Source organism: Humulus lupulus, chromosome 3 (assembly GCF_963169125.1).
Source record: "Humulus lupulus chromosome 3, drHumLupu1.1, whole genome shotgun sequence".
NCBI lineage: Eukaryota > Viridiplantae > Streptophyta > Magnoliopsida > Rosales > Cannabaceae > Humulus > Humulus lupulus.
In genome coordinates, this window is record NC_084795.1 from 144,665,413 (window position 1) to 144,737,501 (window position 72,089).

Below are 72,089 nucleotides of genomic sequence, written 5' to 3' on the forward strand. Positions count from 1 at the left end.
AGCATCAAACAATGAAGCTGAGTATGAGGATTTGTTAGCCGGGCTTAGAGTGGCAAAGGAATTGAAGGCTAGGGCCGTCCAGTGTTATAGTGATTCCCAGCTCATGGTCAATCAAGTGTTAGGGGAATACCAAGCGCGGGGTCCCAAGATGGCGTCTTACCTAGCCAAGGTGAAGAAAGAGCTATCAGAATTTGAGTATGGCATAGTCAAATAGATCCCACGCGAGTAGAACGCTAACGTAGATGCTTTGGCAAGGCTAACCACCTCCGAGGAAGTTGAGACTTTGAACGTAGTATCAGTGGAATTCTAGGAAAGCTCAAGCATGGCAGGAAATGCGATGGAGGTTGAGATGATTTACATTAGGCCGACCTGGATGACCCCCTTAGTGGAGTATCTTATGATAGGAAAGCTACCTGAAGAGAGAAAGGATGCGAGAAGGATACTCTATCAAGCGCCAAGGTATGTGGTTGTGGATGGAACGTTGTACCGATGTGGCCATTCCTTACCCCTTCTACAGTGTGTTCTGCTGGAGGAGGCCAAAACCATTGTGATGGAGGTGCATGAATGGTTCTACGGGGATCATGCTAGAGGGCAAAACCTCGCCTTAAAAATATTGAGGCAGGGTTATTTTTTGCCCACTTTAACAAAGGATTCCATCTTTGATGTTCAGAAATGCGATAAATGTCAATGCTTCGCCACAATCGTGTGAGCTACTCTGGTCGAGCTAACAATTATTTCATCCCCATGGACGTTTGCAATATGGGGGATTGATTTAATAGGAGCCCTACATATGGGAAAGGGAGGAGTTCATTATGCGGTGGTGGCCATTGATTATTTCACGAAGTGGGTAGAGGCTAAGCCTCTGGCAACCATCACCTCAAAAAGAGTCCTTGACTTTGTGGTCAAAAGTATTGTGTGCTGGTTTGGGCTACCCAAGAAGATTGTGTAAGACAACGGAACTCAATTCGACAATGATCTCTTCACCGAGTTTTCTCTTCAGTGGCGTACCCACATGCAAGTGGACAAGTCGAGGCTATGAATAAAACCCTTAAAGGGAGTCTTAAACCCAAGGGAATCTAACCTGAGCAGCACCCGTAGGCACTTTGGGAAAACCGAACTTCACACACGACCTCTACAGGGCATACCCCTTTCTCCCCAATTTTTGGAAGTGAGGCTGTCCTTCCCATCGAAGAAAAAATAACCATGCATAGGCTACAGTTATTCAGCCAGGAATAGAATGAGGAGTTGCTTAATACTTCTCTCGACCTGATCGATGAAAAACGTGAGGATTCACAACTACAGCTCGCGCATTACCAACAAAGAATCACTCGTTATTTTAATTCTATGTTCAGAAGGCGTAGTTTTGGTTTGGGCGACCTGGTCCTCCGAAGGGTCTTTCTGGCAAAAAAGGACCCTAAAGACGGTGCTTTAGGCCCGAACTGGGAAGGACCCTATCAGATCGTGGAAGTCATGAGTGAAGGAACTTTCAAATTTGCTCTACCTAGTGGAGAAACAATCCCACAGACCTGGAATGCCATGCACCTAAATAAGTATCTTCAATGATGATGCCATCCTATGTAAGGCTTTGTCCTTTCTCACCTAAATGAAGGGATCGTCATGTATTTCTTGTTTTTTATATAGTTTAAGCTTCATCCTTTCTCAAGTGTATTTATATATAAGTTCGGGTAATAGCATTTATACAAGAAACCAAGAACCTTCACATTCTAGTTACTTAGGGGGCATAGAACCTGAGATAGATCAAGACAAGGTCGCAAAAGGAGTATGAATTTGAAACATTTGAAATCTTGGATTCAACCAGGTTCTGAACTTAGAAGCTAGCAAAATTTATTAACCAATGTTTTAAAAAAAAAAAAACGCGAGGAGTCAATAAATCAAGCGCGAACTAAGTTTAAATCATTTAAAACCTTGGATACAACCAGGTCTTATACTTAGAAGTTAGCATTTAAAATTCGATGCCTTACATAGAAGCTCGAGATATCAATAAACCTAATGAGAACTAAGTTTGAAATATTTCAAACCCTGGACATAACTGGGTCCAAGGCCTGACACTTAACACGTATGATATAAATCAACACATTAATTTTGGATATAACCAAATTCAAAATATCTATCTCGATCTAAAAATTGATTCCTAAGATTTTGAGTGTGCAAGTCTAAAAAAGCATAACCATGAGAAACAATCAAGGAAAACACAAATAGATTAAAAGTTATATATATGAATTAAAAACAAATTGTCTCGAGGAAAAACAACCTCAAACTAGGACAAAAGGCGAATGTTTACAAAGAGAAAAATAAAGAAAGGGACAACTTCATCAAGCCCCTCCAGGGCGCTCTGAGGATGTAACCTCTTCAGTCTCCTACTCGGCCGCGGTGGAAACATCCCCTGTCTTAGATTGCTCTTGTAGGATCCAGGCTTTGAACTTCTCGAGGTATGGATCCCACACTTCAGGAGCCTGGAAGGAGAAGTTACCATCCTGATTAAAGGCCCAGCAGTGATACAACATGCTCTCCATGGAGGATAGCAAAGCCTCTTTGTCCTCTTTAACAGCAACCTCAGCCTCCAGCTGCTTGGCTTTGGCCAAGGCAACCTTTGTAGCCTGCTCGCTTTCTTGAGACGATGCATGGGCAGCCTTGGCATCGAGCTCGCCTTTTTGAGTAGCTGGAAGGGCAGCTTCGGCAGCTCGCTCGTTTTCCTAAGCAGCAGTCAGCGCGGTCTGGGCAACTTGGAGCTCAGCCTGAAGCTCCTAATTCCTAGCCCTGACCCGGGCTATACTACAGTGCTGAGCCAGGACCGACTGGAAAAATAAAGAAATAAGTTAGACGCATACTGGGGTAAAATAAAAAAATAGTACAAATATGTTCAAATGAGGAAAGTTGTCCTACTGTGAGGGTCATCCCCAAGGCGGACTCCAGGACGTTCTCCGGGCGCCTCTCTTCTATTGTCCTCAGGTCCCTCGGGTTGGCTTTGTATATGTGCTCCACCACATGGTTCGCCATCTCATAGAGAGTCCCCCAAAAAGTATCAGGGATCTTCTCCAGATCTTGAGGATTGACTGGGATGCGCACGGTGGTGGTAGGGACAATAGGAGCTGGGGGATCAGCTTTTGCTGTCTGATCCCAAGCAAGAGCAGGTGGTAATCGAGGAGGAGGCAGAGGAGAACCCCTTTTCTATGTCACGATGGGAGTCGGAGCTACCGAGGTCGTGCCTCTCCCCTTAGCTGGAGATTTGGAAGTATTCTTTGTCACAGGGGGCTTCTTTTTGTTTTGTACCGGGGTCTTTACGACAGGCCCCTCCTGGAAAACTGTCCAGAGGTCAGGAGCTCCTGGTTGTGCCATTTCTTTGCCTGAAAAGAATGAGAAGGAAGTTAATATACAAGTGAAGTCATCAATTTACACAAGAAATAAATGAAAGTCCTACCCTCCAGGCTAGGGGAGGAGTCTATTGTCACGACCTCCGGCCTTGGGACTGCTGGAGGAGAGGGGGAGTCTAAGTCTACAATTTCTTGAATTATGGGAGGTTCAGGCTCAACTCCTACCTCGGGGCTAGACTCATCTACATATTGCCTAAATCCAGGGGCAAAGATGCCTTGGGGCAAAGAAGACCACGACCTACGATTGGTCCCATATTCCTCAAATATAGTTGACCTAAAGGTAAGGGTGTTGTCTAATACAACGGTACCCTTAGGATAACCCATATCATAACGTAACACTAGATGGTCGACACACTGGAGCAGGGTCAGGTTACGATCTGGATTACTAGGATGGCAGTGAACGAGCTGGTTAGGGTTAAATCTAACTAACCTAAAATCGGTGACAGCCTTGTCTAATTCCCCAAAAGGATATAGTTTACCTTGGTCGGAGAGGCCGGTAGCTACCCCTAATGCAACTCGTTCTAGGTCAAGGCCCTGGGCAGCCTCGGGAGCCCGCCTCTTCCTCACAAAAGGGACCTCAACTTCTTGTCCCTCCTCGTCAGCAGCCTCAGGGTTTTCTTCTTGGGGAGGTGGGAGCTCGTGGACTACCGAAAAGGTAGCCTGAGTTCTTCTTAAGGCCAACGTTTGGCCTTCACTGATCAATTTACATGCCAGCATCGTGACATCGTTCATGAGCTGGTGGTAATCTTTCTCATGGGTTGAGCCCAGATAAAGTCTCATACTGACCCCCAAGGGTCACAGACTTCTCCGTCCTCACAAATATGGCTACACAAAAAAAAAATTGTAAAATCAATCAGCATAAGTACAAGGAGTATGAATATTAAGCAATAAAAAATGATTTCGAGAGCTAAGAAAAGAAAAAAGTCTTATGAGGGCGATTGAAGTATCAATGCTCGTAGTTGCGGAACCCATTCTACATAAAGAATTGGTCCTTGATGTCGTTGGGGGGGTTGGGGAGCTCAATCACCGGGGCTGAATTCGGGAACCGGGTGAGGTAGTAGAATCTGTCACCTCGACCTCTTTGCTCCAGGTTGGCCTTAAGGCAGAAAAAATAGAGGATGTCCGCCAGAGTGAGCACCTCCCATTGGTGTTTTAAAAAGAGGTATTCCAGCCCCGCCAGAAGTAGGTATGAGTTTGGGGGGAGCTGAAACAGTGCCAACTTCACATAGTTAAGGAAGTCGGTAAAGTATTGATCAAGGGGAAGGAAGGCCCCTGCCTTTAAGTGCTCATCACTCCAGGCCGCAAAGTCATCCTGGAGTGGCGTGCAACTCCGTTCCCCTTTGAACGAAGGGCAAGAAATAAGGACGCCGAACCCAACCTCTATGTTGTGGCTCATCATTATTTTATTGACCCTTCCTTGGGTCATGATATTGGAGAAAATTGTCTCTGCCTCGAAGAATGCGTTATGAGCTTCGGAGGCGATCCCTTTTCCCTTGTTGGTTTGTTGAGATGAGGGGTCGGCTGCATTCTTCTTGGGAACGCACTTTTTTGGTGCCATTAGATCGCCTAGCGAACAAGAACGACGAGTCACTTAATAGGCAACCTAATATTTTATAAAGGTAAAGGCAAGGAAGCACGAAGGGAAATGGTGCTTTTGATGTCCGAGCTGAGTCAATCTCAGCCCGTTGCGTGATGCCACGCGCTACCCTATGCTATGCACTTCGGTTTCCCCAACAAATCTCTGGTGTTTAGGGATCCATGTGTCAGAAAAACCCAGCTACTGTCCTTAGGGGGCGGTTTAGAGGAAAACCACCTAAGAAGCGTGTTCTCTAAGGAATTTGGTTTTTGGACCCCTAACCTTTCATCTTCTATAACCCCTAACGGAAGGTTCACCCAGAAAATGCCCAGTTTTGTGAATGTCACGTTTTTAAAAGATATTCTAAATCTTCTCAAATATGCCTAAAGGTTAAAACATATGTACCAAAAACCTTAGAAAAATACCCTAATATCCCTTTCGGTAAGGAATGGATGATCATGGTAAATAAAAGGCAGAAATCAGTAAAGAAAGAGGTTGTTTGAAACAGCGATACTTACAGTGTGTTTTTTGTTTGAAGAAGTATGTATCGCAAGGCCTAGGAGATCCACTCCTGGGTGAATGAGCATCCAAATGCCAGAGAGATTTTGCAACAAAGGATTTTTGGGGGTTTTCTTGTTTTTCTGAGAAAGGAAAAGGTTGAGAGTGTAGAATAGGGAAGGCAAAAAAATTTCAAATGAAAGGCGGTGAAACGTGGAGTTGACCTGTCCCTTTTTATACGTAAATGGCATAAAACAACGTGAACCATCCAATCCGCCCAACTCAAGATCCGAGGGTAGTGGTTCGAAGGACGAAATGGCAGCAAAAGTTGACAAGACAATTATTGCAGCACTCGAAACCCGAACAGGCCCCAATTATAGTGTTCCACATGTCCGACACTCGAGTAGTGGGCAAGCCTGGGTAATTGTGACAGAAGTTTAAAAGTCCCTACCGTGTATGTTAAAAGGTGAGGTCATAAAACACGAGTAGGGACTTGGGGGGAAAATGTGCATCCTACAATTCAACATGAGTCTTTTATTTAGCTCGTGTACAGCTGGCAAGTAAAGGACTGTAATAGATGATCCACAAGTCTGTATTTTCTCCATAAAGTCAGCACGGTTCCCCAGGTCATTAACACGAGCTGGGGAATGAAAAGAAATAAGTACGAGCTTGTAACGATTATAAGGCATAGCATCCGTGACACGAGCTCATGATGCATTCAGCTCGGGGTATGCTAGAGACCTGACGTATCCTTGGATCCCTAGAAACCGATATATGTTATATTGACGTGCATGGTCAGACATGGCATGTCTGCGGATCCCTGAAAACCCGGACACGTAATATAATCGTGCATGGTCTGGCATGGGATGTCCGAGTATCCTTGAGGATCCAAGATTAGTTTTACTTAATGATCAGACCATGCCTTAGGAAAAATTGTAATATTTATAATTAGTGTGGTACAGGTAACACTGGGGGTCAAGTCACGTAATGAACCCAAGGCTTGTCCAAGGATTTTCTCTATAAATACTAAGATCTTGGATAGGGAAAGGGAGATAATTTTCTGTAATGCAAAAACTCTGTCAAAATTGAGAGAGAAAAACAATAATAATATAGCATCGTGGACTAGGTGGATTTTAACCACTGAACCACGTAAAAAGACGAGTGTTCTTGAGAATCAGTTTCTTAGTACGGTTCATCATTTAGTACTAATTCATCCCAGATATATTCTTAATTCACTATTGGTGAAGAACCGTGTCGACAGAGTTATTCAGGTAAATTTTGAGGATGAAATTTTCAGTAGGACGGGATAGTTGTAACGTCCCAAAAAAATGCTAATAAAGTTTAATGCTTTGATTAGCGTGCCGAAGGGCATGAATGTATATATGTAATGTGTGACTATGTGGCATGAATGATTTATACGATAATATGAACATATTTATACATGATTTTGAGTATTAAATATGCATGTGTGCCCGTTCTTGGTTATAAGGGCATATTTGTAATTTTTTCCCGTTAAGGGCATACATGTGATTATAGCCGTTAAATGATTGAGAACACATTATCATATCGATATATTCATAGTATACGGCTCGAGGCGATCCTAGTGACCGGATTAGCATCATAGTCACAGCGGAGTTTAATACCCGGCTCGGGGTGAGCTTAGGGGTATTTTGGGAAGTATCATGTATATTTGGGATTTATCGAGTAATGAGTAAGTAACTGGTAGTTAGTCGGGCATGATGGGATTAATTGGGATTTTGTAGGATGACTCGAGGAATTAGTGGGAATTGGGGTTAATGACTGTTTTCCCCTTAAGGTCAATTAGGAGGCTGCGTTAGTATATGGGGCATTTTGGTCATATTAATTAAGAGATGTAGTTAGAAAGTGTCAGAATTAGGCTAGAACATATCAGAACACTCCCCAACACTCTCTTTCTCTCTCTCTTGCACGTTCACTCTCTCTCCCTCTCTTGTGCTTTGAAGCTGAAAGAATTTTTGAAGGGAAAAGCTTGATTTTGACCTTGCAAATTAAGGGAAATTAAGCAAGGAACAACCAAGCAATTGCTGAGGATTAAAGCTTCTAACTGAGGTAAGTTTTCAGGTTCTAGGCTGTTGAATTTCTAGTTGGTTTTGATCATGTTGAGGGATACTTGAGGGGGCTTCTGAATTGGGCATTTAGGGAGGATTGAACTAGTGTTATAGGCTGTTTGTGTGTTGTTTATGAGGTAATATTGGGAGTTTTGGACCTAGTTTGGCATGGGTACATATTTGGGTTTGAATTCTAAGGCTGTGAGTTGGGGAAAAATGCAGAAAACCTATGGATTTCTAGGTTCACGGGGGCGCGCTGCGACCCAGTTTATGGGCGTCGCAGCCTGCGTGCCCCAAAAAGTGCGGGGAGGCTTGCTGATTCGTGGGCGCGCCGCGTTCCTAGGGGGAGTGTCGTAGTCCGCCTCCTCTTGGGACAAGAGGCTGGCGCCTCTGACTTGGGGTGCATCGCGATCCTTAGAGCCAGGTCGCGGCCTGCATAGGCAGCCATTGCAAAGATTTTTGTTTTTAGGCTTGGGGACTTAAACCTAAGCACTCAGGACGAATTTTACTACTCGATTTAGTAGAATTCAATGTCCTGGAGGCTAGTATTTGATTTTAAAGTATTTAATTGGAATATATTTTTATCCATTGTCGCTTGTGATGAGGGTTACCATGTAAACATTATTTTTGGGATCCCATGTATCAAACTCTTATTCTAATGAAAGTCAACCATTTTACGATCAAAATATTTTAACCCTAACCTACCAGTTGACCTTAGAAACACATTTAAGTTCAAACGACTTGGTTAGCAAGTCTTGCACTATTTCAAATACATAGTGTAACAGTCTTTGTTCATACTTTCTTATCTTATTTCCATCTTTATTTTTCTTAATTTAAATTAAATAAAACAAATATCGTTCACACATAAACACTACACAATTTGGCACACACATATAAAACTATATAAATGCATCTTATTCTAATAAAATTGAATACTAAAAATTATGCAATCATTACAAAATTATTCCAAACAAATCAAATAAAATAATAATTCACACAAAACAAATATTTCAATTATTTTCTAACAATCAAACAATTAAACTAAAAAATAAAAATTAAATAAAAAAAATTGGATCACTACATCCTCTAGAGCCTAGAGTTTAGATTGGTCTTCACCTGCTCAGAGGTCTATTTTATCTGGTTGTGCGACCACCTTATTCGTCACCTGAGGTTGTTCTGCCTCTTTAGCGATTTCCATTGCCTGAGACTATTTGTTCTCTTCAAGTTCCTCCATGACCTATTGTGACTTTCCCTTCATGGAAATGTTGTAGCATTCCCTAGCAGCGAGTTGATTGTTGGTATTAAATATGAAAATCAGGATACGCAATAGAATGGGTTCTTTTAAAAATATTAATACCAGCCAGGAACATACATATATAGATATATTAAATTAAACAAAAATAAAGATTTCCTCTTGTAGCATATTAAGAGTTCACAAATATTTTTGAATAGATCAACGATCTTCCTATCCTTATTCTAAAAGCTCACACCTTGATCTTCTAGACCAATCCTCAAACACACAAGGACGTGTGTGAGCACGTAGGATTTAAGAGGTTGATTTAGAACTCTCTAGATGTACTGGACACATGAGATTTAGAAAGGTTTGATAAGAGAGAGGATGCTGTGAATAGATTTTCAAGTTAAGAAAAATCTTTCGCTTTCTTTTTCAGAGAAAGAGTCTGAAAGTCAGAAAACTTTGATCGCTCGAAAAGTCTTCTTCCTGAAAGTATCCTTCTTTCAATTTTATAAAGATAATTAACTTAACTAATTAGTTTTTTTATTTAAAATAAAATTATCAGTTATAACCTATTTAATTATTTAATTTAAATCATATTTAAAAAGAATAATTAAATAAACAAATAAATTTGAAATTCAAAATTCAAAATCCTAGGGATATTTCTATCCTTGAGTGGCGCCACACACTGACTGCACAGTGAGTGTGTTGTGTGCCACTATTAGGGTTATCCCTAATTTTCTCATTTGTTTGTTTAATTAATATTTAAGATAATAATAAAGGAACATAAACCAAAAAAAATGAATTTCTAAGGGTTTTCTAGAGAGAGAGTGTTTGCCTTCTCTCTTGATCTGGTTTTCTTCTCAGTTTAGGCTGTGCTATGGCAGGAGGTTCTAAGGTCAAGAAGAAGAGAGGACGGCCTAAACGAGGTCCTCCATCTTCGGCAGATTAATGGAAAACTAAACCGGTGATGGATTTGATTGGGGTTGAGCCGATTGTCTTCTCGGACGACGAGGAGGCGGGAGAAATTCGTCAATCAGAGTCTCATCTGGTGAAGGATAATATAGCAAACTCTTCAAACTTGTCTGGTCTGGAATCGCACGGACAGAGTTCTGCTAATATTGGAGGTAAGATCCGGACTCACTCGAATCTTGGTGTTTGTTCTTTTGACCGGAATGATAAGGGGTTTCAAGGTGTGGAAAGTTTGAGGGTTACAGGTGGTGAGGAATTGCAAGACTGTGAGAATCTTGATTCAGGCATAATCAAGATTGATATGGAAGACATTGAGGAGGAAGTGAACTATTGGATATCATCTTTTGTTTGTTATGTGTTGGGGGCAAATCCTCCTTTGCCTGTTTTTGAAGGATTTTGTAAGAGGATGTGGAAAAATTTGGGATTAAATAAGGTGGCAAAAATTGGCTCTGGTGTATTCATAGTTCAGTTTGATACAGTGGAACAAAGCAATCAAATTTTACATAATGGTTTTCTTTTCTTTGATAAAAAGCCATTGGTCATGAAACCATGGAATGCTCAGGAGGAGTTTAGGAAGGAGAATTTTCAGAAAGTCCCCATTTGGATTCAATTATCGAATTTAGAACTCAAATATTGGGGAGAGAAATCTTTGTATAAGATTGTTTCACATATTGGAAAAACATTACAGATTGATCCAATTACTAAGGCTAAGGAGAAACTGAATTTTGATAGGGTCATGATAGAAGTTACTATAGATCAAGAATTTCCTCATGTTGTTATTTTTTTGAATGAGAAAGATAAGCAAATGGATGTAATAGTGTAGTATGAATGGAAACCAAGTTTGTGTCTGATGTGTAAAGGTTTGGGTCATGATGCAAATCAGTGTAGGAAGAAGCAAGGGCAGCAGGTCTGGGTTCCAAAATCTACAGGGCCAATTTTTACAAAGCAGATTAAGGAGGTAGATAAAGATGGTTTTCATCTTGTTACTGGGAGAGGCAAGAAAAATGATGGAGAGGTTTACAAGGATAAGTTGAAATCGAAGATAGTGGAAGTAACTAGGAATTCATTTCAAATGCTTGGAGAGATTTGTGATGAGGTTTGTCGAACAGAGAAGGAAAAGGACAACACAGGAGGAGGGGGAGTACCTCCTGTGGAGTATGGATAAAGTTCTTTCTTGGAATGTGACGGGTTTGAATCAAACTAATAAGCAAATTGAGGTTAAAAAGCTCATTAACAAAAAGAAGATTAGTTTGGTTGACTTCTTAGAGAAAAGGGTTAGAGCTCAGAATATGGGAGCTTTATTCCTAAGAATGTTTCGGGATTGGTGTTTTACATCTAATAGTGCTTGGCACAATAATGGTAGGATTATAGTAGCTTGGGACCCTACTGTTTTTTCTGTGGATATTCAGTTCTATACAAGTTAGTGCATTCACTGTTGGATTGAACCAAAGAATGGTTTAAAGCCTTTTTACTATACTTTTGTTTATGCTTTTAATGAAGAGGTTAAAAGAGCTGTTCTTTGGGATGATTTAAGGCCATTGAGATCGAAGAGTCCTTGGGTTCTTCTCGGTGATTTCAATGCTACTATTAATAATGAGGAGGGAATGGAGAAAGGGTTAGGACCCTTCATTCTGATGCTTTCCGTGTATGTCTGCTTGATTGTGATTTAGAAGATGTTCACTTTAGTGGCTGCTATTTTACTTGGAGTAATAAACAGGATCAACCGGATAGGATAGTTGCTAAATTAGACAGAGTTTTGGGGAATAGTACTTGGATGGAGGCTTTTGAGAAGGCTTCGGTTTGCTTCTTACCTGAAGGTTTATTTGATCACTCTCCTTCAGTGTTATCTCTTAGTAATCTGGTAGTGTTTGGAAGGAAGCCTTTTAAATACTTCTGTAACGTCCTACGTTTTCGGGTACCTTTAAACGACTCGGGTCGGGATTTTTCCCCCGGGTTAAGAATATTATTTTAAATAGTATTATATTTTGTTTGTAAGTATTCCATGAGTTATTGCTAGCCAAAATATGAATTTTGTGATTTTAAAAGTCAAGATAAGACTTTCGGTCCTGGACCGACACAAAAACCCTGATCGGGTAAAAATCTCGGATAATAAAATGAAAAATCATGGCAATTATATTTTGGGCATAAAATACATTCATAAAAGTTAAAGTTTGGTCAAAAATAATAAACCTAAAAGAAAATGGAAATTTTAGGGCATTTTGTGTTAAATGCCTAATTTTACCGAAATGGGGAATTATATTCCATGAATGGACCTTAGGTTAAATTTTATTATGTGATTAATTAAATTAAATGTGAGAGACATTTAATTTAATTAATTAATGTAAAGTTTGGTGATAAAAACTTAATAAGAGTGAAAAAAGGTGTCAAAAGCCAATTTGGACTTTTCTTCTTATGAAACCTTTATTAACCTTTAAAAAAAAAATTAATGATCACATATATGGCAAAGGGTGGCCGGCCATGTGGTCTTTTAGAGTTGTGTGAACCCAATTTTATAAAATTCAAATCCCATTTAATTAAGAAGTCAAGTGGGCAAGTGGGTAGAAAAGCACTCAAGTGTTTTGTGATATTTTGAAGAGTATTGTGAGCTATTCTAACCCCCAAACTGATCCCCACACTCTCTCATTCACTCTCATATGATTTTTTTGGAGACTCTCTCAAGTGTTCTCTCCATTTTCAACCCCAAGAACACCAAAGAAACTTGGAAGCTAAGTCTTGGTCTAGGAAGGGTTTTCCCTAAGGTAAAGTCTCATTAATCTAGACTTTTGTCAAGTTTTAATCATAGAGTTTCAAATAGCTAATTACCTATGTTGTTGGGGGAAGTTGGTTAGGGTTTTTGAAAGGTTTGAAGGAGTCAAAGCTTATAGGAAGGTCCAAACCTTAAGCAAGAACACCAAAGAGGTAAAAAGTTTACTTTTCATGATTTTGTTGTAGGGTTTTTAGTTTTAAGCATTATTTTGTATATCTAATGCTTAAAGTTTCTTGTTGGTGATGTAATAAGATTATGGTAGTTGTTTAATAATTTTTATGATGCATGAGTATTGATTTTTGAAAATGGGAACCAAAACCCCCAAGGGTTTTGTAGGATACCCTAAAACAAAACATGTTTTGAGCTGTGACTTCCAAGGGGTCAAGCAGCCACTGTATATTGGTTTTGTAAAATTAAATTGTACTGTGATGTTGTTGAGATTGAGTACATAAAATTGAGCTTTTGAAACACTAAAAAATGTTTAGAAATGAGTAAGTTATGCTATTTCAAAGTTTAGGTAAAAAACAGTTTTTTTCGTATTCTTATTTTCGGAATCAAGTTTGGACAGCCACTGTATAGGGAAAATGAACCCAGTTTTTTCTAAGATTTTGTGGACATATTTCTGGCATAACCTATTAGTCCACTGTAAAATTTGGTAAGAAAATATTAAACGGTTTGAAAGTTATTAACTGTCAAAGTTTGGAAAAAATAAGGACTTGAAAATAAGGTCATTTTTACCTCATTGTTGGAAAATGATTTCACCAATCAAAAATGCTCATTTTGACCTAAGATTTTACAAAGACTTAAATGGCATAACAAAAATGGAATTGGGAAATTTTGGTAACAATTGGGTAAGTAAATTTCAAGTTATGAACTAACGAAGTATGTAGTTAAAAATGTGAAAAATAGGCTTTTCACACTTAGTGTAAAAATGAGATTTTGGAACATAAGGTAAAAAGTAAAATTTTGCTTATTTCAAGATATAAATTGGTAAGTCTTGAAATCATATTTTCACAAAAATTACCCCTTTGAGTTTAAATGAATTATATTTATTAAAGAGTTTTTTATTCTTTCTAAAAATAAGATATTTAATTTATTAATAGTTAATAAATTAAAAGAGGGTTTAAAACCCTATATTTTGAGAAAATACTTAAATGAATTATTTTTCTAGTAAGTAAAAATTGATTAATTGCTTTTGGAAAATTAATTAGTCAAGATGATAAATTTATAATGGTTTTCCTAATTAAGACAAATTAGGCAATTTTCTTAAATCGGTTTTTAGATATTAAAACCTTAAGAAAACTAAAAGGAAAATTTAAAGAGTTTATTTTCTTTAAAAATAATTAAGGAATTTATTTGTATTTTCTGGATATAATACCGGCTAAAATCTTACATATTTTAACCGACTAGTCAAAAGTGCGGGTTAATAGTGATACCTTGAAAGAATAAGATTTTTAGCGGGTTGTGGGGAAATACCATTGTGATACCCGAGCCTAGGTATCGAGACCTTAGGATAGGTCTCCCCGAGACTTAGGGTTTAGTCTCGAATATTTTGTATGACTATCCTTAATAGGTTTAAAACCAAATAAGGATTTTAAATCCTTACAAATGACTTTTATTAAAATGACCAAACTGCCCAAAATAATAATAATGAATTATGAGTGCCATAATTAATCCGAGTATACTGTATGGATAACTACAGTATTGGCTAAGCAAAATTGGACTGAACGTTGGAGGGTGAAAACCTGCTGAGCGCTAAGGACTCCATGTAAGTCAACTTATATTGTATGGCTGCAACACGAAATGATTATTGTCTTGTATGTTAGTATAGGGATACATGCATATATATATATAGGCTGTCATAGAAAGTTGCTTAGAGACGTTAGTCTAGTGAGTGCTGATTTAGAAAATATGAACGATAGAAGTCCGTCATATCCTAGACGGCTGATCCCCGTCACACTGCTTGATTTTATTTATGTCCGGTTCATTACCGCGACGAGTGGCCATGAGATGAGGATAAGCTGGTTAAACCTAGGGGTGCCAAGATAAATGGGACCTAGGGGCCCTCATGCTTACTTAATCATTGGACGGTTAGAATCCGAGCAAGTGCTCTGATAAGTTATTCCCGGATAGCAGCCGTGAATATTGGCCATTCAGTGAGAGTGCCTAGAGATACTAGGGGTTGCCAAGATTGAGTGAGGCTGAACACCCTAGGGGCAACTGCTCACCAGCACCACTGATTAACATAGAAGTCTCCGTAAAACCGTGTAAATTGGATTACACTCTTGAATATGTAGCGATGACCTAAGTAACACGATAGTTACCCTTGATGAGAATATTTATTGGCTAGATCTTAGTGTGGAGACTCGGTTCTCTTTTACAGATTAGCAATTATGTTGGAGGGCGCGTTACGCCTGAATTGTTGGAAATTGTCGAGCGTTGGTCTCGAATTATATGCTGATATAATATATCTGCTTGCTCTGGGATTTTCTGGGTGCAGGGATATAATTGTTGATAAGATATAGTTGTGATATAATATATCTGCTTGCTCTGGGATTTTCTGAGTGCAGGGATATAATTGTTGATAAGATATAGTTGTGATATAATATATCTGCTTGTTCTGGGATTTTTTTCTGAGTGCAGGATTTTTATCTATATATGAATTAATTTATCCTTGGTTATCAGGCATGACCATAAGTTTGCCAGGATGCTTTAGCGTTCTTGAAATTGATTGTGTAGGGTCCCGGATGGGTCCGGAACCCTAATTCTCTTTATGCTTGTTTGAAAGTTGATCTTACTAAGCGTTTTCGCTTACCTAGTTGTTTCATGTTGTAGGTAAGTGCACGGGCAAGGCAGAGCAGTGAGCGCTGGAGTCTTCCTTACAAATGTACATGTGGACCGACCTTTTGGGAAGCCTTTTTATTTTTGGAAATGTTGTGTAATTTTCCTAAACTAGGCTCACTCTAATCTTTATAAAACATGTTTGTAACTAAATGATAAGTATGGCCATACGACTTTTTAAAAAAGTTTTTTTTTTCTATGGGTTTTTGAGACATTTTGTTAAATGAAAACATTTATATTTCCGCATTATTGAGTCTTGAAAATCCGGGTCGTTACAACTTCAATATGTTGCAGCGTTTTTCGATGTATAATGAGGTAGTTTCTGCAGCTTGGAGGGGTACTGTTCAAGGGGTCCCTATGTTCAAAGTGATCACTAAACTTAAAAGGGTGAAATTAGTTTTAAAGCAAATGAATAATCGCCATGTGGGAGATGTTAATGCATTATATACTCACTCTGTTTCTGAGTTGGAAAGAGTCCAGCAAGCAGTGCATAGAGAGTTTCAGACTCCTCAATTAGTTGAAGAGGAAAAGAGAGTTCGGATTGAGCATGAAAGGATTACAGGGATATATCTTGTTTTTTTGAGGCAGAAATCAAGATTGCAGTGGCTACATCAGGGTGATGCTAATACTCATCTATTTCATAGAAGCCGTAAGAGTCGGAGGAAGCAAAATTCTGTCTTGGCTATTCAAGATGCCTCTGGGAACTGGTAGGATACAACTGAAGGAGTCCAAAAATATTTCATTGATTATTATACACATTTGTTGGGTGATAAAGTGCACAATAGGAACAAGGACAAAGTTAACATCATTGAGGAGGGTCCGATTCTTTCTTCTAGAGATACTCCAACTTTGCTTCGGCCTTTTGGGAAGGAGAGATGCGTGAAGCTGTTTTTAGTATTCCTCATGATAAAGCTCCGGGGCCGGATGGATTTAATAGTGCTTTTTTCCAAAAGCATTGGGACCTTATTGGTGAAGAGGTTAGTGAAGCTATTCTGTCTTTTTTAGAGAGTAGTAAGTTGTTAAAGGAAATTAATGCAACTATTATAACTCTTATTCCTAAAGTTGTTTGCCTTGAGCTTGTAAGTGATTTTCGGCCAATTTCTTGTTGTAATACCTTATATAAGGTGATTTCTAAGCTCTTTTACAGTAGATTGAAGGAGGTTTTGCATTCTTTAGTTGCTGAAATGCAGAGTGGTTTTATTAAAGGTAGATCCATTGGTCAGAATGTGTTAATCTGTCAGGATTTAATGAAGCATTATGGGAGGAGTAATTGCAAACCAAGTTGTCTTATTAAGATTGATATTAGGAAGGCGTATGATACTTTGGACTGGGATTTTCTAGAAGAAATGATGAAAGCATTCGGTTTCCGTAGTAAATTCTTGCAGCTACTCAAGGTGTGTGTGAAAACTCCCAAATTCTCACTTATGATTAATGGTACTCTTCATGGTTTTTTCAGTTCTAAGCGGGGATTGAGACAAGGTGACCCGATTTCACCTTTACTCTTTGTGCTTTATATGGAGTATTTGAATAGAATATTGAAGAAAGTGTCTTGGAATGAGAAGTTTAGATTCCATGAAAGATGTGAAGATCTTCAACTCACTCATATGTGTTTTGCTGATGATGTTGTTCTTTTTACGCATGGAGATTTCATTTCCATTTATTTGATTTTGCAAGGCTTTGAATTATTTTCTAAGTCTTCGGGGCTTCAAATTAATTCTAGCAAAACAGAGATTATCTGTAGAGGTATAGAGGAAGAAGAGGTTCAAAGGGTGCTTCAGGTTTCTAAGTTTAAAGAAGGGAGATTGCCTATTAAGTATCTTGGTATTCCTATTAATGCCAAGGGCATTTCAGCTGGTGAATGTGATTCTCTTATTGAGAATATGGTTTCTAGAATTAAAAACTTTAATTGGAAGCACTTATCTTTCGCTGCTCGATTAGTTCTGATTAATGCAGTGTTGCTCTCTTTGCATTCTTATTGGGCTCAAATCATTATTTTTCCTAAGCAGGTTTTTCATAGAGTGAAAGCTATCTGCAGGGCTTTCTTGTGGAAAGGGGATTCGGATTATGATGGAGCTGGAAATGTGGCCTGGGAGGATGTGTGCAAGAGTAAAGCTCAAGGGGGTTTGGGTATTAGGGATGTTGAGTTGTGGAATATTGTTGCAATAGGTAAATATGCTTGGGTAGTGGCTAAGAATAAAGAGAGTCTTTGGGTTAAATGGGTTCATTCTGTCTTTCTTAAAGACACATCTTGATGGGATTATGAAGCTTCAGTTAATACAAGCTGGCAGTGGAGAAAAATTGTGGCAGTGAAGAATAAGTTGAAGAGTTTATTTACTTTTCAGTCTTTCTGTGATTTTGAGTACAATATGAAAAAGGTATATTGGAAGTTGAAGATGTATGATTCCTCAGTGAAGTTATCATGGACTCGTGTTGTTTGGAGTAATCAAAACATTCCTAAGCATTCTTTTATCACTTGGCCTGCTTATCTTAATCGGCTTAGGACAAGAAAGCGTCTCTATCAGCATGGTGTTATTGAGGGTTCTTTCTGTCTGATATGTGGGTAGGGGGAAGAAGATATAAATCATCTCTTTTTTGGTTGTTATTATAGTAGTAATTGTTTGATTCAAATTTCATATTGGTTAGGGTGGCATACAAATGCTAGACACTTGAATGGTTTGATTAGGTGGCTGTCAAATGTTAAAGGAATTTCTCAGATCAGGAAAGGTGTTTATTCCATGGCTTTGGCTTCATTGGTTTATCAGATCTGGAAGGTGCGGAATATTCCTCTTTGGGAGTATAAAGTTGTGAATTTGCACTGTACAGTTAGACATATTAGAAGAGAAATTACAGAAAGAAGTCATATTTTTTTAAATAGTAAAAAGATTACTGGTATAGATAGGAGATGGATTGGGTTGTTAAACGTATAGCTTTGATTGTTCTGTTTTGGCTTTCCTTTTAGGATAGCTGTAGGTTGTAAATTTGTTTTGTTTAATGGAAGTTTTATTACTTATCAAAAAAAATATTTAAGATAATATATTCATCGTAAAAAAAATATTAGTCAATTCAAAATTAACATTATCTTAAAATATCAATTTTCTATAAATAAGTAAATATCTTATTACAAATAAGATAATTATTAATCTCTCACTCTAGATTAATTCAAACATGATTAATATTAATTTTAACATATAGTTTTTCAAAAATAATTTATTAATTCATAATTAATCAATTTCCCATGATTACCACATAATTATTTCCTTGCCTTGGAAAATTAATTCCTTTGCAATTTACCCCGTCTCTCTACAAATCTTTCTTTTGACATCCTTACCCTTGACAGTGTAGAGCATAGGTGATCTGGGGACGATGGACCAATAATACTAAGCTCTAATAAACTTGATTATTAATTATAATCTTTAATCTAATAATCTTATTTATTAATTTAATTATTACTGCACTGTAAATATGGAACTGTAGTCTAAATATTTATAGAATTATATTTATGTAGTTTTCTATTGTAGTCCATTGATATAATCAATAAATGTAGTTATGTCTACAATTTATTGGTTCGTTAATTAGAGCTGGTCAAGATTACCATTTTACCATTCTAATAACCTCCAATCCTAAAGTACAATTAATTCACAAGTGAATAATTAATCTGTAATCAAATTATAGATTTGAGCTCAATAACTGTTTGGTTGAAGAATTAACCCTTAAGGGAACCAATATTCGATCAATTAGGAAGTATTGATTCATTTACTGTGAATCATGTTCCCAGCCATTCATGATATTGAATCTCCAAAACTACAGTCATTAGCCTCATTATACTAAGAAACTGTAATGAGTGAATAAAAGGATAAAATAAACACAAATAGGAGTTCATGAATACTCAGGACCTAGACTGATCTACAAATGATCATCTATTATGATAAGATTTAAATCTTTACGTCAAACGGTAAGTTTATAATTAATATTAATCATGTTAAAATTAATATAGAGAGAGAGCTAGCCAAACACTTATGTTTTCCATCGACCATTGGGTCGGCCTACGTAATAGTACGTTGCTGGTTTAGGCCTAAGCCTTTCGACCAGCGCGCAACGCACTATTGTCATCCTTGACTAATAAATCAAGCCTCGATCCATGTATTCGAATATCAATACAAAAACATATATTGATAGGCATACCTCAACAAGACAAACGAACATACATATTAATCACATAACATCATCAAGTAACCATAATCACAATAATAATCATGCTTATTTAATAGGGTCAAGCCCTAGCCACGCACACGGTCATGAAACACTTAAGCAGGTATATAATATTCAAGTATGTTTAATCAATAAATGGAACGACAACTTAATCATAATCTTTCTCAAGGATCCAATGCCCTATTCATATTTATTATTAACAGTCGGGCCAAGCCCTAATCACATATAACACGTATTGAGTGCAGTTTTCTTACCTCAGGTCCGATTATACCCTAAAAACAGAACGACCCTCGAGCACGATCCATAATATAGGATTTCATCAATAACGAGCAAATCCAGGCTGCCGGACTCAGTCCTAGCCTCCGGGCCTCGAATTCTACTAAACCAAGTAGTAGAATCAATTGCAAGCCCTAAGCAAAAGATTTTTGTCTCTAAAAACTCACCTTCAACCAAACAGTCCAGCGCGGGCCGCAACTTGACCTTGAGGGTCGCGACACCCCTCCCAGATAGAAGAAACCAAGGGCCCTGGGTTCGGTTGGGTCGCGGCCCCTCAAGAACATGGGCACGACTTGGCCCTGCAAACCCTGATTTCCTCTATTTTTCATCAGCCAAGTTCAACAAAAACCATCCTAATTCCACCCTAAAATGATAATTCAATTATCATAATAGTTTTAATATCTTCCCAACAACAAAACCCAACTAAAATCTAGATTAAGAACCCAACAAAAATTAAACTCTCATACTTGAGCCACAAGCTCAAGAACACCTCAAACTTTAAGGAAAACAGGGCAGAAATCAATCTGAAACGAGGAATAAGGTATTACCTTAGTTATGAATGGTGACCCCCTAGCCACAAGTTATCCGAAGTGTAATCCTGAGGCTTCAATTCCTTAGTTTCTAGCCAAAATCTACTTAGTTCTTCAAGAAGTTACTGAGGAAGATGAGAGAGAAAGAGAGAGAGAGAGAGAGAGAGTCGGTTCAGTGAGGTGTTTAAGTGTTTATGCTTTGGTTTCCTTGAGGCTTAAACGACTCAAGCTAATCCCTAGGCTAGAGGTACCAAAAACGTCCCCGATGACAAAATGATCAAAATCCCCAGTATTCCCTCCTAATATCACTAAGTCCAAATATATCCTCAATTATTCATTGCCATTGCCCGATTACCCAATTTAATGCCAAATACTTAGAATACCCCGTGACTCACCTGAGTCGGGTGTTGGGTTTCGTTGTGACTTTCCCGCTAACTTGCTCCCTAGGATTGTCTCATGCTGAGTAACCCAAATAAACCCACATAATAGTATGGTCTCTCACGTATATCAGCATATATACAATTATGCCCATATCAGGCCAAATTACGAAAGTTTCCCTTCTAATAAAAAACGGGCCCACATGCATATTTAATATCACTAAACATGCATAACTAGTCATATTATCATGTAACTCACATAATCACAATCAAATATATCACATAAACATATAATTCCATATATTGCCATCCTGGCCCCCTAATCAAGGGTCGAAGCCTTATTAGGTAATTTTGGGGAGTTACAACTATCCCCTCCTTACAAAAATTTCTTCCTCGAAATTTTTCTGGAACATCTCGGGATACTAAATCTGCATATCTGCCTCTAGCTCCCAGGTCGCTTCCTCGACCTTTTTGCTCCTCCATAATACCTTAACTAACGGTATAGTCTTGTTCCTCAAGACCTTGTCCTTCCTGTCTAAAATCTGAACTGGGTGCTCCTCATAGGGCAAGTCTGCCTCCAGTTCTAGATCCTCGTAACTCAGCGTATTAGTTCCATCTCACACATACTTTCTCAACCTAGAAATATGAAATACATTATGCACACTAGACAGTGTAAGGGTAAGGCCAACCTGTAGGCCACCTGACTGATCCTCTCTAGTATCTTAAAAGGTCCCACAAACCTAGGGCTCAACTTGTCCTTGTTTCCGAACCTCTTCACCCCTCTCAGAGGTGAAACCCTAAGGAAGTCATAGTCTCCCACCTGGAACTCCACGTTCCTCTACCTTGGGTCTAAATAGCTCTTTTGTCCACTCTGAGATGCGAACATCCGAGCTCTAATCTTCTCAATAGCTTCAGTGGTCCTCTAAACTACTTCACGACCTAAATATTTCCTCTCAAACATCTCATCCCAGTGAATGGGCGATCTGCACTTCCTACCATACAACATCTCATAAGGTGCCACTCCAATGGTAGACTAGTAGCTATTGTTATTGGAAAATTCTATCAGAGGCAAATATTTACTCCAAGACCCTTTAAAGTCCAACACACATGCTCTCCCAATATCTAGATTGTCCTCTCAGACTAACCATCGCTCTGAGGATGATAAGTTGTACTGAACTTCGGCTGTGTACCCATCGCTCTTTGTAAACTTCCCCAAAACTTGGAAGTAAAGTAAGGGTCTCTATCTGACATGATAGACCTCAGATTGCCATGAATGAAAACTATCTCTCTCACATAGAGGTCTGCATATTGGTAAACCATATAATTCACTCTCACTAGTAAAAGATGAGCTAATTTCGTATATCGATTAACGATGATCCTTATAGAATCATGTTGGCCCACTGTCCTGGGAAACCCTACCAAGAAATCCATCGTGATGTCCTCCCACTTTCACTCTGGGATATCTAGAGGCTGTAATAGCCCTTCTAGCCTCTGATGCTCAGCCTTGACCTGCTGACAGGTCAGGCACCTTGCCACATACTCAGTCACGTCCCTCTTCATCCCAGGCCACCAACATATAACTTTCAGATCTTGGTACATCTTCGTGGTGCCCGGTTGTAGAGAATAAGGGATAGTATGAGATTCATCCAGAATTTCTCGTCTGATCCAAGTGTCCATCGAAGCACAGATTCGATCCTTGTATCTCAACAAGAAAATTCTTGACACCGTATAGTCCTTAGCTACTCCAGCTAGGACGTTCCCTCTAATCTACCCCAACTGCAGATCATCTAACTCCTTCTCCTTAATCCTCTCCAAAAGAGTAGACTGTAGGGTGATGCTGGCTACTTGGCCAACCACTAACTCCATTCCTGCTCTAGCCATATCGTTAGCAAACTACCTTGATATCTTTCTGGCACTATATAACTGTCCCGGACCCTTCCGGCTTAAGGCATTTGCTACCATGTTGGCTTTCCCAGGGTGATAAAGGATCTAACAATCATAATCCTTGACCAGCTCTAACCAACGTCTTTGCCTCATGTTGAGATCCTTCTAAGTGAGGAATTATTTAAAAATCTCGTGGTCAGTGTATATCTCACACTTCTCACCATACAAGTAGTGCTGCCACACCTTCAGTGCAAAAAAAAATACTACAAGTTCTAAATCATGTGTGGGGTATCTGTGCTTATACTCTTTCAATTGATGTGATGTGTAGGAAATCACCTTCCTTGTCTGCATAAGAACACAACCCAGACCCTGCCTCGAGGCGTCATAATAAACTTCAAACTTGTCCCGGGAAGACTCAAAACAGGAGCGGTGATCAAACTCTTCCGTGCTTCTGAAAGCTATCTTCACATTTGTCTGACCATATGAACTTCTGATTCTTGCATGTTAACTCTGTCAGTAATGATGCATTCTTGGAAAACCCCTCCGCAAAGCGTCTATAATACCCTGCCATTCCCAAGAAACTCCTGATCTCTAAAGCGTTCTTCGGTCTTGGCCAATATCTGACCACCTCAATCTTTGCTGGATCAACCTTAATTTAATCCTTACTGACTATGTGACCTAAGAAAGGCACTTGTGGCAACCAGAACTCGCATTTCTTGAATTTTGCATACAGTCAGTGTTCTCTCAACCTCTATAGTACGAATTTTAGGTGCTGGTCGTGTTCTTTCTCTGTCTGAGAGTATATCAATATATCATCAATAAAGACGATCATAAACTGATCCAGGTAATCTTTGAACACCCTATTCATCAGATCCATAAATGTTGTTAGGGCATTAGTTAATCCAAATGACATCACTAAAAACTCATAATGCCCGTACCTGATGCGAAAAGCTATCTTCGGTGTATCCTCCTCTCTGATCTTCAGCTGGAGATAACAAGATCAAAGATCTATCTTAGAGAATATCGTTCTACCCTACAACTCGTCAAACAATTCATCAATCCTTGGTAGTGGATATATGTTCTTGATAGTCAACTTGTTTAATTCTCTGTAATCAATATACATCTTTAGAGAATCGTCCTTGTTCTTCACAAAGAGAACTGGAGCACCCTGTGGTGAGAAACTGGGCCTGATAAAACCCAACTCTAGTAACTCCTGTAGTTGTACCTTTAGTTCCTTTAGCTCAGCTGGAGCCATCCTACAAGGTTCTCTAGATACTGGCTCTTTCCCTGACGCCAATTCAATCACAAACTCAATCTCCCTATGTGGAGATAACCCTGGTAGATCTTCTAGAAACACGTCCAGATACTCACAAACTAATCGGGTTTGTTCTGGTCCCGTTGGCACGACCTCAGTGGTATCCACCACGCTAGATAAGAATCCTATGCATCCCCCTTGCAATAGGTCTCTAGCTCTAAGTATAGATATCATAGGTATACGGGGTCCATGCACAGTTCCAACAAATATAAGGGGGTCCTCACCTTCAGGCTCAAAGGTTATTATCTTCTTCTTGCAATCTATCGTTGCCCCATAATTCTCTAACCAATCCATACTCAGAATAATATCAAAATCAGTCATTACCAATTCTACTAAGTTAGTTGGTAATTCCCTACCATCCAATGTAACTGGTAGTGATCTAACCCATGTACTAGAAACCACTAACACCCCAGTAGGCAGCATAGTACCAAACCCCATAGGATAGAAGTCACATGGTCTACACAATCCATCTATAGTCCAACTAGCAACAAAAGAGTGTGTAGCATCTGAATCAATCAAAACAGTATAGAAGGTTCCAGCACTAGAAAGGTGACCTGTAACCATCGAGGGACTAGCTTGGACCTCTACCTAGGTCAAGGTGAACACCCGAGCTGGCGTCAGGCTATCCACCTTCTTCGGCTCTTCCTTTCTGGCTCTCGCATAGTCCTGTTTAAAATGCCCCAGACTGCCACAAACAAAGCAGGAATTCACCCAACAATCCCCAATATGGCGCCTCCTACACCAATTACACTCTGGGGAGGCTCTCCAAGTCTCACCGCCACCCTGGTGGCCCATCTGTATGCCCTGGAGCTGAAACTGTGTCCGGAGTCTTCCTCTTTTGGTCACAGGGGCCTTCGCCCATACCAAAACATGTAAATGGAGGTCTCAGCCTCATAGAATCCCTTCTGGCTGCATTGTCACACCAAATGTTCTTCTCTATTCTCTCAACTATAAGCGCTTTCTCCACAGCCTATGCATAGGTAGTCAATCCTGGCACAGTGGTAATACAAACTTCTCGGGTTATCGTAGGTTGTAGCCCCTGAAGGAACCTCTCTCTTCTGGTCCCATTAGTGGGCACCAGATCCCCGACAAACTTTGCTAGTCTGTTAAACATTAGGGCATAATCAATCATTGTCATCTTACCCTGAAGTAACTTGCTGAACTCCTCAGCCTTCACAACTTTAACTACATCGTTGTAGTATTTCTCATTAAAAAAGGCTTTCAACTATTCCTCCCGAAACATATAAGTGGCGTAGGCCACTCTCTCATTACCACCTACCATCGTAAAATCAAGGATGGTGGTTATCATGGTCATCCACTGCTCAGCCTTCAGTGGATCGAAGCCACCCTCAAAGACTAGAGGGTGTTGCTTCTTGAACCTCGCATACAGGGGTTCCCATCTATCTCCCTCTGTCTAGGGCTGCACTACTGTTGGTACCTTGATCATGAAAATATGATACCAATTGCACGCAATCGATTCAAGTAATATAGATAGTAAATAGAGTATCGTTCGCACAAAGACTATTAACCAATAACCAATAATTGTTCTTTAATTTTTATTTGGCAAACAAAATTTAGATGAATAAATATAATCATAAATTTTTAATAACTGTGAAGAAAATAACTAATCAAATGATGAAAATCAATAATAAAAAGACATAGGGTATTAACTTCACAAACTTTTCATTCTACTAAAAAGACCTAGATTTAAGATCTCATCCTATATGCAGGTTTTCAACATCTCTATGATAAACTTAAACATATAGCAAGCATTAAGCATAGAAACCTAATTACTACACAATCCATACAGGTTCTTTCGTCCAATATGTAACCTATGTCTATATAACGATGGCATATTTAATTCTCATATTTCAAATTTTGAATCAAAATAATAAATCACGCAAATATTGATCAGGTATTTACTAGCATTAAGAAAACATTATATAGATTAGAATAAAGAAGAAGAATCAATAGAACATCATAATAACATTAAATAGAAATCCAAGTGACTACATTAAACCCTAGATATGGAAATTAGTTCATGGAAAAGAATAGACAAAGAAGTAAGAGAAGAAAGGAGGAAATAGAGAGAGGTCAAGATGAAAGAGAGGCAGATCGATCTAAAATAGTCTAAAGCATTATTTTTATAGTGATAAGGTTGTGAAAAGAGTTTTCTAGATGTTTCCATTTGTTACTTGATAATGCTCCAAAATATCTTTATTTGAATTTCAAATCCCGTAACTCTAGCTTGTGTATTCTTGTAGGTCGAATATCACTATGTAAACGTCTGAGTTCGACTTTTCTCATGAAACAAGCTTTCGTAGGTCATTAAATAAGTTTCCACCACCACCAAGAACACATAAATCAGATAAGTGAGTCGGGAGATATGGTCAAACTACCAAACTGTCTCAGATTCAAAAGTTCTCAGATTTTTCCAACAATTTAAGTTTGAATTCTCCTTTACTTCTCCAATCAATTCAAATAAATATATTTTTATTGTTTTTCTCTTGATTGAAGATAATATTTCAAATAAATTTTGAAATATTTCTCAAATATTCATTTAACAAATGACAACCTGAAAAATACAACAACCACACATAAAAAGAACTAAAAATATAAAATAATAATAATAATTAAACTAAGACTAAAAAGTATTAAAATATATCCTATCAAATTTCCCCAAACTAAATCTTTACTCGCCCTCGAGTAAAGAATACAAAAGACAAATAAAAACCAAACTAAAAACCTAAAACAACCAACACAAATGAATCAAGCCAACAACAACAATTCAAGCATCAAAATATTATGAATAACATGCTTATATAATCTTCAAGAAAATTAACTTATAGTCCAGAATATCAGTCAAAACATTCTTCCAATTCACTTATGTCCAAAAAAAAAATAAAAGCTCTCAAAATCATGATTAATAAATAAAATGTATTCGAATCATTTCATGCTCACCAAAATTTTTTCCTTACAATCAATTAATATCATTATCCCATAAGCTTGCTATACTTACTAATCTTCGCTAACGTAGAAAACACATTCTCAAAAATCAATAGGACTTTCATGGCTTATAATTGAACGGCATAGGTAAAGGTAGATTAAAAAGTTACTTAGGCTCAAATATACCATACGCATACAAACCAATCTTATGACAAACTCACGAACCAAAAACTATCCAAAATTTCTCAATCTTTCTTGCTTTGAGAGAGAATTCATACACATGTTTTATTTTTTTTTCTTTATTTCTCATGCTTCCCAAACAGGCACCAGATAAGGCATTCATATCATGCTTAAGCAATTAAACATAACCACATCATAGTTACCGAGCCCTGAGTCGAGCTTCTCTTTCGTGGTAAGTGTACATGCTCGGATAGTCTTCAGGAACCCTTAAACCTTGGCAGCTCTGATACCAAGTTTTAACGCCCTCCTAATCAAGGACCATACTTTGTACTTTAATTTGTGTCAAACTTTCTAATCAAGTCATTTGGTTATAAACGTGTAACTAATGTTAACGTCAAAGGTTAAGGATAAAAATTTTGGTCAAAGGATCTGTTGACTTTTATTTACAAATTTTATACATACATGGGATCCCAAAATATTATAACCAAAATTTTAAAAAATGTGTATGTACATCAAAATTATAGTCAGCCGAACTAAGCGGCAAAATCATGTCTGCAACCGTAGTTCCTCTGAGATATCCTTGGCCATGGTGGACGAGCAGCCGCATATGTACACGCTGCCACTAAAGCTCTCCAACTCATGGTGGGTTAAGCTTTCCTTTTCCCTTACCTGCACGACAAAGCATTAGTGAGCCAAGGCTCAACAAGAAAACATAAACATGTGCATAAACAGGGGTAATAATCTACTCATATTGACATACAATCATAAATAAACAATCATTAGACTATTATGGGACCGCTTCCCTTAACAATTGACCTTAGAGTCAACCTCAAGGCCCTATCCCCTACCTATGTGACCATAGAGTCATTTGGGGCCCTCGCCCTTAGCTCAACAAGACAAACACGCTATTGCCGTCCTTGACTAATAAGTCAAGCCTTGATCCAGGTATTCGAATATCAATATAGAAATAGATATGGATAGGCATACCTCAACAAGACAAACACGCATACATATTAATCACACAACATCATCAAGTAACCGTAATCATAGTAACAATCATGCTTATTTAACGGGGCCAAGCCCTAGCCACGCAAACCACGCGAACATTCATGAAACAGTTAAGTAAGTATAGATTATTCAAGTATGTTTAATCAATAAACGAAATGATAACTTAATCATAATCATTCTCAGGGGCCCAAGCTCTATTCATAATTATTATTAACAGTGTGCCCAAGCCCTAATCACATATAACATGTATTGGGTGCAGTTTTCTTACCTCAGGTCCGAGTATAGCGTAAAATAAGAATGACCCTCGATCACAATCCCTATTCTGAGCCCTTAGTGATAACCTAGTCACAACCATAATATAGGATTCAATCAATAATGAGCAAATAAAGGCTTCTGGACCGAGTCCTAGCCTCTGGGACCGAGTCCTAGCCTCTGGGACCTCAAATTCTACTAAACCAAGTAGTAAAATCAATCCTGAGCCCTGAGGAAAAGATTCCCGTCTCTAAAAAATCACCATAGCCAAAACAGCCTAGGCGGGCCACAACCTACCCTTGAGGGTCCCGACGCGCCCCTCAAGTCAGAGGCCCTAGTCCCCTAGAAATGGAACACTGGCCGCAACCTGTCCTTGAGTGTCACAGGGCGCCTCCCAGATAGAAGCCACCAAGGGCCTTGGGTTCGATTGGGTCTCGGCCCCTCAAGAACAAGGTCGCAACTTGGCCCTGCGAACCTTGGTTTCCTCTATATTTCATCAGCCAAGATCAACAAAAACCATCCCAATTCCACCCAAAAATGATAATTCCGTCATCATAACAATTTTAATATCTTCCCAACAATAAAACCCATCTAAAATCTAAATTAAAAACCCAACAAATATCAAACTCTCATACTTGAGCCACAAGCTCAATAACACCTCAAACTTTAAGGAAAACAAGGCAGAATTCAATCTGAAACAAGGATTAAGATATTACCTTAGCTATGAATGGTGATCCCCTAGCCACAAGCTATCTGAATTCTAATCCCGAGGCTTCAATTCCTTAGTTTCCAACCAAAATCTACTTAGTTCTTCAAGAAGTTACTTAGGGAAGATGAGAGAGAAAGAGAGAGAGGGGGAGAGAGGTATATAGAGATAGAGAGAGTCAGTTTAGTGAGGTGTTTAAGTGTTTATGCTTTTCTTTCCTTGAGGCTTAAACGACTTAAGCTAATCCCAAGGCTCGGGGTACCAAAAACATCCCCCCAGGGCAAAATGGTCAAAATCCACAGTATTCCCTGCTAATCTCGCTAACTCCAAATATATCCTCAATTATTCATTCCCATTATCCGATAACATGATTTAATGCCAAATACCTAGAATACCCCTTGACTTACCCCGAGTCGGGTATTGGGTCCCATTGTGACTTTCCCGCTAACTTGCTGCCTAGGATCGTCTCATGCCGAGTAACCCAAATTATCCCACATAATAACGTGGTCTCTCACATATATGAACATCTATACAATTATGTCCATAACGACCCAAATTATGAAAGTTTCCCTTCTAATAAGAAACGAACCCACATGCATATTTAATATCCCTAAACATGCATAACTAGTTATTGAATCATATAACTCACATAATCACAATCAAATATATCACGTAAACATATAATTCCATATATTGCCACCCTGCCCCCCTAATCAAGGCCCTAAGCCTTATTAGGTAATTTTTGGACGTTACATTAAAGATTCCTTACTTTAATATGTTGCTGACTATTTTATTGATTATATATGATCCTAATTGTCTGGTACTAATACAAGATCATATTCTCATCAGTGAATAAGGTATTTTCTTAATATTATTATATAATGAATTCAAACATTAAAATATAATAAAATTGTATTTTTATTCTATCAATAAAATGTATTTACCAATCCCCAATTAGGGCATTAATGCTTATGACCAATCCCCTCTTAAAGTGTGTATCCTCGAGGACGAAGGGAACTTCATGGCCAGGTGGAAAACAGAAGTTATGGTCTCAAATGCCATCAGCGCTGGTCTCCCCAAGATTGCAGTGTACGCAGTTGGGCGGTCAATTACAACGATCTCCAACATTTTAGCGACAGCCCATACTCCTTCTCCCAAAGTTAGTCCGAGCTCAACCGTTCCTATTGTTGCCATTCCTTCTCCTAAAAACCCATAAAAAGTCATGGAGGTTGCCTTGAGGTCAGTTACGGATAGTCCCTCTTTTCAAGGGTGGATCTAAATAGCACATTCATTGAGCCCCCATTATCAATCAAGATTTTTCTCACCCTCCAATTAGCGAGCTGAATGAATATCACCAGCTGATCATTAGACATGGCTAGTGTCTTCTTCCGTAAAAATGATTGGTTATTTATCCAATCGTTGTTGTTTGGATAACCTCTGCTCCAGAGAAAATATCACATCCTCATGAATCTTTAACTCTTGGAAATATCCTTTTTGAGCTCCACTGCTTGTTCCCGCTGGGTGAGGTCTTCCTGTAATGGTGACTATATCTTTTCCTTAAATAGTTTGAGGAATAATCTTGTTGTCAGGAGCTGGGAGAGCTACTAGTAGATTTATTTGGTTCCCCTGACCTAGTTGCGAATTTTGCGCTGCTGGTTGATTAAAGGCTAGTTTGGTACAACTTTTAGAAATGCTAGAAGCTGCTTCCTAGAAAAGTTGTGTGTAATAAAAGTGTATGGTAAACAATCAGAAAGCAACTTATTTAAGAATTTATGCAGAAGCTACAACTTAAAGCTAAAGCTGGCACAACCCATCTTTTAGCTTTTTCTAAAAACTTATTTTTGAAAAAACTCAATAATAAATGTGTTTTTTTTTATCTAAATATATTTACTTATTTATTATATATAAATCGAAATTAAAATATTTAAAATATATTAATATAATAATAACAAAGAAAATATTTTTATTAGATATTTTCAAATATTTTCTATTTTAGTAATTTGTTATTAACAAATCACATTAATATAGATATTTTTTAAAATTGTTTAATATATATTGTATACACTATAATATTATTTTTGCTTCTCATAGTATTTTTAATTTACAATGTATCAAATATGTAATTAAAAACATAAAAAGTAAGAGTTTTGCATAACTTAAATATTATATATTTGTTATTATATCATGAGGAGATTATTATACTATGATCATTATAATTAGAATTTTAGCTACACTCACTAGTTATAACATATAGACAATTATAGGTGTATATTATATAACATACCATTTTTGTTGATGATCACTTTATTAGTGTCTTATTGAAAACATATTTTAATTGTAAATTGTTTAAATAAATACATTATTTATATCGAAATCTATTTAGTATGTGTGAATTTATTTTAATGATATATAATAAATATGACATCTATTTTGGTCTTTTAATATTTAACAATACTTTAATCATATAGTTTACCAAATACTCTCCTACAACTTTTCCAACTCATAGCACTTTAAAAATATATAATTTACCAAACACTCAGCAACTTTCCCCCATAGCACAGCTGCAGCTGCTTTTCCTCACAACACAGTTGTAGCTGTTTTTCCCCACAACACAGTTGTACCAAAATGGTCCTAAGGACTACTCGAATCGAAGCATAATGCGCTAACGGTCCTGCTCGAATGATTGTCTCGATCTCATCCTTTAATTGACTTCAATCGTAAGCATTATGGCAAATATCATTATGAAAACTACAAATTTGGCCGGATCTCTCTTTGCCCACTGATGCTTCATGGGTTCAGGCTTCTTCCATGGAAGACAAACCAAATTAGATAGATTAATATGTTCTCGCTAATATGTTAGGTTGGTATATGTGGTGAAGATAGAAGTGTACTTCTCCCCAGGCTTATTCTTCTTGGACCTAGTCTAGTCGCCCCTCACCAACTCCCTGGCCAATATAATCTTGGGGAGAACTACACTTCTATCTTGAACTACTTTTTGAATCTGGTAGATAACTATTTCTAGGACGTGATTGAGTTCCCTTTAAACTTGTCGAACCATAAATTGGCTAGTTCTGTCAACATGGCTAGGAAAAAGACACAACATAGGTTGATATCGACGTTGTGAGCTCTCATCAAAGTGTTGAAGGTTCTTACCTGGTTCAATGAATTGGTGGTTCCGTCGCACGTGGGCATGATCGACATTTTGATGCCAATGGGATATTGAGTGGTTGTGATGTGAGGAGCAAAAGGCTCGAGTTCCTTATGAGAATCACAATTGTCCATGTTTTTATGAGACAAAAGCCTCTTCATTTATTCCTCCATCAAGGACAGTCGTTCGAGGGTTGAATCCTTCATCTCTAGGTTATTTGGGAATTAGTTACGAGCTCCCATCGTATCCTGCACGTTGTGTGGGTTATTGTGCATGATTGGCAGATCTCCCATCGTCTAACCATAACTCAGATCATTGTAACACGTTGAGTGTCCTCTTTGCATCTGGTCACGTAGGTCGGACTAGGGATTGAATGCAAGCTTTGGTCCAAGCTCAATCGATTTCTCAGATCACTCTCATGTCTCTGGGAGTGTGTGTTGGATACACTCCTGATTCTGCCCCGACAATGGCTTTATGTCCAGTAACTACCATCTGCTAAGTTTACTCCTCACGGCTGAGTTCACAGGGCTTGGTTATTCCCATGAGCTTGCGGGACATACGTCTCTTCTACAGGTATAAAATGAATGTTTTCATTCTTGTGGCCTGAAGCATTCCTCTGCGGGCTTGGTGGCATTGGACAATTAATAGGCATGGGAGGATGCTTTATGGGTGACGAAATCCATGTCCCATCATGGCGGATGCCTGATGCCCCGAGCTGGTGGCAACATGGAGTTGTTTCTTAGCACCTGAGCACCTGGTCGAGGTAATGGTGGATTCACAGGGTCCTTTTCCCTTCATGATATGGTCTTTGCTCGCCCTGTTTGGCTAGGATGATTTCTATGAGTGTGAGTCGCTTATTCATTCATGTGATTATTAGCAAGAGGGTTATTCCTAGGAGTTCGTTCAGAAGGCACAAAGCTCAGTGTTCTTATTCTGATCGAATGACTTACACTGGTTCATTTTTTTTGGTTGGAATGAGTTCTATGATACAAAATTTGCCTCCTTCCGACATTCTTGTCGGTTGTAGGAAGAGGTAGCCGAGCAATGATCTCGTCTATTTGATTGTTAGACTGGGCGGGGTGGCTCCTTAGTTGGGCATTTTCCATTTCAATGGCAGTAAAATACCCAGGGGTTGGGTTTGGTGGGCATAAGGTCGAACTTCCAGTATCGTCCTAGTTCATATGTTGCTTTCTAGGACAACACTGAATAGATGTGCCCTCTCCAGTTGGGTCGATCGCACAGTAATCTCCCTGATCACTAGGTCTCTCAGATTCATTGTTGCACATAGAACGGGTTACCACTTTGTTGATTGTTGTTTTGAATATCCTCTGACAAATTCTAAGCCTAATATGCTCTCAATGAAATTACCAATCTGTTGACACGGTTATTCACCAATAAGGGATTAAGAAATCCAATTAGAGTGATTAAGCTTCATAATAAATCGCAAATTTAAACTCACAAATATGTGGTTTAGTTGTTAAAATCCACCTAATCCACGAGTCACTCTTATTCTTGCTTTGGAATTCTTGAAGAAATTGTTTATGACAATTTCAGCAGAGCTTTCGCATACAATATATCGATCCATTTTACTGTCAATTCCCCTTGTATTTATAGGGAATTATGATGCACAATATTGGGTAATCATGCTACAAATGGTAACGTACAATATTGGGTAACTTCCCAAATTAATGGACACTTAAATATCTTAATTAAGACTATTTCCATTTACATCAATCAATATATATAATGATTATCTGCATTTATTGCATATATCGTGCATTCGAGTCTCTAGGGATTCGTCCATGTCCGTCTGTAGATACCATGCTTGAGCAGGATATGACTAGAATAGGATGGCTTGACTTAGTTAATGCTCAGGCTTGATTGAGGAGATTTGGACACTGGCACCTCGATCTTTCTCATTTGCATCTCTAATGAGCTGGAGGATCCTGGGCTGTTCCGGACTTAGTGACATAGCCTTGAGCTATTTGGTCTGGAGTTAATGAAATATCTCTTAATTCTGGCAACCTTTATTTATTAAGTGCAAGCAATACCTGGAGCAAGATAGACGAGCTCGTGTTTTTAGGGTACAACACATATATATATACATATATATATATTCTAGTTAAGTAATTAACCACATATTTAACATAGTAATTACAGAACCGTGAGTCGAGCTTATCTTTAGCAGCGAGTGCAGATGCTCAGCCTATCTTCAGGAACCGTTAAACCTTGGCAGCTCTGATTCCAAGTTGTAACGCACTACTAATCCAGGACCGTTACACTGTGTGTTATAAATAGTTCTTAACTCGCGAAGTGAGTCATTTGGAGTCAAAAGTATAATTAAGGTAAAACAATAGTTTAGGTGTTTAAAATGTTGGTCAATGAAGTTAACCTTTCCATTTAAAAATGTTTGAATATCTGCAAGGAATCCCCAAAGGTTTTAATCAAAAGACAGTTAAACAAAAATTATAGAAATAGCTGACCTAAGCGACAAAATCTAGCTAATATTCTATGTTCCATAAAATTATCTCAACCGTGGTGGCTAAGCAGGTTGAGTATGTACACGCCGCCCCTAGAGCTCTCCAACTCTTGGCTGGTCCAGCTTTCCTTTGCTCTTACCTGTACCACAAAGCCCCCATGAGCCAAGGCTCAACAAGAAAACCCAATCAAGTAAAACATATATTGAGATAAGTATTTATATCAAATACATGCTTTTTAAACCACAAACCATATTCACATTGATTTTTTAACAGGTATAACGGCTCATGTCGAGTAGATGCGTACCGCACCCCTGTAATGGCCCTGCCGTAATAGCCTACATTATGCATGTAATGCTAATAACGGCCTCCCACCTGATCAATCACAAACAACAGCCAATCACTTCAAATAGTTATCGCAAAAGATGCTTATATAGAGCAATCATTTAACTTTAAACAGATTCATGGCACGATCATACACATGTTCGATAATTAGGACCCAAGCCCCACACTCGGTGCATGTGCCAGTTTTCTTACCTCGAGTCCTGTGGAAAAGGTAGTATGACCCCGAGTGCAATCCCTTTCCCGAGCCTTGCAAAAACCCTAGTCACAACATAAATGATATGTATATCATGAACTAATTACGATAATGGGCTTCAATACTTAGCCATAGCTCTTGGGATCTAGGATTCCACTAAACATGATAGTAGAAATCATCCATCGAGCCTCCCAAGTTAATTCCCAAAAACCCTCAACAAATGCACCCTAAAACTGCATTAGCGCCGCGACACCCCCTACAAGGTTGCGGCTCCACAACAGACCGGGAAACCCCCCATAAAATTTCCACATTTTGAGTTGCAGGGACCCCTCTAAAGGACCACAGTGCTACAATGGTCTGAGAGCAAACCCACCCTCGAAGAAACCCATAATCTTCATTTTCCCCCACATTTTCAAACACAAAAATCCATTTCTAACCCAGTTCCAACAAAACTTTCACAACCAAATGACCACATACTATTTCTCTAACTCCGCCACAACATCAAAATGCACTTAAACATCCAAAAACACATAATTACAAAAATTTACCATTTTAGCTTAACCTTTGAAAACTTACCCAAAAATCTGAAGATCCAAGTCCAATTTCAGGAAACCATATATAATTAAACCTTACGACAGGTTGCAAATGCTTCCCCATTCCTCAAAACATCAAATTAAACCTTCCAAAACCACTCAAACTCATAATTCAACATAAAACTTGAAAAGCTCAAGAACTCTCAAATAAACATAAACAAAGAAAATATTACCTCACTAAATTCAAATTCCCTTATTGTTTTGAAGCCTCTCACAACTACTATTCCTACAGGAACCTTCAAACCTCCACTTGAAACCCATAGAATTCTCTAAAATTGATCCTTAGGAATCTTGGGTGCCTTGAGAGAGAGCTAGAAGAGAGAGAGAAGAGGAAGGCTGAACGTGAGAATCAAAGTGCTCAGCACTTAGTCCTCCTTTTTCCTATACTATTGGTCAAATGAATATTTTTCCCCTAGCTTAAATAACTCTCTAATTAACTCCCAAGGGCATTTTGGTCATTTAGACTAATTTCCCACTAAACCTTTAAATAATACCCCAAATCTCCAAATTAATCAACTAATCCACCAAATACCATTACTTCCCATAAAATACTTCATTTGTCAATTAATCCCAAAATATGGAAAATTACCAAAATACCCCTTGGCTCACCACGAGTCAGGTATTTATCCCCATCGTGAATTTTCTACTAAATTTCTCAAAAGGGTTAAAATTTGCTGAATGTCATGAATTCCCACATAATAATGTGGTCCCAAGAACATAACACAAAATTGCAATTATACCCTTAACTCATCAAAATTACGAAAATGCCCATTTAAAACAAAAGCGGGTCTTTAAAAATATTTAATACACATACTCATGCATATTCAATCATAAAAATCACATAACTCAATTAATCAACACATAATTGGCCGATGTGCTTCCCCGACACGTAATAGAGTAAATAATCATATTAGGAATTTCGGGACGCTACAATGAATTCAGAAAAAAAAAAAGGTTTAAACAAAATATAAATACAACCAAGATTACAAAACTAGCTGGCCTAAGCGGACAAACTGAACTTATACCCTAAGTCCCTCAAAAGTATCTTGGTCATGGAAATTGAGCAAGCTGAGTATGTACGCACCACCATAGAGCCCTCCAACTCATGGCTAGTCCTACTTCCCTTTGCCCTTACCTACTCCACAAAGCACCCATGAGCCAGGGCCCAACAAGAAAACCTAACTAGGCATAACAAGTATTCAAATATACATAAACATTAAATGCATGGTTCAAAGATTATAAAACAAACTCAAGTCAACTTTCCAACAAGTTATACGGCCTACATTCCACTTGATTATCGCCGATTATGGTACCCTTGCCGATCAGAATCAATCATAAACAATTATAAACACAACAGATGCAATTATAGAACAAAGACATACAATTCCAATCAGAATCAATGCACGGTATAACCACGTTCAAAATTCAAAGCCAATGCTCTATTCTTAGCGCATGTGGAAGTTTCTTACCTCGAGTCTCGTGTTGAAGATGAAACCCTAATCACAAAAAAAAAATGGTACACTTAATTCTAATATGTGTATGTGGCAGGGCCAATGCCCTATTATCAGTGCATGTGCCAGTTTTCTTACCTCGAGTCTCATGCTGAAGACAGAACAACTTATAGTGCGATCCTTTTCCTAAGACTTGTGGAAACAGTAGTCCCAACAAAATGGTATGCATATTAGAGACTAAGTATGATAACAAGCTCCAAAATTAAACCCACGCTCTAGTGCGACCGTGCTAGGGTGTAGCGTGACCACGCTAGGGTCTAGCTTGACTGCGCCAAACTGTGAAAACTAATTCATGCTTACCATGCATACATGCACATGCACACACACAAATGCTCAAGTGCATCTCTATTATCCATGTACCCTAATGCACACAATCAAAACTCAAGAAAGCTCTTTATTTAAAAATAAATAAATAAAATAATTAACAAAATTAATTTCACATAATTTCTACCAAATAATTCAATTAAATAACCTAACACTTAACAATTAAATTAATATAAACTAAATATTAAAATAAGGATAAATACTCATTTGGTACCCTGTGTTTTATTTGGTAACATCTATTGAAGGAAAATTGAGACGGACTCTAGTCCTCGATCGTGGACTCGTCCCCTAAGGGGTACTTGAAGACGTCTTCCGTAATTTGGAAGTATTCACGAGTGCTAGCAAATTTCCTCATCCCGACACTCACCTTTGGTATGGCGTGTATTACTTCATAACGCGCCATCTCCCCTTCCAAGTCATGTACCGTCTTGAATCGCTCCTCCATCTCTCTGTCATCCTTCTTTATCATGATCGCTTCCAAGTGACTAACAACGTAATTTTCCACGAGGTCATAAATATTGTATTAGATCTTGTTGAAGTCCAAATTTTCGTGGACGACGTCGTGACATGCCATGGTCAACTAAAGGAGAACCTTGGGCTATCTAGACTGTGATTCCCTCAGTACCTTGTATAGCTCAATGGGCCAATGTAACGCCCCTCTCTTATTAATCAATCCTTGGATACGATCGCAAACTACCACTGTCATTTTCAGTACGGCGATCCTCCAATAGTCGTGATCCTCGTCAAGTTGTACCTTAGGTATAGCGCAAATCTCATTGAGTAACTATTATTTAGTGGTCCTAATAATACGAGGCATCTTTCTATACTGCAATTACAAAACTACTGTAGCACACAAATTTTTTTTTTTTATCTTTTCAAATTTTGTGCTATATTTTATTTAATTGTTAAGTTTTGTGAATTATTTTATTTATTTGTTTAAATTATTTGTTATAATTGTTTGGTAGAATTTTGTGAATTTAATTGTTAATTGTTTATTTATTTATTTATTTTTAATATGTGAATAATTGAGTTTTGGTTGAATGCAACAAGGTGCATGGTAAGTAGTGATACACCCTAGTTATTGAGTGTGAGCATGTGCATGGTTGCATGGTGCACTTGTGTAGAATTTTCTACATGCTTTATTATTTCCTTTTATTAGATTTATTTAGATTATATAATTTTAAGCAATAAAAATAAATGAAAGGGTAACAAGAAGTAGTGTGGACGGCAAGAAGTATGTAAGGATTATCTTGGTTTGGTTGATTCTTGAGATTAGATCCTCTCCATGATTTCTAAGCATTTGATTTTCTCTTCTCATGTTCTTGTGGTGTTCTAAAATCCCTAGGATTTGAGAAAGGTGGTGACCATAGTTGGTTCTTGTGTTCTCTCAAGGAAGGTATTGGATTCCTCCCTGAACCTTGTGTTTATTTTGTTTTCATGGGGAGATTAAGGATTTATGAATTGTAATAATGTGTTGTTTTGTTTTCCTTTTATTTTGTTGGTGGTATGTTATTTTGATCATGCATGTAGGTTTAGTGGTTTAATGCATGAAGGGATTTGATTTTGATTTGCTAAGTATGATAATTGATGATATTTTATGTTTGTGTATATGTGTGTTTCGGCCTATGCATGTCTAGGGATCCCCTTTATATTTTGATAATTTTTTATTGTGTTTTTATGTTAGATACATTCTAGGACCCTATATAATTTTTTGTATAATAAATAATTTGGACTGTTGTTATTAGATCCATGAAATTTGATGAATATGTTTATGAGATTATCTATCAATAGGTTATTGTATGCATGAATGATGATAGAAACATGCTAGGATCTATGTGAATGTAAATGAGAATTTTGTTTTATATTTATGTTTAATTCATGAGGGTTTTGGCTAAAAGGGTGTAATGCATGATGAGTTGTTTGATTTTGTGTCACCCATGCATTTTAGGAACATGCTAGGGTTTGTGAATTAATTTTATTGATTTAAACATGTACGGTAATGATGTAAATTTTCGTGAAGCATGATGTAAAAGATGGATTTTTTATTTGTTAAGCTTGCTGATTTTGGTGTTTAAATGGTTTAGAATATGATGAAAATAATGTTTTTGCATGATTAAATAAATTTGCAAGTGCTATGATATTTTAAAGAAATTAAATGGAACTTTTATATACATTAAAATGATATTTTTACTCAAATAAATACCTACAGATGATTTTTATATATTTTTAGAGAAAATATGAGGTTTTAAATTCAATATGGTGATTTTTGAGAGTGTATATGGTTGCTGGAATATTTGGTAAAATATTGGAAAGTTTTTTTTTTAATGAAAGGAAAATGTGTGTTTTTGTGAAATAATATAACCCTAAGTTATGTCAATATTAAAAATTGTATTTTTAAATGTAACCATGAGTGTTCAGTATAATAGATGATTTCCTTATTTAATTGAAGACCAAGGAGGAGCATGAGGAACATTTGAGGTTGATCCTGAAAAGACTACGAGCAATGTGAGTTTTGGCTATAGCGAGTAACTTTCCTAGGGCATATAGTGTCCAAGAATGGGATAGCAGTAGATCCATCAAAGATCGAGGCCATTAGACTCTGGCCCTAGCCGAAGAATGCCTTAGGATTTCGAAGCTTCTTAGGATTGGCGGGTTATTACAGGAAGTTCGTCGAGGGTTTCTCAAAGATAGCCACACCCTTAACCAACTTAACCCGCAAACATCAGAAGTTTGCATGGACTGAGCAATGTGAAGAAAGCTTTCAGACCATGAAAGATAAGTTGATTTTTGCGCCTATTCTTTGCGTTCCCATAGAGGGTGGGAAATTTGTGGTGTATTGTGATGCGTCAAAGAACAGCTTAGGGTGTGTGTTAATGCAAGATGGGTAGGTAGCAGCTTATGCTTCCAGACAAGTCAAAGACTATGAACAACGATATCCCACTCATGATCTTGAGTTGGCAGCAGTGGTGTTCACACTAAATATATGGAGACATCACCTATATGGGGACAAGTGCAAAATCTACACTGACAACAAAAGTCTGAAGTACTTCTTCACGCAAAAGGAATTGAATATGAGGCAATGAAGGTGGTTGGAATTAGTGAATGACTATGATTGTGAGATTCTATACCACCCAAGCAAGGCCAATGTGGTTGCAGACGCATTGAGTATGCGGGGACATGGGAAAGTCTCAACACTACATACAATAGAGATGCCTCTTAAGAAGGAGATTGTAAATGCCGGCATCGAACTTGTGACAGGAAGCCTAGCAAACCTCACATTACAATCCACTCTACTGGAACAAATTCGAGAAGGGCAGAAAGTGGATGAAGCCTTAATGAAGAAAGAGGCTTTGGTACAAGAAAGTGGGAGTAGTGACTTTACAATGTCCAACGGTGGATTGCTGAGATACAAGGATAGGATTTGTGTGCCTGACAATGTGAGGATTATCTTGGTTTGGTTGATTCTTGAGATTAGATCCTTTCCATGATTTCTAAGTATTTGATTTTCTCTTCTCTTGTTCTTGTGGTGTTCTAAAATCCCTAGGATTTGAGCAAGGTAGTGACCATAGTTGGTTCTTGTGTTCTCTCAAGGAAAGTATTGGATTCCTCCCTCAATCTTGTGTTGATTTTTTTTCTTGGGGAGATTAAGGTTTTAATGCATGAAGGGATTTGATTTTGATTTGCTAAGTATGATGATTGATGATATTTTATGTTTGTGTATATGTGGATTTCGGCCTATGCATGTCTAGGGATCCCCTTTATATTTTGATAATTTTTTATTGTGTTTTTATGTTAGATCCACGTTCTAGGACCCTATATAATTTTTAGTATAATAAATAATTTGGACTCTTGTTATTGAATCCATGAAATTTGATGAATATGTTTATGAGATTATGTATCAATAGGTTATTGTATGCATGAATGATGATAGAAACATGCTAGGATGCATGTGAATGTAAATGAGAATTTTGTTTATATTTATGTTTAATTCACACGGGTTTTGGCTAAAAGGGTGTAATGCTTGATGAGTTGTTTTATTTTTTGTCACCCATGCATATTAGGCACATGCTAGGGTTTGTGAATTAATTTTATAGATTTAAACATATGTATGATAATGATGTAAATTTTTGTGAAGCATGATATAAAAGATGGATTTTTGATTTGTTAAGCTTGCTGATTTTGGTGTTTAAATTGTTTAGAATATGATGAAAATAATGTTTTTGCATGCTTAAATAATTTTGCAAGTGCTATTATGTTTTTAAGAAATTAAATGGAACTTTAATATACATTAAAATGATATTTTTATTCAAATAAATACATACAGATTTTGATATATTTTTAGAGAAAAGATGAGGTTTTAAATTCAATATGGTGATTTTTGAGAGTGTATATGGTTGCTGGAATTTTTGGTAAAATATTGGAATGTGTTTTTTTATGAATGGAAAATTCGTGTGTTTGTGAAATAATATAACCCTAAGTTATGTCAATATTAAAAATTATATTTTTAAATGTAACCATGAGTGTTCATTTTAATAGATATTATTTTTCTTTATTTTAATTAAGAAAAATGTTGAGATTAATTCACTTGGGATTTTTAAATAAATTAAATAGTGACTGAAAGTTTAGTTTAATAATTTAAAAATAATAATTGGATTATCACTTATGAATTTATTTTACTTAAAATTAAGTCTAAAAATAATACAAATAAAATGTATTTTTCTCACAACAAGTTTTTAATTTTATTAATTTAAATTAAATTGTTATTTTCTAAGGAGACATGCTAATTATAAGTATTTCACATAATTTCTAGCCTTTATTATTTTTATGTAATTTAAAAATAAATAATTGAATTATTATATTTTTAAATGGCTAAATAAAATATTTTATGAAATAAAAATATTGTTTTAGAGGCTTAATCAACTTAGTGATTTTTAAAGAGATAAATTATGGTAATAAAAGTATGTTACTAAATCCTTGTTTTGAAAACGATAGAAATAAGCGCATAGGAATTATTGTTTTTAAAGTCACTTTTTAACAACGTTCCCACGTACGCATGTCGCATTCAAATGCACTTTTATGTTGAAAAATTGTCTAATATTCAACCATATTATTTTTATTTAAAACACGCATGTAACATAGGTATAATTTGCATTATTCTTTTGGTGATTTTATGTGTAATTATGGCTATTTGGATATTTGGGTAGATTTCACCATGTGTGCATGGCCTATTCACACATGGGATATATGCGTTGGGCACAAGAAAGTCTAATGTGATTCTAAAGAATGTTATTTTATTATGGTATAGGCTCGTTGTGAAGTTTGTCAGTTTTGCTTTGCTTGGACTTGAGGTAAGGAAGTTAGATAGAATTTTGTTTGTTTATACTATGAATGGTAAGATTGGCTTGTTTAAGGATAAATGATATATATGAAAATGTACCATGTGATATGATGTGTGAAATGCTGTTTTGATCTGATGATGAATGTAAGGAATCATGTATTTTTCTTTGGCTTTGATATAACTTAACTGAATGTATTTTTATATGTTGTATGATATGTAATGGTTCTTAGCGTGATGAACGCGACACAACAAATGGGTTACTAAGGATGTGAAGACGTAATCTGAGTTACTAAGGATATAAAGACATAACTCATAGGGCGGACGCGCCGGCATTATTCAAGGACCAGAGATCCTGTTTACCTCAATATGTGACATGGACAAGATAGCAGGCCATGTTCACAAGTATATGATGATGCTTATGATGATAATGTTATGATGATTGTGTATATGATGATGATGTTTATGATGATAATGCTTATAATGGTTATGTTTAGATGATTATGCTTATGATGATGATTGTTATGATAAGAATGTTTATGATGTGTAACGATGAATGAATATTGTTACACCCAGATTTTGGGGTTAAGGAATTACGATCCCGAAATCTAGGCTCGTTAGGTGTAACCTCGAAATAAGTACGGTTGTCATATGATCCTTCAGTCGGACCGTTTTGCTGTAAATGACGACCTCGAAAGCCGAGGAGTGTGTAGCCTCAAATATGCTCTGAGCTCGCAATGGCCATGGTTCAACACTTATATATATATTTCTTGATGCTTCTGTTGCCTTCAGACAAGATGGTTCGAGCCCGAGAAGTGTAAGGTCGAATGCGATGAGTTCGTCAATGATTACTTGTTATAAGCTAAGGCAAAGTAAAATGACGATCTTGTGATAAGCAAATAGTCTCAGAGATGTAATGGATTCCGTATCTGAGCTAACCGATTACATATGAATGTATTTATTATTGTAAAATCCCTATGTTTAATGGATATTATATAATTTGTTAACCAATCCCACATTTTATGGGATGTTTCTGTGTACGTAGAATATAGTGCATTAAATGGCATTATATTATTTGATATATAGAATATCTTCCCGAAATATGTGGGAATGAATTCTGAAACCTTCTCTATAAATAGAGAAGGAAACTTCAATTGTAAGTGACCGAAATCCTGACATCTTGAGGTAAAACTCAGGGCAACTATTCTCTGAAAAGTTTCCAGAAACTCTAAAACGTTAATAAAACAAACTCGTGGACTAGGCAGATTTAACTGCTGAACCACGTAAAAAAAGATCTTGTTTTCATCTTCTTTCATTTCCTCTAATATATTCTTGTTTAATTGCTCTCCTTTTTAAGTTGACGAAAAATACCGTCAACAGTTTGGTTCTTTCATTAAGATCCATTAAATAGTACGTGAGTCTTTTAGTAGAGAGCCTCTCGGATTAGCAATGGCTGCGAATGATCCCAATATACCTGAGGAGGAAATTCTAAATGAAGATGAATACCCACGACGGCATGGAAAGCAGCCTATGATTAATTCTGATCCCGATGAGAGGAGTGACTCGTCTAACTCCCGGGGACCACCTGCCCCCAGGGCCGATGAGGATATGTACTACAATTCCGGGAGATATGTTCCAATCATGGAACTTGAAAAATTGCCAACTACGTAAATAGTTGGTAGAAGCTACAAAACGCAATGAAGAGTTAGCCAAGCTAGCTATTGAGGCACAGGCGGCTCAGGCCCCACCTCTGCAAGCTACCCAACCACTGCCTCCGCGAGACACTCAGGCCCCACCTCGTAGGCCCAGTGGACGTCCTCGAAAGATTGTGGCCACCCGGAGAACGGAACAAGCACCGCCACCAACATCCCCTTCTGTTCAGCCAAGACCATGGGGGGGGGGGGGGGGGAAATCAGGCTGAAGCCACTGCCAACCCGAATGCAGTAGCATGCACAGGAATGGGGAATAACCGAGCCCATCGGCGGCTCGGACCCCAAATCTTGGTACTACGTAGAATATCCTAGAACCTAACCGGGCGAATTCGAGACCTTCCAGGCCCAACAATGGGAGATAGCCACCATCTCCCATAAGACACCTGCCATCACCGATAAGGCATCCCTCACCAATTCAAGATGCTCCACGACCTACCCCTCAAAATAAGGATCATCAGGCTAGACGGGGATGTGAAATGGAGAGGTTGCCTGAGAACGCAGGGCTCCTCAACCTACTAGAAGCCAAATTTCACGGTCACAAGCTACTGGGACAAGGAGACAAACAAGGGATCCACCTCGTAATCACTGAGCGATGAGATACGTAAGTGAAAGCTCGGATTACACTAGATCTATGAGCATTTATGACACATAGCCAAGGAATGTCGGGAATCGAGGAGAACACCCTCACCTACGGGAGCACTTAAACCATAATCAGGGGCGTGATAATCCCCTAAATCCAGATCTATGAGATCATCTGAACGGTCGCAAGCAGCCGATGTACAATCCTGCACCGAGATGGGGAATTGGAGTTGTAACCAATGATAACAAGCTCCATCCAGTTCAGGCCAAGCCTCCTATAGATCCAGTCCAAGAGAGGATTGAGCCGTTGGACAAAGCATTCAGGCTCTTACAGAACGAACGTAGCCAGGAATGGGATGAAGAGTTCAATGAGGAACTCGAGCCCTTTGCCCCACATATCTCTAACACCCCATTTCCTCAAGGATTTAGAATTCCTCATGTCTTGCCATTCGATGGAAATTTGGATCCGTACAGCCACTTGAGCACATTCAACACAATTATGCTAGCCAGCAATGTGGGCTACGAGCTTAGGTGTATGTTGTTCCCCTCCTCTCTCACGGGGCCAGCAAAAAACTGGTTTGAAAAATACAAGAGACATTCGATTGCCTCCTGGGATCAATTGTTGAGAGATTTTAAGAAACAATTCAAAGCCATGGTCGGCATTAGACCTGAGGCTTCAGCCTTGACCAATGTTCGACAACATCCAAATGAGTCGCTTAAAGGATACCTCACAAGGTTTAACTTAGAAGTCGCTCAAGCTTGAGATGTCGATGATAGTGGCCATTTAATGGCCCTTCGAGCTGGAGTAATGTCTAGGAGCCCTCTCTGGGAAGACTTGCAAAGAAATCCTGTAAAGTCCTTAACCGAGTTCAATCGAAGAGCTCAAAGGTTTGTTAATGTACAGGAGGCGAGGTTAGCATTGAATATGACCTCTCAGCCCATAACTACAACAACGAACGCTAACTTTGCCTCAACCTCGGCGGATCCTACAACTTCAAAACCCCCCGGGGACAACCCTTCCAAGAAAAAGAAAAATGAAGGAAATAACCCTGAGGCAGAAGTGGGAAAGAAGAAAAAAGGGGAAAAATACTTCTCCGTATACAAGGTGTATACCAAGCTCAATGGGTCCCAGGAGAATATCTACTTGGCCAATGAAAACCAGGTCCTTTTAAAATGACCTGATCCCATGAGGAACCAAAAGGCCAAAAGGGATTCTAGAAAATATTGTAGATTCCACAGAGATATCGAACATACAACCGATGAGTGTAGACAACTAAAGGATGAGATCAAAGGATTGATCTCGATGGGATATTTCAGTCAATATGTAAGAATCTGAAACCCCAATCAGGTTTCCACCAGCCAGAGGGCAGTAGCTGCACCACCTGCCCAGAATAATAACTCCCGAGCTCAGGAAGATGAACGACCCCCCCCCCCCCCCAAGGGGGACCCCATATCGCAAGATCGGACAGGAATGCCCAGAAAAGATATGTGAATGAGTTAAAGACCGGTGACTGATCTCCCTATGAACTCGAACCCAGAGCTCCGAAACAACAAAGGGTTGAACTCAACCTATAACTTTCATTGAAGACGACTCGTCTCATGTACAGTTCCCTCACAATGACCCTCTGGTCATCACCCTTCAACTTGCGAACAAGAGGGTACACCGAGTCCTATTTGACAACGGGAGCTCGATAAATATCCTCTATAAGGCTACCTTAGAAAAGATGGGGCTCGAACTTCGCGACCTAAAAGCCTGTGCAACTACGTTGTATGGATTTTCAGGAGAAGGGATTGCCTGCATGGGATCCATCGAACTCCCTGTGACCTTGGGAGACTACCCGGTCTCTATAACAAAGATTATGGAGTTCGTAGTGGTGGACCTTCCATCGGCCTATAATGTACTACTTGGGAGACCAGCCCTAGTAGGGTTGGGGGCAGTTTTGTCCGTTAGGCATCTGGCCATCAAGTTCCCGACTTCTAGTGGCATCGGGACTCTAAAAGGGGACCAACTTGTGGGGACGGAATGTTATAGCATTTCTGTGAGAGGGAAAAAGCATACAAGTGCACAGGCACTTGTCATAATTCGGAATGAGGACAGGACGATCTTTGAAATCGACGAAGAAATCGACCCTAGAGTAGAGGAAAGATCTGACCTCGAGCCATTGGAGGAGCTCGAAGAGGTCAAGCTCGAAGAACCCGATCCCCCGAAGACTATGAAGGTGGGGAAAAATCTATTTGAGAAAGCAAAATAGCAATTAATTTGCTTCTCAAAGAAAAACAAGGATGTTTTCGCATGGTCACATTCGATATGGTAGGGATAAGTCCAAATGTAATAAGCCATGCACTTAATATTGGCAAGAGCTTCCCCCCGAAGCAGCAAAAGCATAGACCCTTGGATGATGATAGAAAGAAAGCCTTAAAGGAAGAGGTCAACAGATTAAAGGCAAACCGGTTCATACAAGATGCCTTCTATCCTGATTGGATCGCCAACCCGGTGTTGATTCTGAAACCCAACGGGACGTGGCAAACTTACATCGATTACTCCGACCTCAACAAAGCATGCTCAAAAGATTGTTTTCCCTACCTGGGATCGATTAGCTCATAGATGCCACAACTAGGCATGGTCTTATGTCATTTATGGATGCGTATTTTGGATATAACCAGATCACCATGCACGTACCAGACCAAGAGCATACGAGCTTTGTAACCGATAAAGGGCAGTACTATTACAACGTTATGCCTTTCACACTTAAAAATGTTGGAGCAATGTACCAAAGGCTAGTGAACAGAATGTTCTCCGAGCAGATAGGTAATAACATGGAAGTTTATGTTGATGATATGTTGCTCAAATCTAAACATAATGATAACCATGTAGACGACCTCGAAGAGTTCTTTACTGTGTTACGGAAGTACAACATAAAACTCAACCCCCAAAAGTGCTCTTTTGGAGTGTCGTCGGGGAAGTTTCTAGGCTTCATTGTAAATGCGTGAGGAATAGAGGTTAATCCTAAAAAAATCCAGGCACTAATCGATATGCCCTCGCCACGAAAGCATAAAGATGTTCAGAGTTTAACTTGACAGATGGCGGTATTAAGTAGGTTTGTTTATAAATCTACAAACTATTGCCTTCCATTCTTCAACCTTTTGAGAGGAGGCAAAAAATTCAAGTGGACGGAGGAATGCGAGCTCCCAGTCCAAGACCTAAAGAAACACCTTGCGAAACCTCCGATCTTGTCAAAACCAGTGATGGGAGAAGTCTTATACCTGTATCTCGCTACAACCGAACACGCTATCAGTGTTGTGCTCGTCCGAGATGACAAGAAATTACAAAAACTAGTATACTATGTCAGTACGAGGTTACTGGGGGAAAAATTGAGGTACCCGTTAATGGAAAAACTAGCTCTTAGCCTGATCCATTCATCTCGAAAGCTCCGACCTTACTTCCAAGCACACCCCATCCATGTGCTGACTGACCAAAAACTACGGCAAGTCTTGTCCAAACCATAAGCCTCGGGAAAATTGTTGAAATAGGTTGTTGAACTCGGACAGTTCGAGATTACTTATCATTCGAGAATGACCATAAAGGCGCTGTCCCTGGTAGACTTCATCGTGGAGTGTACAGGAGTGTCCGACAACGAAGTTATAACCCCAGCCCGTGAGCTGTGGAAACTTTATGTCGATGAGTCTTCCAATGAAAATGGATCGGGGGAAGAAATCATATTGATCACTCCAACTGGAAAACGATTTCACTCTACCTTAAGGTTTAGTTTTGAAGCATCTAACAATGAGGCTGAGTATGAAGCTCTGTTGGCAGGACTCCGAATAGCCAAGGAGCTCAAGGCCAAGGCAATACATTGTTACAGTGACTCGCAGTTGGTGGTCAAATAAATTCTAGGGGAGTATCGGGCTCTTGTCATAAGGATGGCTGCATATTTAGAAAAAGCTAAAGCGGTGCTCGAACATTTCGAGTTCTATACCATAGAGCAGGTTCCCCGAGAACAAAACTCAAATGCGGACGCCTTAGTTAGACTTGCCACATCCAACAATGTTGATATGCTAAATGTAGTACTGATAGAGCACCTATCGACTCCCAGTATTAAAGAGCCTGAATATGAAGATGCATGCATGATTGACTCCGAACCGACCTGGATGACCCTAATAGTTGATTACCACAAAACCAGCATCATCCCAGCAGAACAGAACAAGGCTCGGAAACTAATGTACCATATTCCAAGACACACTATTGTGGAAGGAAGGTTATATCAGAGAGGATATTCTATGTCATTACTCCGATGTGTGACTCCACCCGAGGCAAAGAAAATCCTAGACGAAATTCATGAAGGAGTTTGTGGAGACTAGACTGGGGGGCATAGCCTATCAAAGAAAATTATAAGACAATGATACTTCTGGCCCACTATCAAAGCATATGTGTTCGAGTATGTAAAGAAATGTGATAAATGCTAGCATTTTGCTACAATTTCGCAAGCTCCTCCATCTGAGCTAACCATGATGACCTCCCTATGGCCATTTGTGGTGTGGGGAATCGATCTCATAGGTTTGTTGCAAACTGGCAAAGGTGGAGTAAAGTATGCAGTGGTCACAGTCGATTATTTTACAAAATGGACCGAGGTCGAACCTCTAGCAACGATTACCTCAAAAAAAATCCTGGACTTTGTGGTAAAAAACATCATCGGCCGATAAGGAATAATGAAAATAGTATTATCCATGTATCAGATAACGGTACTGAATTCGACAGCGAATTATTCACCCATTTTTGTGAAAAAAATGGAATAATGAAAAGATTCTCCTCCGTTGCCCATCCCCAAGAAAATGGCCAAGTCGAAGTAGTAAATAAGACTCTCAAGAGTTCTATGAAAAAGATGTTAGAAGAAGCTAAGGGAAAATGGCCCGAGGAGTTACCCCATGTTTTGTGGGCATATCAAACTACAACTTGCACTTTAACAGGGCATACCCCTTTTTCCTTGGCATATGGGTGCGAGGCCATGTTACCAATCGAGGTTGAAATACCCACTATTCGTAGCCATGCTTATGATCAAGCCTCGAACAAATCCTAGCTCGAAGTAAGTCTGGACCTTATTGAAGAAAGGCGAGATGAAGCTCAACTGAGAAATGCAGCATATAAGCACTGAGCTACCAGATATTGCAATAAAAAGGTTCGCGATAGGAAGTTCGGATTGGGAGACTTGGTGTTAAGGCGTGTGTTCCTAGCTACAAGGGACCCAGCTGCTGGCGTACTTGGCCCTAATTGGGAAGGACCTTACCAAATCGAGTCAATTATCCGACCCGGAGTTTATAAATCGGCAAGATTAAATGAAGAATTGATACTGCGAGCTTGGAACGACGAACATCTACGACCTTACTATCAATAGTGTAGGAATGATGTCTCATTGTAACCAAGCATGTTTGTTTTTACAATATTTTTATTAATAAAGTGTTCGATTTTGAGCAAAAGTCATTTTTGTTTCTATATGTTGTATTTTTTGGCAAACTCTCTTAATTTAATAACCTATGGTCACATTCATAGGATATTAAGAGGGCATTAGTGTCATACATACCATAAGTTTGAAAAAATAAACAACATAAAATAAAAGTGTCTAGATCATTAACCCGACATAGAAGTTAAAAGTGTAAGGTCAAAATAAGTGTCTAGATATAACCAGATGCGCGAGCTAAAATACTTTGGATGTAACCAGATTATTAAAAAATAAGTGTCTGGATATAACCAGATGCGTGAGTTAAGATAATTTGGACAGAAATAGATTACTAAAAATAAAGTGTCTGGATATAACCAGATGCGCGAGCTAAGACAATAAAGTGTACGAAAACGACTAGATACACGAACTAGTGTGATCTGGATATAACTAGATCAAAAATATATGTGTATGGACTATGAACCAAACACGACCTAAATAGGTTTGGAACAAACCAGATAAAACTGATCGAAACAAGTAGGAAAAAGATAAACCTACTTCGAACTAAGTCGATACCCAGGCTAGAGTATTTTGCAACAAAATTTTCGACCTCATAACCTCAAGGAACTATCTGAGGAAGAGGAAAAGTGACTATAAAAAGAAAGATACAACAAAAATACTTAGCTTACATATCACTTAAGTATTTTCAAGTATGTGGTAAAAGTAAGATCCGACCTTGACAAAAAACAAGATCGGATGTGGATACATCGAGCAAACTATGCATAAATGCATCGAAACTCGAGCTGAAATCCAGCAGATGGTTGTATGAATATTCAAACATAAAAAGCAAAAGTTTAATATAAATTGCTTCAAATATTTTGATCTGAGAAATGTAAGGAAAAAATATTAAAATAAATACCAAGTGTATACTTGAATAAACAAAAATATAACTTTTACGAGCTCTAAATTGTTTTTGCCCCAAGGGCATAAAAAAGAAAGGCCCTAAACTATTACACATTTTTTTGGGACGCAACCCATGATCGAGCTCTAGGAAGAAAAAGCATCCCCCTTAGCCTTCTCAGCCTTCTCAGCTTCCTCCGCCTCTAGCCTAGCTTGCCACTTAGCCAGAAGCTCGTCCTAAAGGGTGCCAAAGAAGATTGTGTCGAGATCGTCATTGTTGGCTCAAATTCTGTACATGGCCTTGTCAACTGCTCAATCCTTCTCTGCTTTAACTCTTTGAGGAGGTGAGCCTTTTCACCCTCTATTATGTCAAAGATGACCTTTTTCTCCTCCTCGAGCTTGGCATTCAGCTTCTCAAGCTCCTTAGCTCTGGAGCTCTTCTCTATGAGCTCGGCATTCAGCTTCTCCAGCACCTCAACCCTTAAGTGTTTCTCTTTGAGCTCAGCTTCCAGTTTCGACTTTGCAGCTTTGAACTCGTCAGCGAGTTTGAGTTGGAGACCCTTCGACTCCTTAGCGTAGGACATGCTCGCATGAACCTCGTTGTTCAACTTGTAATTTAGCTGGGCAACTACAGCAAGAGCCTAACACACAAACAAATCAAGTTAGAAAATTTTTTGGGTAAAATTCCAATAAATAATGATGTAAGAAAAAATACCGAGGAGATGAGCTCGGTACTCTTGTCATAGTGGTCATTGGAGTCCTGAGCGTTGACTAGGAATTTCCATTGGGGAGCCCCGAGATTGCTGAAGCTTTGGCCCACTCGAGACAGGACATCCGAGCCAAGAGTGGCATCGTGAGTCCTGGCAGCGTTGTCAATGACATACTCATCGGCATAAGCTGAAATCGACAACAAGCGCTCACGAGTGGGAGTTGGTTTCTTCGGAGCTGGTGCAGTTGGTCTGAGTGCTTGGGTAGCAGGAGGCGGAGAAGGAACAACTTCCATAGGAACCCTGACCTGGGGGTCGGAGGTCGCAACTTGACTCAGAAGTGGAGGGGTCAGAAGAGGAGGAGTCACCTCGGTCCTTTTAGGGACTTTGGTAGGTCGACCAGTATTATGTGACGCTCGGGCACGTGCTTTGTTTGGCCCTCGAGTGGTTATTGAGCATGGTCTCAAGGTCGGAGTCCATAGTGCCTACATAATCAAATCACATTAGAAAGTGAGCTCAAAATGCAAAGGTAAATGTGAAGCAGATAGTTAATGAAAACAAATAAACAAGTGACAAGAAAACTAACTGGAACTCTCCTCCGAGCTTGAGCTCGGCGACCAGGTAATCCCCCTATCTTTAGAGGAGGCTGGGGGAGTCCCTTCCCTATACGTGGAAGTTAACCTCGAAAGGTCCCTATAGTCATTTGTTCCATATTGGATGGATATCCCATCCCAAACTTCATTTAGACTATACATTGTTTGGTATTTCCCTAGCCAACTATCGAACCTATGGACCCTATCATCTACCCAAGACCATACATGGAAGTTATCCCTAGAATCTGAGAAATTGGATCATGGTATCGTGTCTATGTTTAAGAAGGGATGGACACCACAAGGCCAAGCTGAGAATGACCTTACCTCTGTCACTCGAGTTGGAGTCCTCGTCGTTGGCGTCATTCCCCGAGCACGGACTCATGTGACGGCGAGCTGGGGATCATGCTTTCAAGCTTCACTTTGGAGGAAGCTTGTTAGTGGGGAGTGGCATATGCTCCAACTTCGTGTACTTCTGGTAGGTGGTGTCGTCCTTTGACTGGTCCTGCTCCAAAAGACCACAGGCTCGAAGCTTATCTTCATGAAGAAGATAAGACAGGGAGCGCCTATCGTATGTTAGCTAGAGCAGAGCTTCCTTGTGCTCCTTCATTGCGTCCGTAGGGGTAGGATGGCGATAATTGGCTGAAGAGTCGAATACATTATAATTAGTTCGAGCCTAATCGAAATTCGAGCATGAAAGGAAACGGGGTCATATACTTACGAATTTTTCTGAATGAATAAAACTTTGAGGGTGCGAGGCCGTCTGTCCAAAAGAATGTCAGCTTGACGTTGGGAGGATGGTTGGGCATGTCCTCAAAAATCTTCTTCTCCTTGGGATGGCTCGACAGGTAATAGAAGCCAGCCCCTCCCCGATCTCGGGAGGGGTTACTTTTCATGCAAAAGAGATACAGGATCTCCTTTGGCAAAGGTCCTTCCCACTTTAGTTCATGGTATAGCGACCTTAGGGCTGAAAAGACCCTATATGAATTGGTCTGGAGTTGGAAGGGCGCGAGCCCAAAAAAATCCGGAAAGTCCTTAAAAAAGGACTTCAAGGGCAATAAAGCTCCTGCCTTCATATGCTCATGACTCCAGGCCGCGGGCTTCAATTTATTGTCAGGACGGCCATCTCCCGGGGCGTAGCAGCTTCGTTCGTTGGAGGCAGGAGCTCAACACCTCAGCAAGCTTGACAATCCTAGGCCGTGACAAGCCAGGATGTTGGCGATTTGTCCTAACGAAGAAACCGAGCTCCAATAATGCTTGGCCTCGAAAAATTCCTCCCTCGAGGTAGGAATGGTAGCTGGTTGGGAGGTGGATGGGCGATTTGATGTCTCCATCAGCGATAATATGAGATCACCCGGCTTGAAGGCCACTGTTACTTTGAGCTTGGGATTGAGAGGGATCGGTCTAAGCTCTAGATCCAGGTCTGGACAGATCGCAACCCGAAGTTTTTTCCTTTACCTCTCTTCAACTTCGTCGATTTCACGCCGGAAGTGAGCTCGAATATCTTCTTGCTCACACCTCACTTTATGCTCGCGAATCAGCTGCTGATTTCGAGTGAAAGGCGATTCAGAGCTTCGAGTTATCAGAGAATAAGGAATTGTGAGCACTGACCCCCACCGTTTTTCAAAATTCTGCGACATCTAGCAACAAAGAAAAGGGTGAGGGCCAGGCATACAAGAAATAAAGGATAAAATTCAAGATAGTTCGAGCTCGAATGCTCGAAACCATGGAATAAACTCGATTGAAATCTCCAAAGAACGGGGTTGAATTCAGGAAGAAACCAAGCTATTGAAAAGGTCAGACTTCAAATGTGTATTTGACGCGAAGGGGGGAAAGTGGATTTATTTTAAAGAATCCCGGATTTTCAGGGAAAAAGTTGACGGTTACTCAAAAAGTTGACAATTTTGGGGAACGTGCAATTTAAAACCCTAATTTAGTACCCCATTTCTTGGTCTACACGATACGTTACCCATAGTCTAAAAAAAAATAACAACAAAATAAAAAGCCATATTTGCATCCTTTACAAAAAATGTGGTTTTGAAACCCATGATATCAGAAGAACCAAAAATCTACGCAGTATCGGCAAAAAACATTCTAGTGCAAAACTGGTAAATATGCTTACGGTGCAATAGAGACACAAAAATACACGAAGGAAAAATACATATAACCATATGGAATCAATAGCAGAGACTTACACACGGTGGCCGGTAGATATAGAGAAATTGATGATCGAAGGAGTGGTTCCAAGAAAGCTTTCATGGAGTCGTAGACGCCAAGAGATTTTTGTTTTCTCAGTTCGGAGAACATGCAAGGACAAGACAATATTTTGGTTCTAGTTTTTCCTTTTTCTCTCTGAAAGCTTGAAAATGAAAGTGAAGAAGGAGAGGAGATGAGAGTCTATATATATCTAAATCCCAAAAGGATGCCAAAGGTCAGGCTAATAAGGGTCATTGGCCTGATTCAGTATCTGATCTAACGGTCGGGTACAAAGGTGATGATGGCGGCATAAAGTTGGCAAGCGAATAGACGTGGGCATGGTACAAAAGCACTCAAGTACTCTGATTAAGAAATCCCTGGTTGACGCGTGTCCACTCTTCAGTACATTTAACGATATAGTTTCCAAGGAGGGCAGTTCAAAAGTTTCCTTCTTATAGGATTTGAACTGATACTTTTGAGGGGGAAAAATGCTACATCCAGATTTCAGGGTTAAGGAGTTACGATCCTGAAATCTAGGCTCATTAGGTGTAAGCTCGAAATAAGTACAGTTATCATATCATCCTTCATTCGGACCATTTTGCTGTAAATGACGACCTCGAAAGCTTGACGAGTGCGTAGCCTCGAATATGCTCTAAGCTCGCAATAGCCATGGTTCAACACTTATATATATTTCCTGATGCTTCTTTTTCCTTTAGACAAGATGGTTCGAGCTCGAGAAGTGTAACCTCGAATGCGATGACTTCGTTAATGATTATTTGTTATAAGAGGCGAAGTAAAATGATGAGCTCGTGATAAGCGAATAGTCTCGGAGAGGTAATGGATTTCGTATTTGATCTAACCGGTTACATATGAATGTATTTATTGTTGTAAAATCCCTATGTTTAAGGGATATTATATAATTTATTAACCAATCCCACATTTTATGGGATGTTTCCGTGTACGTAGCAAATAATTCATTAAATGAAATTATGTTATTGATTTACAAAATATCTTCCTGAAATATGTGGGAACGAATTCTGAAACCTTCTCTATAAATAGAGAGGGAAACTCCATTTGTAAGGCACCGAAATCCTGAGATCTTGAGGGAAAACTCTGGGCAACTATTCTCTGAAAAGATTCCAGAAGACTCTAAAACGCTAATTGTGGATGCTCAAAATTCAACAGTTATAAAAAGGCCAAAAGCGCGTGATAAGCTCCCATAAATGCCTAATTACATGCCTGTGCCGTGAGGCCCTTGGCCAACCATCTTCTCGCAAGGAGGCACACGAGGCTATTCTTGGCCCGTCTAGGACACATACACCCTGTGGGACCGCCTAGCCCTGCACCTTGTGAGATCCATCTCACGCACCTATCACCCACGCCTCATGGGAAAGTCTGATGTACTTCGGGCATATCGCGCCAACTGCTTAAGGGCCCTGTCTCACGCCCGCGCGCCCACGGCCTCGCGCCCCTCACGCCATGGCCTCGCGCCCGCGCGCCCCTGGTCTTGCAATACGCGTGTCCTTAGGAGCCTCGTTGGAGACACCCTCGCCACAGCCGCATCCTAAGGGTCCTCGCGAGAGGCGTGTCCTTAGGGGGCCTCGCCACAGCTGCGTCCTAAGGGGCCTCGCGAGACGCGTATCCTTAAGGGCCACACGAGCGTCATATGAGCTGCACCACCAAGGGCCTCGTGAGGGAGGCATCTCGCCTCGCACACCCAGCCATCTGGTGAGGCCACATCATCTCTAGCCCCCAGAACTACCTCGCACACCTATCACCTATGTCCGGGGGTGGCCTTGAGGTGCTTCGGGCATCTCGCACCAAGGACTCGAGAGCCCCACCTCGTGCCACGACCCTTACATACCTCAAGTGTCTCACTCCCTACACCTCGATGTGGTATCTCTCACGAAGGCCTATCGAGACTCTAGCATTTAGAGTTAAAAGCCCAAGTATGATTCAAAAGGATCATGCTAGTACAATCTTGTATGGGGTACGGACTTTAAGACCCTGTATGTCAGGTACTGACACTCATACCAGTCGAGTAGTGAGAGTCCTGGGAGAAGGGACATGGCCTGTGTGTCTATGGCCAGATGTTAAAGTCGACACCACCACCACCTGTACCACTATCCCTGTCACCATTCCTCTGACATTCGTACGAATCAAGTAGTGGAGACATCCTCATGGTACCTGGCAATGTACTGGAACCAACATCACTACCCCTGAGACCACTCTCCTAATAGTGTACTTGTGTACCACCTGGTCCCCTGGACCAGCATGTATCCAGGGCCATTAGAGCCTACTATAAAATGAACCCCACTTCCACATGGAAGGGGGTTGGAAAAAACACTGTAGCATTACACCATAAGAAAAACAAATTCAGGTCACCATTTTTCTTCTACAAGTGTTCTTTTAGTTTCCAATTAGATCTTTAAAGTTTTTCTTTTGATAATATCTACGTTTCTGTTTTTCTAACTTAACTTGGTTGACGAGTTCTCACTGTCAACAGTTTGGCACCATCTGTGGGAAGAATAGATTGCAAGTCACTGGTCTTCAGTCGATTCCGATAAGAAAAAAATGCCGCGATGTTCGAAACGGTTGAGAAAGTCGCGCGAGGTGGAAGTCCACCTTGATGGAGATCAGCTAAAAGCCTCCATGAAGGATCCTCCTCCACCTGCAAACATGGAGGCCCCAAGGGAGCCTGAGGTGGCCAGAGACAAAAGGGAGGCCTCGTCCCTGACAGTCCCACCCGAGGACGATCGCCCAAGGTCTGTGACTGCCCCGGCGTCGATGAGTTCCTGCCTCCAAAGTTGCCAAAGGTGCCAAACCCTGGTCGACATGATCCAGGCCCTTCAAAGCGCCGGACTGACAAGCACCGTTGGGTCCACTCCGTCAACTCAAGCTTGAAGTCTCAATTCTACGAAGACAAGATACGAGAACTTCACCAAAAGAATCAGAATTTAGAGACCACTTTGGAAACACATGAAAGAGGTGCTAAATGGGTTGTTGCAAGGGAGATCAAACGTGACACTCCCTAAGCGCAAAGAGAGAGACCAGAAGGAGGTAGAAACCACTGTCCCAGTAGATGACAGAAAGATGCGACTCTCCACTAGTAACACTCCCTGAATGAGGGAACGCGAACATCCCGGACCATCGAAACAGCCCCAGAAGCCAGAGCCGAAGACCAATGCTGCCCCTCATAACGATGTCAAGGTCACCTCAGATCTACGAGAAGAACTCAACAAAAAGAGGGCGGGTAAAAGGACCACACCCCTTGCGGCTCCCCGGGGAGGCGAAGGGAGGGGGGATCCTAACCCATCCACGATGAGAGATTCCTTGAACTAGTGGAGGCGAGACCTGGACACAGAAATGAGAAGCCTACGGAGCAAAATCGTCAATGCCTCTGGAGGTCAAGCCTTTGAGGACGAGTTCGACCATGAGTCGTCCTTCATCAAGGAGATCCAAGCCATCCGGCTCCCAGCCAACTTTAAGGAGCCCCATAAGACCCCCTACGAAGGAAGCACAGATCCAAAATACCATCTGGACACATTTAACGATCTGATGAAATTGAGGGGAGTTAGTAGTGGAGCTGGATGTCACTGCTTCGCTGTCACATTGAAAGGACTTGCATAAAAATGGTTCAAAAGACTTAGACCGGGGTCCATCAGATCCTAGCAACAGTTTTCTGATGAATTCCTCCAGTAGCAACATGCCGTACGGGACTACACGATGCCAGGCACCAGCCTCGCCAATGTGAAGCAAGGAGAAAATGAGAGTCTAAAGAGCTACATTCACAGGTTCAATATGGAGGCAGCTAAAGTAGGGAACTTGACTCGCAGAGAGCTAGAAATGGCCATCACAGGTCGAGTGCGCCCGGGAAGCAAGTTATGGGATAACATGCTCACGAGGGAGGTCATAGACTTGGATGATTTCTACGAGTGAGCACAAAAATATATTCGCGTGGAGGATGGTCACGAGAGCCTCAAAGCCGGACAAGGCCAGTCTGCCCTAAAACCTTCGATCCGAGAAAACCAAAGCGGTGCAAAGAAGAAGGGGGCTATGAAGGAACGAGAGATGATCGACCCCGGAAGCATCAACGCTCTAATGAGCGCATACAGGGCCCCTACACCTTTTACACTGACCTCACCCATGCGAGAGAGCATATTTTCGTTACGAACGAAAACCAGGTCCCTTTCAAAAGGCCCCCACCGATGAAAAAAGACCGGTCTAAAAGAGACCCCAGCAAGTATTGCCAGTATCACAAGGATATCGGCCACACCACCGCGGAATGCAACCATTTGAAGGTGGAAATCAAGGAGCTCATCCGCAGGGGACATTTAGGCAGATATGTGCGCAAGGAGAACCAGAGGCCAGAAGAAGGAGCATCCCCGCCGCGGACGCGAAAAGTGGCCCCAAAAGTACAGGGAGAGGTCAGGACCATCTTTGGAGGTCCAGGATTCGGAGGGGATTCAAGGAAGGGACGAGACAAATAAGCCAAGGAGGCCAAACAAAGTCCACCACCGTGCATCTTAAGCTTGGAGCAATGCCCCCCGAAGAGTTTCAAGGGCGAGAATGACTCAATAACTTTCACTGAAGAAGACACGCAGGGGGTACATTTCCCTCATAATGACCCCCTAGTGCTGACTGTCCAGCTTGCGAACATGAGAGTACATCGGGTCCTAGTGGATAATGGAAGCTCTGTAGACATCCTGCATTGTCTCGCTTTGGAGAAGATGGGACTGAACGTCCGACATCTGAAACCCTGCAATACCTCCCTTTACGGGTTCATAGGGGACTCGATACAGCCCCTAGGTGCAATCGAATTAGCCCTCACCATGGGGAACAACCTAGGCAAACCACCATAATGGCGAACTTTGTTGTGGTGGATTGTGCCTCAGCCTTCAATGCGGTATTAGGGAGAACCTCTCTGAGAGAATTGAAGGCGATAACTTCTGTGTATCACCTAGCTATGAAATTCCCAACCCCTGGGGGAGTAGCATGCATGAAATGGGAGCAGAAGGAAGCGAGGGAATGCTATAACATGTCCCTCCGCACGGCCACAAAACCATCGGTGCCGATGGAAATGGTTGTGTATGAAGGCGCGATCCACACGAGTTGGACCCACGAGTTACGGAACACCTCAAGAAATACTACTAGTGAGGCTTCTGCACCTGGTGCAAAGAGGACCTATGTTTAGTTTGTTCCTTGTTATGTTAGCTTAGTGAGTAAGAATCAAAGAGGCTACCTAGGTAACCTCCCAATTAGATGTAACCCTTTTTTTATATACGCCACTGTAAACCACATGCTATGAATGAAACTGTTCACAACTTCATGTGCTATTTTTCTCCTTTGTGTAAGCATCAATCAAAGTGCCTGCCAAAATAAACTTCACCAGACACTTGGGGGGGGGGGGGGGAATAGTGGCCCGTGAAGGCAAAGCATACAGCAAATAGGAGGATCCTAAAAAGGACCCTCTATTAAGAAGATCCTAAAAAGGACCCTCTAACAGGAGGATCCTAAAAAGGACCCTCTAACAGGAGAATCCTAAAATGGACCCTCTATCAGGAGGATCCTAAAAAGAACCCTCTAACAGGAGGATCCTAAAAAGGACTCATCATATCAGGAAGATCCTAAAAAGGACCCTATATCAGGAGGATACTAAAAAGGACCCCTTGGATCAGGGCCTTAAACGAATTCTTTAAAAAAAAAAAAGCAATGCAATGCATGGTGAACCCTAACAAACAGGGAGGAGACCTTGCAAGGCATCTCCTGAGGTTCACAAGGATTAGCTGCCCTTACGAACGTCAAGGATGCGAAAAGGTCTTAAAAAAAAAACAAGCTCCCAAATAAAGGCAGATACTCTCTCAAAGGGAGAAGCCCCATAAGGAGCACCCGCCGATAAGTCTAGAACGACCACCAAGCTATCTAGCCAAAAAGGGTCCTGAAAGAGACCCTTGCAAAAATAATACTATGAATAATGACGAGAAGGACGCTTCTCAGAAAAAATAATAAGCGCGCGCAAAAATATATAAAAGGATAGCTAGAACCCAAGGGGTCAAAATATCCTTATAGAAATAGTCAAGGGGCACTAAAAAGGACCCATTGAACCCTTTCACATGGGCTCCAAAGGACCTCTAGCCTGATAAATAAAAGAGGGGAACCTACCAAACCCCATCATACAGGCTCAAAAAGACCTCAAACACAGAGGAATAAGAGATGAATAACCGCATATGTATATATTAAAAAAGAGTCTTGGTAACATGGCAAGGTTCAAAAAAAAATTATTACAAGCACAACAAGGCTCAAATGAGCATACACCCACAGTGGGCTAACTGGAAAAGATTATGAAATAACGATCTCAGGGCCTCCTGCCCTTGGCATTCCACTCAGCCGCCCGGGCGACGGCATGCTCGCCAAAGGAGGAGAAATCGAAGTTTGGATCCTGCTTCCATACACCATAGAGGGGGCACTCTATAGACCTATACTCAATGGCTGACTTGTCTGCCTCTAAGGAGGCAACCCTCTCCTACGACGCAGATACATCAGCCTTAGCAACCTCAAGTTCGGCCTCTAGGGAAGCGACCCTCTCCTGCGACGCAGCCGCGATAGCCTTGGCACCCTGGAGTTTGCCCTCTAGGCTGGTGACCCTTTCCGGCAGCATCATGGCCTTGACAACCGCCTTCTTCTTCCTTTTTGACGAGGCAACAATTTTTGCCTGAGCCTTTTTTAGCCTAGAATTGGTTTCATCAAGCTCTCTCTCGAGCTCCTGGACCCAGGCCGTAAGACGGTCCCTCTCAGTACTAGACACAGAAAGATTGTGAGCCGAATCGGCAAACTGCTGAGCCACAGTATAGGCCTGCACAAGAAAGATAACAACAACAATGATAAGTAACAAAAAAGATATATATATTGATATATAATAAGGCAAACACAAGATGCATGAACTCACCGAAGCAGTAGTGTGCATCAAATTCTCCCCAAGGTCTGAAATGGCGAAACTCCCAAGACCATTCCAATCAGCTTCGGGGAGGTCTGAGGTGATTTGGACATACCCCGCCCGTAAGAGGTCACCATGCGATTCACCCAGGGCATCCCTTCTGAGTCAAGGGTGCCTGGCTGGGTAAGGACAGACGACCCGCTCGCCAAAACAGGAGGGGGCACAGGAAAATTGGAAAAAGGAGCCCCTGGTAGATCAGGAAGGGGTGCAGGAAGATTGGGAAAGTAAGCCCCCGATGGACCGGGGTCGAGGGGAGCCTGAGGAAAGGCGTCAAAGTCCGCGGGGTCAAGGATAAAAAAATGCCTCGGTATGGCCTGTTGACCTGAGGATTGGGAAGCCATGTCCAGGTCAAAAGGGACAAAGGGAGGACATCCCCCGGGAGACGAGGATAGATTGTAAGGTCGCCCGTGTCCAAGGGAGACTTCCTACGGCACATTTTCAGCCTCACCTTCACCCAGGCAAGGCTCAGCCGAGGAAGCCTTCATCCTCTTTGACCCAGGACTAGTCTGTAGGAACCTGTGATCGGAAACCGGGGACAGCTTGTGAAGGTTAAGATTTTCCACAGTGATAAGATCATTCATGGCGTCCGCTTCCGACCCAACAACTTCGAGTATGGCGAACTGCTCAGCATGATCCACACCATTGTCGACACAAACATAAGTTATAAAACATTAAGTTTTAACAAAAAGAAAAAAGAAAAGAAAAGGTGGCTCGAGGTACTTACTGGGAGCTGAACGGAAGTGCTCGCGAACAGAAAAAGGGCCATTCATGAAGAAAAAGTCCTGCTTCTAGGACCCCGGGTTGGACACTGCGCCCTCTATCCAAGGGACATCATTATTGTCTTTTTGCAGGTAATAAAAGCCCTTGGATTTTGGAGAGGGCATTAGATTATACAGGAAGTGCACCTCTAGCGCCGTAGGAGCACGTTTGGCAAGTTTTGCAAGCGCGATAAAGAGGCAGCTCAAGGTCAGCCAACTGTTGGGTGCCCGCTGAAGTGGAGCAAGGTCAAAGTAGTTGAGGACCGCAACGAAGAACGGTTGTAATGGGATGGTACCACCCGCCTTCAGGATATGCTCACTAAGGGCCACGAAGCTGGGACTAGGGCAGTCAGCCCGGCACTTGTCCGAAGGGGTGTATAAGGCGTACTCCGGAGGAACATGGTAGTGCTTTACAATTCCCATCAGTTTTTTTTCAGACACGTGGGACACCAGGGTGGATGGCAGTAAAGGGGCATTGTCCTGTTCATTAATGGACACCTGTCGTTGTCCTCCCTTTGGCATATCTGCAAAACCAAAAGAAAAAGGTGAGGAAGAGACAGAACACTTGACCCTCCATTTTCTCTTCCTAGCAAGAGTCTTCCACCAGGGCACCAGCTGCGGAAGCGCTAAGCTAGGGAAGATCGAAAATAAGAGCTGAAGAGAAGCAAAAGCAGACCCATGACAGTCATCAGGCAAGGATGGGCTAGAAGGCTCAGGCGGAAGATGTCCTTCCATAAAATCCAACTTCCCCTGCAAATCTAAACGGGTCACCCTAAGGCTCGCTACATGGTCACTAAGGTCAGGAGGGAAAGGTGCTCCGTATCCCCTCAACACCGAGTCAATTTCACTTTCTACCACCCAAATTTTATGCCTAAGTTCAGCCATGTGCTCAAGATGATGAATACGGGCCTGCCTTAAGGTGTCATGGTCTTGGTAAGGGTTTTCCTCAGGGGACTCTGAGTTCGAAGACAAGTCAACAAACTCAACTCCCGGAGGAATGTCGAATGGACCGTCACTTGCCATGAGACCTCGTCCCGAAAGAAAAAAGGTTTCACGTATAAATGAGAGGATTGCTACAAAACACAAAGGAATAGGCTCAAAACTTCTAGGCACAAACACTCTAAATGACCTGCTACGGGGTGTGAATAAAGGGGCATGCCTCAAGGCTAACTCACGACGGGCTCAGGCCAAAGTACCCCATCCCGAGTGGTGCTAATGTGGACCCAATAAAAATAAAGGAAAAAGAGAATATACCTCAAGCAGGAAAAATGAAACGCTGTCGTGGTCAAAAGGAGGTTTGGGGCCAAAAGTACCGTCACGGTCAAAAAGAGCCAAATGGTCGAAAGTACGTGTCTGCAAAAATAAACAGAAAAGATGTGTTAGCCTCAAAATATATGAAGGGATATAGACATGGCAAGGGATATAGACAGAAAAGATGTGTTAGCCTCCAAATATATATATAAAAAAAGAGGGAGAAAACTATAGCAAAAGTGAGGTTGTGGGGGATTGAACCCCTTACCTCTTGAAATGAGCAAGGATCTAAATGCCACTAAGCTAAAGAGATGAAGTGTAGATAATGGGTTTGGCATGGGGGCCTATTTATAAGAATAAAAGAGAAGAGTCTACCAAAGCACCTAAAGGTCCTCTCCTAGACTAAGGGCAAGTGTGGATGCTCAAAATTCAACAGTTATAAAAAGGCCAAAAGCGCGTGATAAGCTCCCATAAATGCCTAATTACATGCCCGTGCTGCGAGGCCCTTGGGCAACCATCTTCTCCTAAGGAGGCACACGAGGCTATTCTTGGCGCGCCATACACCCCGTGGGACCTCTCACGCCTAGCCCTGCACCTTGTGAGATCCGTCTCACGCACTTATCACCCACGCCTCATGGGTAAGTCTGATGTGCTTCGGGCATATCGTGCCAACTACTTAAGGGCCCCGTCTCGCGCCCGCACACCCACGACCTCGCGCCTCGTGCACCCACGGACTCGCGCCCCCGCGCCACAGCCTCGCGCCCCCGCGCTACTAGCCTTGCAAGACGCGTGTCCTTAGGAGCCTCATGGGAGACACCCTCGACACAGCCGCGTCCTAAGGGGCCTCGCGAGAGGCGTGTCCTTAGGGGGCCTCACGAGAGGCGTGTCCTTAGGGGGCCTCCACACAGCCGCATCCTAAGGGGCCTCGTAAGACGCGTATCCTTAAGGGCCGCACGAGCGTCACGTGAGCTGCACCACCAAGGGCCTCACGAGGGAGGCATCTCGCCTCGTACACCCAGGCATCTGGCGAGGCCACGTCATCTCAAGCCCCCAGGACCGTCTCGCACACCTATCACCTATGTCCGCGAGTGGCCTTGAGGTGCTTCGAGCATCTCGCACCAAGGACCCGAGAGCCTCACCTCATGCCACGACCCTTACATACATCAAGTGTTTCATTCCCTACACCTTGATGTGGTATCTCTTACGAAGGCCTATCGAGACTCCAGCATTTAGAGGCAAAAACCCAAGTATGATTCAAAAGGATCATGCTAGTACAATCTTGTATGGGGTACGGGCTTTAAGACCCTGTATGTTAGGTACAGACACTCATGCCAGTCGAGCAGTGGGAGTGCTGGGAGAAGGGACATGGCCTGTGTGTCTATGGCTAGATGTCAGAGTCGACACCACCACCACCTGCACCACAATGCTTGTAACCACTCCTCTAACATTCGTACGAATCAAGTAGTGGAGACATCCTCATGGTACCTTGCCATGTACTGGAACCAACACCGCTACCCCTGAGACCACTCTCCTGACAGTGTACTTGTGTACCACCTGGTCCCCTGGACCAGCATGTATCCAGGGCCATTAGAGCCTACTATAAAATGAACCCCACTTCCACATGGAAGGGGGTTGGAAAACACACTGTAGCATTACAGCATAAGAAATACAAATTCAGTTCACCATTTTTCTTCTGCAAGTGTTCTTCTAGTTTCAAATTAGAACTTTACAGTTTTTCTTTTGATAATCTCTACATTTCTATTTTTCTAACTTAACTTGGTTGATGAGTTCTCACCGTCAACACTAATAACACAGACTCGTGGACTACGCAGATTTAACAACTGTACCACGTAAAAAAGATCTTGTTTTCATCTTCTTTTATTTCCTCTGAGATATTCTTGTTTAATTGCTCTCCTTTTTAAGTTGACAAAAAATGGCGTCAACAAATATGAATATGTTTTGTGTGTTATTTGTACTTCCTTACTGGGCTTTTAGCTCACCCTCCTTACTTTCCCTTCCAGGTACCAAATAGGATTTATATGTGGCACGCGTGGTGATGTGGGAAGTTCTAACGTCGAGGTGTGTATGACGTGGGGGCATCCTATGGACAAGGAAACGATCAGCTTAACTCCAATTTCTAATGAATATTGTAATATTTATTTTTATCTTTTAGAACGTATCAGTGGGACTTGGACTTTAATTATTTTTAAAACGTTGCATAAAAACTATTATTTTCTTTTTAAACTATTGGGCCCAACTTGCATGGTTTTAGCAAGGCCGCATTGGGACTATTGTAATAAGTGGCTTTTCTTCTATAAACTTATGAGCATGCAAATATATTACAAAGTATTAGACAAGGGCATTTTACAACTACAAATTTTAAAACAATAAAAAACAAATAACATTTAAAGTATGTACTTACGACGCAGTGGGGTGAGATTTTCCCATCTTTAGCATGTATGGGGAGGATCCTTGGAAACATGAATGACCATCTCTTATACCATTTGTAAAGTGTGGCAGTCAGTGTAACGACCCAAAAATCACTAATAAGGCTTAAAGGCCTTGATTAGTGTACTGGGAGGACATAATTGGTTTATGGGTTATTTAAATGATTTAATGCATGATTCTGTGATAAGCCTGCCTATATGATTATATGAATATATGAAATGCATGTTTACAGGTGTTAGTATGCATGTGGACCCTGTTTAGCTTAAGGGGGCATATTTGTAATTTTGGCCAATTGAGGGCATAAGTGTGATTATATGTTATACTTGTGAAGGCTACATTATTATGTGGATATATTTGCAGCATGCGGCTTGAGGTGATCCTAGGGAGCTAGTTAGCGGGAAAGTCACAACGGGACCCAATACTTGACTCGGGGCGAGTCAAGGGGTATTTTGGGTATTAGACATTTATTTGGGTTATCGGGTTATGAAAATAAATAATTGGAGATATATTTGAAGTTTGAGAGCTTAGGAGGGAATATTGGGGAAATGTAACATTTTTCCCTCGGGAACATTTTTGGTACCCCGAGCTTTGCGATTAACTTAAGTAACCAAAGTTAGATAAAACAAAACTAAGGAAACAAGTAGAAACACCTAAACCGACCCTTCTCTTTCTCTCAACTCACTCATCTCTTCCTCAAACACTCACTCTTTCTCAAGCTAACCTTTAAATCTAAGGAGGGATTTTGGGCTAGGAATTTCTTGAATTAAGGCTAAGGACTTAGGAATTAGCTCAGCAACTACTTGGTGGATTTGTTCTTCAGTAAAGGTAAGCTTTTAATTATGGTTTAGCATTTGAATTCTGGGAACTGCTAGCTATTTTAAGAAGGTTATGAGATTTCGGGTTTCAAGGATTGAAGTGTGATATTGATGAGTTTTTAAGCTAATTTTCTTATGGGTTTTGTTTCTGGGAGTATATTAGAACTACTGTGATAATTAAATTATTTCATTGGGATGGTTTTGGGTTAATTTGAGTGAGGTTTGGTTGCTGGAAATGGTGAGTTTTTTGGGTTCGAAGGGGTCGAGCCGCGGCTCTGTTCTTGGTGTGCCGCGGCCCTCTAGAATAGTTGGGAGCCGACTTGAAGAGCGGGTTGCAGCATGGGGAGTGTAGGGCCGCGACCGGTATCTACTACTTGGGGAGGTTGGGCCTCTGGTTGGAGGTGGGCCGCGACATAGGGGCTTAGGGTCGTGACTCTTAAGAGCATTTTTTGGCTTTGAGGAGGTTTTGGGTGCGGGAACTTAACCTAGGGTGCTCGGGATCGATTCCACTACCGTGTTTGGTGGAATTCAATGTTCCGAAGGCTAGAACTTGGTCTGAAAACCTTTATGAAATTATTATTGATGGAATCCCTTATCTCTGTTATGACTAGGTGTACGCCAGGGCTCGGGAAAGGGATCGTGCTCAAGGGTCATTTCTCATAATCAGAGCGTTCAGAATTAAAGGTAAGAAAACTACACTCAGTTTTATGACTATGTTGGGACTAATGGTTCCCTATGCTTGTATGCATTATTTTATGATGGTATTACGCCATGTGAACATGAAATAAACGGCCTAAGAATGCCGAAATTAATATCGGTGCACTGGACATGGCTCAGCCACTGGTAGCTGAGGACAACTTAATATTCACTGAGCCAGTTTTAAGCGAACCAGAGTCAGTGGGGTAAACAGAGGGTGCGACCTAAGGGTGTCGACCCTGGTTATTGTATGACTTGGTTGTTGATGTTAATTTGATGAATATGATATGCTGAATATCTAAATATTATATTGTGGATTACTGATTATGCTCACTGATTATATGAATGTTATGGAATGCTGAATATATGATTATGCTCAGTGAATTATTTGGTTATTGTCATTGATTATGCTATGATGTTATGGTTTCTTGTTGGGCCTTGGCTCATAGGTGCTACGTGGTGCAGGTAAAGGCGAGGGTAAGCTTGATCAGCTCTGATTTGGAGAGCTCTAGTGGTGAAATGTACATAGTCAGCTGCTCGGCTGCTACAGTCGAGGGATGGACAGGAACAGGAGAACCTTACATGTCCATTTTTCCCTTAGAGTGGCCAGTAGTCGTATATACCCTGAAATTTTGTAAACTGTCCTTTAAACTCTATTTCTTTTGGGATCCCAAGTATGAAATGTTTATTTAAATGAAAGGTATTTTTTATGACCAAAATCTTTTAACCCTAGTTCAATAATGGTTTTAGTGACACATTTTCAACTAAACGACTTGATTAGCAAGTCTTGCACCTTTATAATCACACATTGTAACAGTCTTGGCTACCCAGGGTGTTACAGTCAGAATCCCGTGATCTGCAGATGGAAAGACCAGGTATAAACTATGCAATCCTACATCGCCTGGGGAAGGTCAAGTGTGATGATTCTAAGATTGTGTAGGTATGGGACTACTGTAACGACCAGGATTTTCAAGACTCGATAATGTGGAAATATAAATGTTTATATTTAACAAAAAAAACTTTTTAAAAATTTGTATGGCCATACTTATAATTTAATTACAAACATATTTTATAAAGAGTGGAGTGAACCTAGTTTAGGAAAATTTCACAACATTTCCAAAAATAAAACGGCTTCCCAAAAAGGTTGGTGCACATGTACATTTGTAAGGTAGACTCCAGCGCTCACTACTCTGCCTTGCCCTTGCTCATACCTACAACAGGAAATAACTAGGTAAGCGAAAATGCTTAGTAAGTTCAACTTTAAAACAAAAGCATGCAGAGAATAAGGAATCCGGATCCATCCCGACCCTACACAATTAATTTCAAGAACACAAAAGCGTCCTGGCAAACTTATGGTCATGCCTGATAACCAATGATAAATTATTTCTTATAAACAGATAACTTTCTGCACTCATAAAATCCCAGAACAAGCAGATATAATATATCACAACAATATCTTATCAACAAATATGCCCCTCCACTCAGAAAATCCCAAAGCAAGCAGATATATTATATCACAACTATATCTTATCAACAAATATATCCCTGCACTTAGAAAATCCCATAGCAAGCATATATAATATATCACAATATAATTCGAGACCAACGCTCGACAATTTCCAACAATTTGGGTGTAACACACCCTCCAACTTAAATGTTAATCTGTAAGAGAGAATTAAGTCTCACCACTAAGATCTAGCCAATAAATATCCCCATTAAGGGTAACTATCGTGTTACCCAGGGCATCGCTACTTATCAAAGAGTAAATCGAATTTACACGGCTTTACAGAGACTTCTATGTTAATAAGTGGTGCTGATGAGCAGTTGCCCCTAGGGTGTTCAGCCTCACTCAAACTTGGCAACCCCTAGTATCTCTAGGCACTCTCATTGAATGGCCAATATTCATGGCTGCTATCCGGGAATAGCTTATCAGAGCACTTGCTCGGGTTCTAACCGTTCACTGATTGAGTAAGCATGAGGGCCCCTAGGTCCCATTCATTTTGGCGCCCCTAGGTTTAACCAGTAATCCTCACCTCTTGGCCACTCGTCGTGGTAATGAGCTGGACATAATAAAATCAAGCAGTGTGACGGGGATCAACCGTCTAGGATATGATGGATATCTACCGTTCATATTTTCTAAATCAGCACCCACTAGACTGGCGTCTCTAAGCAACTTTCTACGACAGTGTGTATATGTGCATGTGTCCCTATACTAACGTACAATACAAAAGTCGTTTCATGTTGCAGCCACACAATACAAGTTGACTTACTTGGAGTCCTTAGCATTGAGCAGGTTTTCACCCTCCAACGTTCATTCCAGTTATGCTTAGCCAATACTGTAGTTATCCATACAGTATACTCGGATTAATTATGACACTTATAATTCATTATTATTATTTTATGTAGTTTGGTCATTTTCAAAATCATTGGTAAGGATTAAAGATCCTTATTTGGGGTTTAAACTCATTAAGGAAATTCATACAAAAATATTTGAGACTAAACCCTAAGTCTCGGGGAGACCTATCCTATGGTCTCGATACCTAGGCTCGGGTATCACAATAGTATTTTCCCACAATCCGCTAAAAATCTTGTTCTTTAAACGCATCGCTATTGATCCGTACTTTCAACAAGTCGGTTAAAATATATAGAAGATTTTAGCCGGTATTATATCCAGAAAATACTAACTGAATTCCTTAATTATTTTTCAAGAAAATAAACTCTTAAGTTTCCTTTTATTTTGTTCTTAAAGTTTTAATCTCTAAAAACCGTTTTAAGAAAATTGTCTAATTTGTCTTAATTAGGAGAACCGTTAAAAATTTCCCATCTTAATTATTTAATTTTTCAAAATCAATTAATAAAGTTTACTTACTATAAAAATAATTCACTTGATCATTTTCTCAAAATATAGGGTTTTAAACCCTCTTTTAATTTATTAACTAATAATAAATTAAATCTTTTATTTTTAAAAAGAATAAAAATTCTTTAATAAAAATAATTCACACTCAACTCAAAGTGGTAAATTTTAGTGAAAATATGTTTTCAAGACTTACCAAGTTCATATCTTGCAATAAGCAAAATTTTACTTTTTACCTTAAGTTCCAAAATCTCATTTTTTTTTACACTAAGTGTGAAAAGCCTATTTTTCACATTTTCAACTACATACTTTGTTAGTTCATAACTTTAAATTTACTTACCCAATTGTTACCAAAATATCCCAATTACATTTTTGGTATGTTATTTAGGTCTTTGTAAAATCTTAGGTCAAAATGATTATTTATGATATGTGAAATTATTTTCCAACAATGAGGTAAAAAATGACCTTATTTTTAAGTCCTTATTTTTTTCCAAAATTTGATGGTTAATAACTTAAAAACCGTTCAGTATTTTCTTACCAAATTTTACAGTGGAATACTAGGTTATTCCAATAATATTTCCACCAAATATTAGAAAAAACTGGATTCATTTTCCCTATACAGTGGCTGTCCAAACTTGGTTCCGAAATTAAGAATACGAAAAAACTGTTTTTTTTTCCTAAACTTTGAAATAGCATAACTCATACATTTTTAAACATTATTGAGTGTTTCAAAAGCTCAATTTTATGTACTCCATCTCAGCAACATCACAGTACAACTAAAGTTTACAAAATCAATATACAGTGGATGCTTGACCCCTTGGAAGTCACAGCTCAAAACATGTATTTTGTTTTAATGTTTCTAACAAAGCTCTTAGGGTTTTTGGTCCCCATTTTCAAAAATCAACACACAAGCATCATAAAAATTATTAAACAACTAACATAACATTATTACATCACCAATAAGAAACTTTTTACCCTACAAAATAATGCTTAAAAATAAAACCCTACAACAAAATCATAAAAAGTAAACTTTTTACCTCTTTGTTGTTCTTGCTTAAGGTTTGGATCTTCCCATTAGCTTTGGCTCCTTCAAAACATTTCAAAACCCTAACAAACTCCCCCCAACAACATAGATAATTAGCTATTTGAAAATATATGGTTAAAACCTTACAAAATTCTAG